Raw genomic sequence first — 62,819 nt, 5'->3', positions numbered from 1 at the left:
TTCTCAAGAAGTTTCCCATCAATTTAATTTTTCTTATAATTCGTTAATTTTCTTACTTTTCTGATGGAAGTGATGAGTAAATAAAGAATAATAACAAAAAAGAGGAGGAGGAGGAAAGGAAGATTAAGCGAAAGATAAGAATGTAAAAAAGAATGACAATAGAAAGATTAAGAATGAAAAAATGGAAGGCAAACTGAAATTCACTCAAAAAGATACGAAAGGAAGGAGAAGGAGACGAAGAAAAATGAAAGATAAGAATGTAAAAAAAAAAGAATGATAATAGAGAGATTAAGAATGAAAATATGGAATGCAAACTGAAATTCACTGTCAAGAAAATACGAAAGGAAGGAGAAAGAGGAGAAGGAGAAGGAGGAGACGAAGAAAAACGAAAGATAAGAATGTAAAAAAAAGAATGATAATAGAAAGATTAAGAATGAAAAATGGAATGCAAACTGAAATTCACTCAAAAAGATACGAAAGGAAGGAGAAAGAGGAGGAGGAGAAGGAGGAGGCGAAGAAAAACGAAAGATAAGAATGTAAAAAAAGGAAAGATAATAGAAACATTAAGAATGAAAAATGGAATGCAAACTGAAATTCACTCTCAAAAAGATACGAAAGGAAGGAGAAAGAGGGGGAGGAGAAGGAGGAGGCGAAGAAAAACGAAAGATAAGAATGTAAAAAAAAGAAAGATAATAGAAACATTAAGAATGAAAAATGGAATGCAAACTGATACTCACTGTCAAAAGGAAACGGAAGGAAGGAGAAAGAGGAGGAGGAGGAGGAGAAAGAGGAAGAGGAGGAGGAGGAGGAAGAAGGAAGGAAGATAAGAATGAGGGTAGAGAAAGAGTGGAAGCAAGCCGCAGAATGAGTCAGCAATGCAGCACCCAAGACCGAGAGAGAGAGAGAGAGAGAGAGAGAGAGAGAGAGAGAGAGAGAATTTACGGGGTCAGAAGGCACTGGTTTCTTTTTTCTATTTCTCTCTCTCTCTCTCTCTCTCGGTCAAGGTCAAGGTGCACTTCCAAATATCGTCATTAGCAGAATTTTGCTTAATAATAATAATGATAATGATAATAATAATAATAATAATAATAATAATAATAATAATAATAATAATAAAACAAGAATGGATTGGGCTATTTGTTTTTATTAAGCTATATTATTATTATTATTATTATTATTAGTAGTAGTAGTAGTAGTAGTAGTAGTAGTAGTAGGATAGTAGTAGTAACAGTAGTAGTAGTAGTAGTAGGCCTATATTTATTATTGTTGTTGTTACTGTTGTTGTTCTTCCTTCTTTCATTCATCATCATCACCATCTTCATCTCCTTGTTCTTCTTCTCTCTTCTGCTCCTTTTTTGTAACTTGCCATATATTTTAATTTGCAATCTCTAAAAAGACGAAAGATACGAGAAACTTGATGGAAGCTTATAAATGGACAAGGAACTTTTATACGCTTTCAATAAGGTCCTTGTGTTAAGAGTCGGGCAGTACACGTAGCAATGGGTTTAAGTCAGATAAAGTCAGATTCAACAAGGACATAGGCAAGAACTGATTTACGAACGGAGTGGAGGATGAGTGGAACAGGCCTGGCAGTCACGATAGAGAACTTCAAGAAAAGGTTAGATAAAAAAAATAGATAGTAAGGATAGGTGGGGTTAGGTTTACAGGAACTGCCGTGTATAGGCCTACCGGGCTCTTGCAGATTATTATAGGTTCTTATGTAATCCTGAGAGAGAGAGAGAGAGAGAGAGAGAGAGAGAGAGAGGGAAGGGGAGGGGTGACCGAGTACAAGGGGAGGGAGGAAGGAGAGGAGGGAAAGGAGATCGAGAAGAATGCAAGCAAGCCGAAACCTAAAGAAGAGAAAGGGAGAAAGGAGGAGGAGGAGGAGAAAGAAAGAGGGAGAGAGCTAAGAGAAAGAATCATTGCCTCACATTTTTAACATTCGAGAGAGAGAGAGAGAGAGAGAGAGAGAGAGAGAGAGGGAGAGGAGCAGGAAGGGAGAAGGGAGTGAGTCACGGGGTAGCGGTCGTGACGTCATCAATCTTACAGGCTGACACCTTACCGCGATGCACCTCACAGCTCACAACGCTCCTTTAATCCTCAAATACGCCATAAAATCACGAAATCCGTCAACAACTCTCACTAACTCGATTCAAACTTCCCAGACATACGATAAATGGGAGTTTTTACTAGCAAATATGGGTTTGAGGAAGAACAACCACCATCACATCTTCTAACCGTGTTTTTAGGCCCTGGAAATATACCTCGTCCTTAAATACGTAAATATTAATGACTATATCGATTTGTGTTTCCCGGATATATGATAGAAGGCAGCCTTTAATACCAAATATAGATCATAACATTGCCGCCACCATTACCACCTGCTGACCATGTTTACAAACCACGCCGTGTACCGCAAATTACTCCATTCTGCCTATGATGCTGTTTGCCAGTGCTCGTGGTGCCTCCCTCCCTGAGTGCATGACGCAGCATCAGCACTCAGCACCCAAGACAGCACCACAGACAGGCAGCCACGTGGTCCACCGTGGCCCACGTGTTGCTCTGAGATGCGGCATGGTTGGCACCCCTGACCCACCCGAATATCTGTGAAGCCCGCCCAGCTTACACGTTTCTGCCCTCGTTCTACCCATCAGCCCTTCTTGCCCTCCATTATATATCTCATCTTCCTTCTCAGCTTTCTCTTGTTCCCCCTGGTTAGATGGTTTATACAGTTTGGTTGTTAAATGGAAAATGCAGCTCCAGTTTCAAGATTGTCGTATTTTCCCGCTTCTGTTGTCATTATTTTCCTTCCTCTCCCTCCCCCTCCATTATTTCCTCTCGTTACCTTCCTCAACTTTCTTCTTTTCCTCTTGGTTGGATGATCCATACTAGTGGGTGGACTGTAAAAGGAAAAATTAGCTTCACTTTCAATGTTATCGTATCCACATGTTTCTGCTCTCATTATTTTCCTTCATCTCCCTTTCTCTCCATTATTTCATCTCGTTTTCCTCATCGACGTTCTCCTTTTCCTCCTGGTTGGATGATTCATATTATTGGGTGGACTGTTAAAATTAAAATCTAGCAGGACTTTCAAGGATATCGTGTTCACTTTGCTTTGATCAGTTGTCTTTATTTTCCTCCTCCTCTCCCTCCATTATTTCGTCTCGTTTTCCTCCTCAACGTTCTCCTTTTCCTCCTGGTTGGATGGTAATGTATAGCTGTGTAGACTGTTAAAGGGAAAATATAGCTTCAGCTTCAAGGTTATCGTATGCACCTGCTCTTCCTGTCATCCTCAGTGTAAATATTGATGTACGTTAACCTCTTCGCTTCTCATTCTTCATATATTTGATTTATTTTTACTATATAGGTTTTCTGGTTAATGATTCACGGTGTACTGTAAGATTAAAGGTCAGAGTCGCTATATGTAAAGTGAGGTAGCGTCAAGACAGTCTGGTTGAGGAGTATTTACGTGAAAATCTGCCATCTCTCTCTCTCTCAGTCTCTCTCTCTCTCTCTCTCTCTCTGTGTGACGTTTTTGCTCTGTTGTCCCTTGAATTGCCATATCTCCCTTTTTCTCCTTCCTCATTTCTCCCTTTTCCTCCTCCTCTTCCTCCTCCTCCTTCCTTTCCTGCCTTTCATCTTCGTTTCTTCCTCTTCCTCCCTTTCCTTTTCTTTCTCTTGTTTTTCGTTCTCATTTTAATATTAATTGCCAAACCGTAATTTCTAAGCATAATCAAGAGAGAGAGAGAGAGAGAGAGAGAGAGAGAGAATCTTCTTCCTTTCGAATATTTTGACATTTACAATTTCCTCTCTGTAGTTCCTCCTCCTCCTCCTCTTCCTCTCTTCCTCTTCCTCCTCCTTATCTCCTCCTCCTCCAGCATCTCATTCACTCTTCCTTGTTCTTCCTCCTCCTCCTCCTCCTCCTTCAACTCATTCACTCTTCCTTGTTCTTCCTCCTCCTCCTCCTCCTCTTCCTCACACTTATTCATTCTTCTAGTTTCCCTACGTGTGTGTGTGTGTGTGTATGTGTGTGTTGAGGGTCGAGGAGGAAGAAGAGGAGGAAGAGGAGAAATCAGACTGGTATTTCTTCTCTCCCTCCCTTTCCTTCCTCCCTTCCTCTCCACTCCTCCTCCTCCTCCTCCTCCTCCTCTTCCCCTTCTTCTTTATTTCTTTATCATCATTTTGCGTCACCGGGAAATCCCTTAATCCTACCCAAAAGGAATTTAGACATTATCACAATCCCCGTTATCATTATTGTTATTATTATTATTATTATTATTATTATTATTATTATTATTAGAGATGATGGTATTATTTGGCTATCAGTTATTTAATTACCAAGTGTTATCATCATTATTGCTATTTCTACATAAAAAAACAATGACTATTAATAACAGCTACAACTACTACTACTACTACTACTACTACTACTACTACTTCTACTATATATAATCCCAAGACTACCACCACCACCCTCATTACTACTACTACTACTAATACTAATACTAATACTTATTACTAATACTACGTGACTCATCCTTGCTTTCAGGAATAACGTCACACTCGAGACCCGTAAGACAGACAGACAGAAACAGACGAAATTAAATTAAACCAAAGGAAAGAACGAAGGACTGACGAAGGCTTGATAAGTAGGCTGTCCTTTGACCTGACCTACTTTGACCTTCATAGTTCCTTTTGACCACGTTAAGAAAAATATAACAGTAAAAATCATCGTTGAGTTACATTGTAGAATGATACATCTGTTCGCATTTTGAATCTTCATTACATGTAGTTAATATATAATGTCTGATCATGGAAAGTAGAAATAGAAGGGAAGGGAAAAGTAAAAGCGAAAGAGGAAGAGAAATGACATGGATTGATGATGATGGGAAAGGAGATGAAGGAGGAGGAGGAGGAGGGAAATAAGGACACGAAAGATAAAAGAGCACAGATTGACAATGAAGGAAATGAGATGGACGGGAATAACTAGGAAAAGGAGGAGGAGGAGGAAACAAAGAAAGGAAAAGGAACACGAGAAAGAAAATAAGTTGTAGAGGATTAGGAAAAAGATTAAAGATATAGGAAGAGGAAATAAAGGGAGGAGGGAAGAGGAGGAGGAATATAATTGGAGTATAAGTAAAAACGGGAAATAGAAGGAGGACAATTACGAAAAGGAAGTAAAGAAGAAAGAAAACGAAGGGGACGATTAGGACAAGGAAAACATAACAAGATAAGAAGAGGAAACAAGAGGAAGAAGAAATAGGAGAAAAAGGAATATAGGCGTGGGAGGAGGAGGAGGAGGAGGAGGAGAAGGATGGAAAAGAGGATGAGGAGACTGAGGAATAGAAAGATAGATGAAGTTGACGAATGGAAGAATAAGTAAAAAAAGGTGTGTGTGTGTGTGTGTGTGTGTGTGTGTGTGTGTGTGTGTGTGTGTGTGTGTTGCGCAATAATCAGAAGAGACACATCTATCGATCGAAGTCTTAGTTGCACAATGTGGCGTCGGTCGCGGAACAAAACCAGTCAGCCACCCAACCAACCAACCAGCTGACTCACACACGTAGTAATAGTAGTAGTAGTAGTAGTAATCCATTCATATTCACTCGCACTGTTTCAAATTTCCTTATTCTAGCATTTATAGTCTTTTATTCACCTTATTTCACTTATACTTTATTTACTTTCGTTTTATCCATCACTTTCCCATCTATCCATCTATCTATATCTATCTACTTATTTATCTACCAACTTGCCTGTCTACCTATTTAACTATCTATCTATCTATCTATCTATCTATCTATTATATGTATTCTTTCATTTATCTCTTAATTTCTTCGTTCATCTCTCTATACACCTTTTGATCTATCTATTTATCTGTGCGTCTATCTATTCATGTATCTATCTAGCTTTTTGTCTGGACGCTGCGAAACCCAAAGTATTCCTATGGTTAAGTTCTAAAACCAATACTAATATTAACTATAACAAATACAGGCAGTTACCCCTCTTCTTTTCAGTTGGTAGGCCTGTTTCTCCCTTATTCCCTCTCATTATTTGCATGGGGAGATAACTAGCTTGACTGACGCCACACTGACCTCTTGACCACTCTTCTCAAATTTCTCTTATCGGAGCAGTGTTTACGGGGTTTTCTTTTTTTTATCCTTCTTTTGTTTTCCTTGAGCTGCATCCTTTACTGTTAAGAAATGGAGCCTTACAACAATATATTTCCTGCCTCTCAAACTCACCTCGCATCCCTTACAACAACTCTATATTACTTTGTCATCGTTGTAATCATAAAACTAAACAATATGAGGCAACATCCTTCCTCTCGGGTCGATAATTGGGTACCTGGGGAAACCTGTGGATGGTAAACTGTGATAACCTGGATGTCACACCTGCCCTGTCTCCCTGGGTGATGGGTTTCCATGTTACAGAGATGAGCACAGAGGCCACGCGCAGCTACAGCATAATAAGCATATGCCTCAACTTTACGTAACACCACAGTGGGTTGCAGGGCATGTCTTTGAGCTAAATTGCTTTTAAGGCATACGGGATTTTTAACTCGTCGAAATTGAGAGAAGAGGTTGTTGAGGTTAGATTGGACGTCGGAGAAGAGGTTAAGGGGTTGGGGAGAAAGTTGTAGAATGTAAGGGTTGTGGAGGAGGTTGTGGAGTTAAAGGAAAAGGTTGTAGAGGTTGAGGATCAGAGGTCGGAGGAGGTTGTGGAGGTCGAGAAGACGGTGGGTTTGAGGAGTAGGTTGTGGGGTTGAGAAGGAGGTTGTGGGGGTCGAAGAAGAGGTTGTGGGGTTGAGGAGGAGGTTGTTGGGGTCGAAGAAGAGGTTGTGGGGTTGAGGAGGAGGAGGTTATAGAAGTCAAAGAATGAAAACGGTTTGCTGTTTAAGAAGTCTGATAATTTTTTTTTTTAATTTAGTGTTAGTGTGATATGATTCCACACATATAGCTTATCAGTTGTAAAATACCTTGTTGCATTTTGTTTTATATCAATATTTATTTAACTTTATATATACACGTGTGAAGTATTTTATTCTACCTTTCAGTTCTACACGAAAAAATAAACGCCTTTTTGAACTTATTTATCTAGCTACACACATAAACTTTTCCTCTCTCTCTCTCTCTGCACTCCTTTCTGATCTTATCTATCTAGCTATATACGTAACATTTCCTCTCTCTCTCTCTCTCTCTCTCTCTCTCTCTCTCTCTCTCTCTCTCTCTCTCTCTCTCTTATCTCCACATACACACATCATTTGAGCTCACGTTTAAGTGCTTCAAGAGAGGATTGAATTCCCTTTTGTGGACATTTAAATCCTTTCCTTTGTCTCGTTAGGTTTGTTTATAGGCCTGCATTGTGGGATTATTAAATGTCCTCGTTGCTTGTGGAGTTGCAGCATAGCTAATAATTATGATACACGCGAAATAATTCTTTAATATTGGATCATCTCGTGACATTAGAATTAATTACTGATATTCATATTTGAAATTGAGACAGCGAGGGCATCGAGTGTTTTTATTAATTATTATTATTATTATTATTATTATTATTATTATTATTATTATTATTAGAAGTAGTAGTAGTAGTAGTAATAGCAGTAGTAGTAATAGTAGTAGTAGTAGTAGTAGTAGTAGTAGTAGTAGTACGTAGTATGATGATGTTGTTGTTGTTGTTTTGTTGTTCTTGTTCTGATCCTCCTCCTCCTCCTCCTCCTCCTCCTATTTATCATCATTACTCACTCCCTTTTTCTCGGTAACATGTAGGAAGCAGGAGAAAGGAAGGAAAAGAGGGAGAAAAAGAAAAGAAGGAAAAATAGTGTGTGTGTGTGTGTGTGTGTGTACGAAGCCCAGAAGACCCCAAAGAAAAAAAAAAAATCGATATAACATGCCATAGGATATACCATCACATCCCTCAACTTCACGCCATTATTTCTTTCCCTTCCACTTCATTCCACATCCTCTCTCGCGAACTGGAGAATGAGGGAACGAATCAGTTAATAAGGTGAAGGATATAAATTAATCTTAGAGGTGTAATTAATGTGGCAATGGTTTATTTTGATCGTTAAACTGAGGTGGTGGTGATGGTGGTGAGGGGATGCAGTGTTGCCATATCTTAATCTTGTTTTCCTCACTGGTGGTGGATGTGGTGGTGATGGTGTTGGTGATGGTATGGGTGACCGCTATATAGACTGGTGTTGTGGCTACTGTATTTTCCTTCTTTTTTTTCTCTATTTCCGTTCCAGTTTAAGGATGAAATTTTTGATGTACTTATTTTATATTGACGTCATTGTACCATATTGTTATTGTATGTGTTATGTGTATCTGTCTGTTTCTCTGTCTATATGTATGTATGTATAATTTTTCTCGGCTTCTCTTGTCTGTCTGTATGTGTGTATGAATCATTTCTGGTCTTGTCTTGGTAAAACAACGAACACAGACTCACACTATATATTTTATTTAACAAGGTGTCATCTCCATTGTAGTATTATAACAGTGTGTTTGGAAGGTTCAGTTTGTTTTGCTTCTTTCTCATGTTGTGAAGGATAATTAATCAGCAGATGCTCCTCCCTTCCCCTTCCCTTCATTCGCCTTATTCCTTGCTCATCCCCATCCCTTCTCCCCATCCCCTGAGGCCTATTAGGGGGGTGAAGGATGGGGGACGGAAAGGGGAGGATGGGGAGGGAAGGGGTGATCAAGATAAGGGATGAAACTACTACTGCAATTATTATTATGTATATCCATCTCACTCAACAGTTCGATTTTGTTATTCCGTTTCTCGTTTCTTCAGCGTCTAGACTACCGTTACCGCTGCCGCACTGAAGCTGTTATTCGTTATTTACGGGTTTATGAAGCGATGTTTAGCGTATTGTGAAGGCATTGATTTCTATACACCCTTGCGCCACGTTGTCTTATAAGCGCACCGTAAGAAAAGCGAAATTCCCGCGTGTTTCGGAACCCTGGGAGTCTGCGCGCACACATGATCCCAACAGCCAATCAGAGCAGCGAATAGCCGTGACGTAGCGCAGGGGACCAATGAGGAGGCTCCGTGGATGTGACGTCACAGGGCCCGACGACCAATGGAAGGAGCGACGGAGGCTATATAGTAGTGACCTCCCCGAGCCTCCGTCCTTTCCGTCGTGTCCAGTCGACGCAGGCCTGTTGCCGAGGTAAGCTTGTGCTCTTCCAGTGGTTTTGAGCGGGTTTGGGCTGGAATTATGTGCTGGAACGTGTGCCAAGGAGTGCCAGGGTGTCGCAGAGGAGTGCCATGCTTCGGGGGAGGAGGGAAATAGCCGCGGCGGGGGTTAAAATGAGGAAAACGTGGGTGAGCATAATGCCGGCTGTCACCCGCCCGCGCCTCATGGTTGCCAGCCGGTCACATGCCGCTCGCCCCGCCGCCTCAGCCTACAGCCTCACCACCTGGGATTCCTGTCTAAAACTCGTGTTAGCGTGTGTTGTGATCGTGTTCTGGCCTTGGTGTTCTCTGGATGGGGCTGTGTGGGGCGCGGGGCGGGGTGGGGCGGGGGTCTTGGTGTCTGGGTGTCTGGTACCATGCCGCCATTACACCTGGGATTCCTGTCTTAAAGTTGTGTTAGCGTGTTGTGATCGTGTTCCGGCCTTAGTGTTTACTGGAAGGGGTTATGTGGGGCGCGGGGCCAGGTGGGGCGGGGGTCTGATTGTCTCGATGTCTGACTAGCTGGGAACCTGACGCCATTACACCATTAAACAGAAAGCGCTGGCACATGGGTCGTGTTATAGTGTTATTTTACTATTCCCGGATATTGGGTCTGTAGTTAGGTTTTGGCACTCTTGGGGGGCTGGCGGGGCGGGGCCGGGGCTGTCTGGCTGGCTGGGGACTCGCCGCCATTAAACCTTCCGACAGGGCGGGCACATGGCTCGTGTTTGCAGCTCAAGTACATCCTCTGGGGCTTACTTATCTCGTCCATGAGCTTTTAATCTTGAAAATGCGTCTGGGATTCACCTCGTACCTCGTTGCAGCCCACCATATGTTGCTTGGAATGGGTTCGATGTGGTTGCGGGCGGGCGCATGTTCCAGTATGGGGAATCCGTATAGCCGCACAGTAGCTCATATCAATATTTTGTGAGGTTTTTGGACAGCGTGGGGTTGGGATATGAGTAGTGGGTTTATAGTGGGGGACTTTGTGTTCGGGGAGTAAAGTGTGGGAAGGGAAGGCTGAGGTGTGGAGTAGAGTTCGGAAGGGTTGGTAATACTGTGAGGAAGGGGCCGGCGGCGGTGGTGTGGGTTGTGGTGCTAATGGGGCCGCATGGGTGATGGGGTGATGAAGGGGAGAATAAATAGTGGTAAGGAGTCATATAAGGGTGATGGTGGTAGGGGTGGTTACTTATATAAGAAAAATGGAGGTATAGTTTTTTCCTCCATTCTAGACTTCATATAGATTACGACAGGCCTATTTCCTGCCCGTACTCTTGTGGTATTTTTTCTTTCTTAGTAATATTCTTCGATCTTGCGCAAGGCGAGGTGTGTGAGAAGGGTGGGAAGCAACCATGTGCTCAACGAACAAAAAAAGGTACCGGCTTAAGACATTTCCAACCCCATATATATAAAGAAAGTCATAGCACAAGGCATGGGAACGTAATGGAGGCTGGAAATGTTAATAGCGGTGCCTTAAAGCATGGTGTAATGGAGGTGGTATGTGGTGGTGGTGGCGGTGTGGTATGACGTGGGGGTTGGGGTGGGGGGGTGACTAGACGAGCCGCCATCTTGTGCTGTGGCTCGCTGGCTGGCTGGCTGGCTGGCTCACTCGCTCTACGGCTGCAGGGAGGGAGAGAGGAAGGGAGACAGGGAGAAGTAGAGGGTGAGAGGTGCAGGAAGGGAGGGGAGAGATTGACACAAGGGAGGAAGCAAAATTTAGCTTTCCTTACCGTGTTTCTTTAAATTTTTTTCTTTATTTTATCTTGGTATTATCGATTAGTTCTTGGATGGCGAGGGAAGATCATGGGGGCTTTCAAAGAAGTGGTGGTTTAGCAATAGTGAGGAAGAAAAAAAGTTGTGGGGGATGAAAGATCTACATACGGAGTGATATTTGTGTGGTGAAGAAGAAAAAACTGAAGAAAATCTGAAGGAAGGAGGAAAGATCGTAATTGGTGAAAAGTATAGGAAATGCAATGCTTAGAAAAGACGGTGTTTGATGTGGAAGGAGGAAGAGAAGGAAAGTGGTGGGAAAGAAAGACCGATATAAGAGGAAGCGAGATTATTGGTGATGGTGAGGAATGATGAGAGGAAAGATGATTGCTGGTGAGAAAAGGGAAGAGCAAAGAGGAGGAAAGATAATTACGGGTGAAGAACAGCGAAGACAGGGGGAAAGGAGAAAGCGAAGAGAATAACAAGGAAAGTTCTAAGAAAGGGGAAGACTAAGCTTGCTGGGAAGAAACGAAAAGGAAAGAGGAGGAAGAGCGGCGTGGCTGACATGGTGTTGCCGGGCGGAGAGAGCGGTGGGAAGGAGAGAGATTCTGAACCCACAAAGGGACAAGCAAAGGGTCTTGACTCCCGGGTTTTGCTTTTGAGGGATTCCGAAACTTTAAAGGGGAAACGAAAGCGAATCAAGGGTATTTGGACTTCGGTGTGAAATATGGTTGTTAAATTTTTCCATGTGACATCCAAGGGAGAGTGGACACAAAGAAAGGGGAAGGAAATGGTGAATAGGTTACTCAGCTGTGATTCTAGTAAAGTTCCCTTATATACAGTGCAAGAATTATGTAACTAGGTGGGCGTGTGGGTAGGAGAGGGGGTACGTCTTGAAATAGCTAGGTTACCCCCCCATCCCCCCTCCTCCTCCCCATCCCAATCTCCCAATCCCCACCTTACTATTGTAGGAGAATAGATGAGCATTTGTGGGGATTGGATGTGTGAGATAGGAGTTATATCTGCCCATTAGTATCAGGGTCTTGTGACATATGGGAGGTTGTGATGGGTATTTTCTCTAGATTTTAATTTAATATCTTGATAACCGTTAATAGATCAGTAGCCAGTTTTATTAGTGCTAATCACCTATTTTTACCAGCTGACAGGGAACCATATGGTGGGAAGATGTCAGTGAAGTTGGCATTTGTTTGGAGGGTTTTGTCATTTTTGTTCATTGTTGCTGACAGGGAACCATATGGTGGGAAGATGTTGGTGAAGTTGGCATTTGTTCGGAGGGTTTTGAGTCATTTTTGTTCATTGATAATCTTTTTTGAGTTATTACGCTGGTTAACTGTTTTTCATGTTAGTCTTTATTGGGCTTTATATTAGGACTATAAGGTTAGTACAAGTTTCTCTAAGATTAGTACAACCTTTCCTCTTGTTTGTAGTCTTGCTTGTTTAAAAACGTGATTAATTTGGAGATTCTTAAAGGTGTTGACAGTATTGTGACCTCAATTAAATACCCTCGAGGTGATAGGTTTAACAGGTGTAGTGGAGTTTACCTTGGAACAATATGAAAAAATGCAAGATTAGTGTCCTTGTAAGTTTTTGTGGGTAAATAGGCTAGGTGACTTCTTTGAACTGGTTTGTAAAGATTTGACCTTGAGATAATGATTTGGAGTAAAACCAGCTGTGATAAAATTAAAGTTCATGGGTAAAAGTTTCAATATTGATCTCCGTTCAGCCAATCAATACGTAGCATGGAACTGTGAAAATGTCGGCTGGTTAGTTGGTTGCCAAGGTTCCATTCAAATTACCTTGATGTTACATGCACCACCAAGGTTGTAATCATATCAAGCAATCAATAACAGATGACACCAGGAGAGAGGGTTGGTAGATAAGGCTGCCAACACCAGGAGGGAGGGTTGGTAGATTAGGCTCTTGATGTCTGGGGAGCTTCCTGGTCTGCTTAAAATTTATCTTCATTGAACGTCTATAGACGATGGGTAGATTTTAGTCTAAAGGTGTCAAAAAGGTTAAATATTAGCAGACTTCCACAAATGAATCCTCCTGTAATCGTGCAAGTAGTGACTCTAGTAAGGAGACGGCACTGACATTTCCTTGGTTGGATATAGGTCAGCGAGGACTTTTAATTACTGGACAGTAAGGCAACTGCTCTTGTAGGTAGTCATAAGGCTTCAGTGCATGTGTAAGGAGCATCTCTTAACCTTTCCTCCTCTTCCCGCAGAGAGCAAAGACCGCAGTGAACCTCATCCAACATGGGCAAGGAGAAGATCCACATTTCCATCGTGGTGGTGGGCCACGTAGATTCTGGGAAATCAACCACCACCGGCCACCTCATCTACAAGTGTGGCGGCATTGACAAGAGAACCATTGAGAAGTTCGAGAAGGAGTCCTCCGAGATGGGCAAGGGCTCTTTCAAGTACGCGTGGGTGCTGGACAAGCTGAAGGCCGAGCGTGAGCGTGGCATCACCATCGACATCGCTCTGTGGAAGTTCGAGACCAACAGGTTCTACGTGACCATCATCGACGCCCCCGGCCATCGTGACTTCATCAAGAACATGATCACGGGCACGTCCCAGGCTGACTGCGCCGTGCTGATCGTGGCAGCCGGTACGGGAGAGTTCGAGGCCGGCATCTCCAAGAACGGGCAGACCCGCGAGCACGTGCTGCTGTGCTTCACGCTGGGAGTCAAGCAGCTCATCGTGGCTGTCAACAAGATGGACAGCACTGAGCCCAAGTACTCCGAGGCCAGGTTCAACGAGATCAAGAAGGAACTCACCGCCTACGTCAAGAAGGTCGGCTACAACCCAACTATCGTGCCCATCCTGCCCATCTCCGGCTTCAACGGCGACAACATGCTCGAGAGGTCTGACAACATGCCCTGGTGGACGAAGGCCAAGATTGAGCGCAAGAGTGGCTCCTACGAGTTCACTACTCTCTTCGACGCCCTCGACAACATCGAACCACCAAGCAGACCCGTCGACAAGCCCCTCCGCCTTCCCCTCCAGGTGAGACTGAGCAATTGTGCCTCAAAGCATGACTGCTTTAACAGATCTGTCATTTTAATTTTGTCTTGGAATGAGATGTCATTGTCAGGTCTTTGATATAACTGCTTTATTACTGTGTAATGGGTAGGTTAAGTAAGGTTTTATCTGTTGGAACGTTTTGTTGACTTTTCTTTACCCTGCAGGACGTGTACAAGATCGGCGGCATTGGCACAGTGCCCGTGGGCCGTGTGGAGACTGGCATCCTGAAGCCCGGCATGGTGGTGAACTTTGCCCCCACCGGCCCCACCACTGAGGTGAAGTCTGTGGAGATGCACCACGAGGCGCTGACCGAGGCTGTGCCCGGCGACAACGTTGGCTTCAACGTGAAGAACGTGGCCGTCAAGGACCTGAAGCGTGGCTTTGTGGCCTCTGACTCCAAGAACGACCCTGCCAGGGAGGCTGGTGACTTCACCGCCCAGGTGATCGTGCTGAACCACCCCGGCCAGATCCAGGCTGGCTACTCACCAGTGCTGGATTGCCACACTGCTCACATTGCCTGCAAGTTCGCTGAGCTTATCCAGAAGATCGACAGGCGTACCGGCAAGGAGATCGAGGCCAACCCCAAGCACATCAAGTCTGGCGACTCGTGCATCGTGAAGATGGTTCCCAGCAAGCCCATGTGCGTGGAGACCTTCCAGAAGTACGCTCCTCTGGGCCGCTTCGCCGTGCGTGACATGAAGCAGACCGTGGCCGTGGGTGTCATCAAGGAGGTGAACAAGAAGGAAGGCGGCGGCAAGACCACCAAGGCTGCTGAGAAGGCCCTCAAGAAGAAGTAGTAACCAGCATCTTAGAGACATTGATAGGTTTACTGTGTTATCTAGTCTTTAAGATGTATGGTTTTTATAAGAATAAAACTGAATGAAAGAACGGTGTTCTTCTCAACTGGCTTGTTTGAGGGAAAATAAACTTAATTTGTACAATATTCTTTCAATTATGTTTTATTCCAGGGCTTAGATAGGGCGTGGGGCATTCGAGGTGATGAGATTAAGGTGTGCATACAACTTATCTAGGAGCAATTCCATATTTACTCATTCATGTTTACTCACTGGTATCAGGGATGGCTTGAACACTGCAGGAAACATTCCACATTGTCACTCGCTAACAATTTCCTTTGTTCTATAGTGTAGTGAGAAGTATCCTCTGGTTTCTTTTCTGCATGTGTGCCTTCATGTAGCTGAAAGATATTAATGGGTTATATTGGTGTCTCCATATCCATCCATTGAATCTGAATAATTCACTCCATTCCGCACGTTCTTTCATTCTCCAAGGTGGTGGTGGGGCATGGGTGTTGTGCTGCTGTTAAAGACCTTGGTGGATGCAGCTGGGGTGTGGTTGTTAGATGTATGGGGGCTGGGCATGGCAACTATGGAAAAGAATGGTACTGGCTGGTTAGATGGGGCTTGGGTTGTGCAGTACTGGTATGGAGTTTAAGGATGGGTGTTTGTAGTTTGTAGGGGCAGACACTGAATGGAGTTAATGTTAGCTTGGGTTCAGTTTAACACGATTGGAACACTACAGCAAAACTAACGCAGACGAGTAGCATCCAGTTGAAGATGTGAGATGGGAAGCATTGACCCTGGCGTGTGTTGGGGCCTATGGTTTATGGGGGTTATATAAGCATCTTGGGGGTTGGGTTTTTGGGCGAGTTTATTCTTCTAGGTGCACTACATGGGTGGTGGTGGGGGCAACATTTCTGACATTGTGAGGGAAGAGACTACCATTGTTATCAAGATCTAGGGGAAGAAAATCCACAATGTTCTCCAAACTTTACCCTTTCAATAACTTAACAGCCTTCCTCGAAAATATTTAGGATTGTAAGGAGTAAGAATTTCACCTAACTAGCAATTACCAGGGAAAATAACCATCTCAATCTTAAATATATGAAGTTCAAGAGCAAGAGATCGCTTTCCATTCACCTTCCTTTTTCCATACACCCTCTTCCATACATCTTATTATTTCCATACGCTTTTACATACTTTCTCTTTCCAAACTTCTTACATACACCCTCTTCCATACCTTCTCTTTCCATACATTCTCTTTCCATACACCGTCTTATATAGGTACTTTCTCTTTCCATATATACTTCCATTCTCTTTCCATATATACTTCTTCCATTCTCTTTCCATACACCCTCTTCCATACTTTGTTTCCATACTCTTTCCATACACTCTCATCCATACTTTATCTTTCCATACTCTTTCCATACACTCTTCCATACTCTCTCTAGACACCTTCCTCTTCCCATACACCATCTTCCATACTTTCTCTTTCCATTCACCTAATTCCTCTGAGGTCAATCCAGGAACATCAGGGTTTATCAGGCCCAAGGATGGAGATGTTCAGGCCCCACCAGGTTACCTATAAAGAGATGGGCTGCTTGAATTACCATCATAGTTAACTCAACCCCGCGCATGACCAGACAGTGGAAGCTGGAGATATATTCACATGCTGCAAGACTAAAGGAGCAGTATAGATGCGTTGGGTAAAAAAAATATTGATTGATTTAGTTTATCGTTGCAAGTAAACAGCAAAGGAGAAGGGAGGAACATGCCATCTCAACCCCCAGGCAGTACAGAAAAAATAAATAAAAAGAAAGAAAAAATTGAAGTTGAAATTGCCCTCTATTGCCCACACGATTTTTTATATTTTTTTTATATATATGGGCAGTGTTTTGCTTGCTTTTTTTCTCATTATGCCTTTTTCTTTGCCCTTGAGCTGCCTCCTTAATTTGCTGTAAAAATATAAAAATGTACTCGATCCTCACTCTCAGTCTCACAATCCCAATACCAAGGAAAGCTGTCCCAAAGACTAATCATATAATTTGAGCTGTCCCTTCTGACCCCGGAAGAAAAACAATCATGGGATGGACTCAGACTTTGGGACTCAGCATTTGCACAGTCAAGGCTTTCGTATGAGTTTTGGGCATTTCCAGGAGTAGTTTTGTGACCCTGGTGGTAATTTGACCCTTCTTCTGTACTATGAACCTCAAGAAGCACTCATTAGAATCCGACTGACCCCGTCCTTGGCCTTTAGAAATAGATGATGTGAGAGAAAATTAAGCGAAAGTGTCTTATATATAAATACCGATCTAATTGTCATCGCTCAGTGTGGCCAGATCGAGTTCTGTAGTGATAGCATGCAGGGATTCTAATATAAAAAGCTTCTCTCATGGATTGTTATTACTTAGCCTCTGCTTTCTAAATATGTTGTTGTATCGATCCATACCTAAATAAATAAAGCCGTCGAAGACTAGATTTTTTTTTATGGCTATTTTCATTTCCCGTGGAGTCCATTGGAGGTCTCACCATTGGTCTACAGCAGATGACAAAGAATGAAGGCAATATAAGGCAATAGGCTCCAAGTCCAAGATCTAAATAAATAACGATCTTGCCCAAATCAGTCTCATAGTTTAGGCAATGAATTCTTGACTCATCCACAAAAAATACGCACGCTAGGTATTGCATTAAATATAGTTATGTATAATGTGATTGATTGATATAGTTTATTGTTGCAAGTAAACAACAAAGTGTGATTATACAACAAAGGATACATGTGGAAATAGCACCAGGAAACTAAAAAGAGACAATTGGTAAGGGGACAATTATTAAGAGCTAGAAAATAAAGGCCTCGATTTAGTCAGGGGAGCAGACATAAGGGAGTGAACATATGAACTGCAATCTAGGGGCAAATGCAAAATACTCACTAAAGCATGCATATATTAGTTGAATGCTGACATAATTTATTAGGTTACGTGTTGTATAATCTAGCTGTGCCATATATACATGCATGCTATATTTGAAAGCTGACTTGCTGCACAATATAATCACTGACATTCTCTTTGTCCTGTATTTTAGAATGATCCTCTCCATTTCAGTTAATCACACACAGTTGGTGGAAGAGAAGGAAGATTGGGGCAAGCATATAGTTTTGTGCAAGGTCAGTGAATTTCCCTTACCAACAATATTGCAGAATCTTCAGTGCGTATCATCAAAGATTTTACTCAGAAAAGGTAAGTGTGAAGCAGCTTTTGTATTACATGGTGAAAACAGAAGCTGGAGGTGTTAGAATTGGGTCAGAACTTGATTACATTATTTCATGGTCAATCTAAACCACATGTACAAGCCTGGCTACATTCCATCATTACCTACGTACACCTTCATTACTTTTGTCTGTTATTTTGGGAGGCTTATATAATTACTGAGAGAGAGAGAGAGAGAGAGAGAGAGGGAGGGTCACATTTTCTTTTCTCTATGTGGCTTATCCTCCTTCGCAATCTGTATGGTATGCAAACAATGTTTTATCTTCCCCATACCTTTATTTCTCAGGACTGTGATGATAGATTACAATAAATTATAACCCTAAACCTATTAATTACATGGTATCACAAACATGTCTAGATGCATGTAGTAGTTCTCTCTCTCTCTCTCTCTCTCTCTCTCTCTCTCTCTCTCTCTCTCTCACACACACACACTTATCTCATTCTCACCTCATTAATCTTTATAGAAAAAAATACTAATCCAAAACATACCCGTGACTTCTGCCTTTTTCTAAAAATTAATTTACCTGTAGAAGTATACCTTAATTGAGCAGGTTCCCATTAACATTACCTAAGCAAGCAAGCTACGGTTTTATCCTTATTGTAATTTGAAACATACTCTACTTAGGCTCTTAGTCATTTCTACTACTTTAATACTTTGAAGATTAACAATAATATGTCAAGAGAACTATAGCTAATCTATTTTTTTTTCCTTGGGACCAAATCTACTTTATAGGTCATTATAATTTTTAGTGTATACAAATGCAAACTTACTTTTAAGATAACTGTATTGTAGTCATGGGTAAACTAATATTAGCAAATTCTATGGCAATATTATCTTATTTATGAATGGGATTTTTATATCAACCTATATTCTTATGGTCAGTACTAGTATCTATATGTTCCTACTGTATTTTTTAGGAATTAATTTATATTTGTTAGTACAAAAATATGATATAAGTAAATCTTTCTGAACAAAAAGTTCTAATTTGCTGGAAACAAATATTACAGCTTCACGCTCAACCTTCATAAATTAATGACGATATAACTTTTTTGCTTTCTTTAGCTTTTGCACTAGTAGTAAAGTTGGCTACATTTTCATCTTTTGTGGGTGAAGATATATCGAGCATGTTAAAACACATCCCCTACAGGAACAGTATCGACAAAACTGTTGGTACATTGTGAATACTACTCTTTTTATCTCTTGCTGGAATACACATTAGTAGTGCTGGCTGTAGCCTGGACAGCAGTGGTACTCATTACAATGGCTTGTCTGCCTTTCTCTAACACAAACATTTTCTGCCTTTCTTGAGCTACATCTGTTAGTGGGTTTTGACAAGGTCGTTTTGACTCCTCACTCTGACCCTGAGAAATGGATTAACTTCATGACGGTGACTTCAGAATGATATATGAATGTTTTTGCAAATCTTTGTGATGCAGTTGATTCTTAAATGTTCTTCCTTCTATTAACACTGTACATGGCTGTTTCTATTGGCTAGTCAACAGGAGAATTCATGTTCTTTAAGCATGTGACTTTTATTCACTCATCTTTTTATTTTACCTGAATGATTTTCCTTTATTTCTAATTGACTTGGCTGTCCACACACACACACACACACACACACACACACACACACACACACACACACACACATGAAACACCAACTCTCCGCTACCCTCCCATTCCCCAAAAAACTTTCTACCCCACCCAAGCTATTCTTCCCCGACCGCAATCAATTACAACAAGCTATGGAAGCCAAGCAAGGATCAATTGGCAGCGTCCATAGTTGTCGTAGAAGCTGCAGCGGTGATAGCGGAGGAGGAGGAGGCCACGGTGCTGGTGTTGGTGGCCATTCGTGCAGCATCCACCAGGGCCGTGTGAATGTCCTTAGCGAACACCACCTGGTTCCTCACTGTGGCTAGGTAGTGGCTGTACTTTTGCACCTCGACGGGCGGAATGTTGATGGGGTTTGGGGTGTTAAGCTGCGATGCCTTGGCCTGGAGTTGGCTGTCGATGGCTGTGCGCTGTCGAGAGGAAAGTGAGTGAGTAAAGGAGAGATGGGGAATGTGAGTGAGAGAAGAGATAGCATGAAGAAATGAAGGAAAGGGAGAGAGAAAGGCAACCCTGTAGCTGATGGGTGTGTGCTGTTGAAAGGAGAAAAGGATAGTGAGTGAGTGGAGGAGAGAGATGGGGAATGTGAGTGAGAGAAGAGATAAGAGTGTAGGAGTGAGGGACAGGGAGAGAAAAAGACAACTGTGTAACTAATGACTGTCCACTGTGTAAAGGAAAGGGAGAGGGAGTAGGAGATAATAACAAGCTGAGATACAGACAGATAGAAAGAAAGAAAAAAGACATTATCTATACCATCATCACCACACAAAAAGGTACAACAATTTCACCAGCAACGTACAAGGTTCAGCTCCATCTGGTCGCATAGAGTGTAGAACTTCTCGATGCTCTCCTCAAACTTTGCGTGTTGGATCTCACCAGCGTTCCTGCATGAATGTAAGGGAAGGGAATGAAGGGTTATGAAGGAAGGGAAAGGAATAGGATGGAGGGGTGGAGAGATGGGTTGTGGGCACAGAAGTGATAGGTAAAATGGAACAAATAGGAAGGGTAGGAGGGTGAAAAGAAGGGATGGTGGGAAGGAAACAAAGAGATGGAGAGGAAGGCAAGAGAGAGGGATAGAAGGGAAGTGAAGGAAGGGGTGGAAAGAATGGTGGGAGAAAAGGGATGGGGTAGATAAACAGAAAAAAAAGAAAAGGAAAGGAAGGGAAGGTGTGGGGAGGGATGGATGGGGGAGTGGAAGAAAATGAGAGATGGAAGAGGGCAGGAATGAAGGAATGGGAGGGAATGAGGGATGGGTGTCATCATTACTATGTGTTGTAGGTGGCATTTATACGTTGAATAACTAAACTGATACATAATGACTGGCAGCACTCAATTTTTATCTTAATTTAAGGGCTTTCAACACATATATACCATAGTCCTTATATTTATGCTATTTAAAATATTATATGAGGGGGAAAATAGAGAAGATTAGGAAAAGCAGCCCATGATTATTAAGAACAATGAAGGAAGAGAGAAGGAAAAGGAGGAGGAAGAGCTGGAGGAAAGATGAAGATACGGAAGAAAGGATGAAAAAAATAAGAAATCAATAAAGTTAAAAATATGAATGAACATGAGAGAAGGTAGAGATAGGAGGAATGGAGAAGAGTGGAATGAAAGAAAGAGTAGATGTTATTAAGAGAAGAGGAAAGAAGAGAAGTGGATGAAAATGAAAGAAAGGAGAAAGAAGAGAAGTGGCAGAAAATTAAGATACTAACCTATTTCCTTGATCCACTTGGTTGTTATTTCCCACATTTGTTGCCACACAGCTGAGGGCTTCCTGGGGGGTTAGGTGGAAGTGGAAGGGATGGGTACGAGGGAGGGTGAGATGAGTGAGGACGAGGAAGGGTGAGGTAAGAGAGGAAGGGGGAAGGGAGGAAAAGAAAGTATTTTGTATTAGCTTTTTGTTCTTAATATTGCTATCATTCTCATTACTATTGGTATATTTATTATTGATTTCTTCTTCTTCTTCCTCTTATTATTATTATTCATGTTTCAACTCATCATTAGAATACCCTTGTCAACTATCATCAATGCTATCACTATCTGGACATCATCATCATCATTACCATCATCACCCCTTCTACATTCACCACCACATCATACCATCACCATAGTCACCACTCTTACCATTAAATATCACCACCACCACCACCACCACCACACATATATTTACTAACATCACCACTGGACATTTCTACCACCACATTACTATCAAAATCACCACCACCACCACCACCACCACTCACCATCAAAGCGTCCTTCATCTGCCCATAGTGACCCTTGACTCGACTTATACTGTCCAGCTTAACCTCCTGTTGCTGCTGCTGCTGTTGTTGCTGTTGCTGTTGTTGCTGCTGGGCTGTCTGTTGCTGCTGATTCTGCTGCGTTTGTTGGGCCTGTGACTGCTGCGTCTGCTGCTGCGTTGTTTGTGTCTGGGACTGTTGCTGCTGTGCCTGCTGCTGCGCCTGTTGGTCTTGTTGCGTTTGCTGGTTTTGTTGGTTTTGTTGCGAGCCTGTGGTGGGAATGAGACATGTTTAGTCTTGTTAAGTGGATGAGTGTGGCTGACTGGTATTGTAAACGAGGATTGTTTACTGTACTTTACAATCACCATGGTAATATGAACATCAAAACAACGAAAGGAGAGCAGATATATAGCACTGCACTCAATTAATGGGATGCAATACTAAAACTAACAAACCTCAAGAGTAATAATGAGCAACATGGAAGAGTACAAAAAGAGACTGAATCAGCCCTGAACCAAAATTGAAACTACGATTATTGCGCTGCTGTTACATAGCCAATAGCGCACCAACATCAATAACAATGTCAGCATCAGTGTAAAGCATTATGACGTTAAATTAAACAAACTGTCATCTCATCTCACCCATCCCAGTCATGGTCCCGCCGTGCTGGGTTTGCTGCATCATGGTAGGCACCTTGGTGGTTCTTCCTCGACCCTTCACTTTAGCGATTTTTCCTTCCTCTCCTCTCGAATTCCCTCTTACTCCTCCCTCCTCTCCTCTTGTACTCTCGCTTTACTTTTTCTTCCTCTCTTCTGGTTTTCTGTCTTACTTATTCTTCCTCTTCTCTCGAATTCTCTCTTACTCTTCCTTCCTCTCCTCTAGTTTTCTCTCTTATATTTTCTTCCTCTCTTCTGGTTTTCTGTCTTACTTATTCTTCCTTTCCTCTCGAATTCTCTCTTACTTTTCCTTCCTCTCCTCTCGTTTTATCTCTCTTACTTTTTCTTCCTCTCCTCTCGCTTTTTTTCTTACTTTTTCTTCCTCTTCTCTCACTTTATCTCTTACTTTTTTTCCCTCTCCTCTCGTTACTCACTTTCTTTGGGTATTGGGTGTCTTTGTATGCTCCTAGATAACCTGCATTACTCTCTCTCTCTCTCTCTCTCTCTCTCTCTCACGTCAATCTTTTTTTCCTCTGGCTTTCTCTCTCTACCGGTTTATTCACCTCACACGCACATTTAGCTATTCAGAAAGTAATTAAAGGAAGGATTAAATTAAAATACGACGTCAGATGATGCCAGGAGGACGAGGAAGGTGTAAATGTGAAGACACGAGGTAAAAATGACGAAAAGAGGATATTTGAGATGGCTTTCAGAGGAGGCACCCGACCATTTAGGTGTTCAGGAAGTAATTAAAGGAAGAATTAAGTCAGAGTACGACGTCAGATGATGCCAGGAGGACGAGGAGGGTGTAAATGTGAAGACACGAGGTAAAAATGACGAAAAGAGGATATTTGAGATGGCTTTCAGAGGAGGCACCCGACCATTTAGGTGTTCAGGAAGTAATTAAAGGAAGAATTAAGTCAGAGTACGACGTCAGATGATGCCAGGAGGACGAGGAGGGTGTAAATGTGAAGACACGAGGTAAAAATGACGAAAAGAGGATATTTGAGATGGCTTTCAGAGGAGGCACCCGACCATTTAGGTGTTCTGGAAGTAATTAAAGGAAGAATTATGTCAGAATACGACGTCAGATGATGCCAGGAGGACGAGGAAGGTGTAAATGTGGAGACACGAGATAAAAATGACGAAAAAGAGGCTGGCTGAGAGGGATTTCAGAGGAGTCACCCAAACAATAACAATGACAACGAGCCTATGAATTATTCCACTTTCCTATTTATTATAGTTTTTCATCGTGTTAAAGTTATATATAAAAAGAGCTGCTTCATAGATTATTTATTAACATATCATAAATATAATGTGGGTGTAAAAAAGGTTAGTTATCAGTAGTTAGGGGATGATTTTTCCCTTATGTATGTTAAACTAATCGTATCCATCAAATATAATGCTTTGAAATGGTTTAGATTAATGTTAAGTACTGTATTAAGAACAAAAAGTAAGGGAGGACGAGAGAGAGAGAGAGAGGGAGAGAGAGAAGCCGTGAAAACATTATCCTGACTGGTTTTCTGGGAATTTTATGCACATGACAATAGAGTAGGGTTAAGAATTACTGTTTGCACGTAAATCTTAATGTATAGAAGAGCAGTTGCTTAATTAACACTCCTTCTCCTACCCTCTTCTTTCTCCTTTCTTTCTTTTCCTCCTCTCTCATCTCCTTTTCCTTTCCCTTCCATCCTTCCTCTTTCTTTCCTCTTCCTTTATTAAGAGTTATCAGCGGGTTAATGATATAAATCTTGACTGCTTCCCCTGGTGGTTGACAGGAGAAAGCTTGGAAGGAGAATACATTAAGGAATACAAGTCTTATTTATTAGTAACACACAGAAAATCGGAAAGTTATGTACAAAAGGAAAGTATGTGAATAAGAAGAGAGGACCAGAGGAGGAAGACAAGTCAAAATAAGAAGCGATACAAAACGGTACAGGTCAAAAGAGGAAGAAGAAGAAGGGGGCGGCGGCGAGGAAGAAGAAGGAAGAACTATAGCAGACCTTAAAACCCTCGTCATGTCCGTGGTGTCGTCCCTGGCGCGGCCCTGGAGGAGCGTGTCGTCCCTGGCGCGGCCCTGGAGGAGCGTGTCGTCCCTGGCGCGGCCCTGGAGGAGCGTGTCGTCCCTGTGCCCTCCCCTGCGGCGCCTGCACGTGAGCCCCGCCGCCCCGAGCATCAACAGGCTGCCCGCCGGCCGCCACACCATACCCGAGGCCAGGGCGCAGGTGAGGGGTTGTGCCTGGTGGTTTGCTGGTGTGCTGTTGATTGTATTTTGAACTATTTTTACTCTTTATATTCCAGGGCAGAGGTGGGGAGTGTTGATTGTATTTTGAACTATTTTTACTCTTTATATTCCAGGGCAGAGGTGGGGAGTGTTGATTGTATTTTGAACTATTTTTACTCTTTATATTCCAGGGCAGAGGTGGGGAGTGTTGATTGTATTTTCACTCCGTGCCTTCTACAATACAATTCATGAGTTTATATTCCAGGGCAGAGGTGAGGAGTGTTGATTGTATTTTCACTCCGTGTCTCCTACAATACAATTCATGAGTTTGTATTCCAGGGCAGAGGTGAGGAGTGTTGATTGTATTTTCACTCCATGCCTCCTACAATACAATTCATGAGTTTGTATTCCAGGGCAGAGGTGAGGAGTGTTGATTGTATTTTCACTCCGTGCATCCTACAATACAATTCATGAGTTTATATTCCAGGGCAGAGGTGAGGAGTGTTGATTGTATTTTCACTCCGTGCCTTCTACAATACAATTCATGAGTTTGTATTCCAGGGCAGAGGTGGGGAGTGTTGATTGTATTTTCACTCCGTGCCTTCTACAATACAATTCATGAGTTTATATTCCAGGGCAGAGGTGGGGAGTGTTGATTGTATTTTCACTCCGTGCCTTCTACAATACAATTCATGAGTTTATATTCCAGGGCAGAGGTGAGGAGTGTTGATTGTATTTTCACTCCATGCCTCCTACAATACAATTCATGAGTTTGTATTCCAGGGCAGAGGTGAGGAGTGTTGATTGTATTTTCACTCCGTGCCTTCTACAATTCATGAGTTTGTATTCCAGGGCAGAGGTGAGGAGTGTTGCTTGTATTTTCACTCCGTGCCTTCTACAATTCATGAGTTTGTATTCCAGGGCAGAGGTGAGGAGTGTTGATTGTATTTTCACTCCGTGCCTCCTACAATTCATGAGTTTGTATTCCAGGGCGCAGGTGAGGGGTGTTGATTGTATTTTCACTCCATGCCTCCTACAATACAATTCATGAGTTTGTATTCCAGGGCAGAGGTGAGGAGTGTTGCTTGATGGTTTGCTGGTGTGCTGTTGATTGTATTGTATTGTATTTTCACTCCATGCCTTCTACAATACAATTCATGAGTTTGTATTCCAGGGCAGAGGTGGGGAGTGTTGATTGTATTTTCACTCCATGCCTCCTACAATACAATTCATGACCTTATATTCCAGGGCGCAGGTGAGGAGTGTTGCTTGGTGGTTTGATGGTGTGCTGTTGATGGTGTAGTAACTCAGTGCCTCCTACAATACAGCTTATGCCCTTATATAGCAGGATATTCACCCTCGTGGCACTATTACAGAATGACACCCACATCAGCAGTGATTGACATTGACACTGGATAATTTTTATTGATTTATTATTTTTTTGCAGTAAAGTGGCGATAGGTCTCTATTTTTGTGGCGATAGGTTACTATAATAGCGGCGATGAGTTACTATTTTAGCAGTGATGGGTTACCATTTTAGTGGTAATAGGTTACTATTGTAACAGCAATAGGTTACTATTGTAGCAACGATATGTTACTACTATATCTCATTTATTTATTTTTTGCAGTAAAGAAATCAACTCAAGGGCAAAAAAATAATTGAGAAAAAATGCCCGATAATCACTGCATTATTATAGATATTGCTATTTTAGTGGCAGGAGGTTACTTTTCTAGTGGTGATCTTAATCTTCTTGAGCTTGATAATGATGCGCAGGGCACCAGTATAGGTGCATAACGCATTTTTTTTTTTTTTTTTTACAACAAAGGAGACAGCTCAACGGCACAAAAAAAAGGAATCAATAATAAAAAAAAGCTCGCTACTCACTGCTCCTAAAAAGAATCCAAAGAGGTGGCCGAAAGAGGGGTCAATTTCGGGAGGAGAGGTGTCCTGATATCCTCCTCTTGAAAGAGTTCAAGTCGTAGGCAGGAGGAAATACAGATGAAGGAAGATTGTTCCAGAGTTTACCAGCGTGAGGGATGAAAGAGTGAAGATGGTGGTTGACTCGTGCATAAGGGATTTGGACAGTAAAGGGATGAGCATGAGAAGAGAGTCGTGTGCAGCGTGGCAGGAGGCAGGGGGGAGGCATGCAGTTAGCAAGTTCAGAAGAGCAGTCAGTGTGAAAATAACGATAGAAGATAGAAAGAGAAGCAACATCGCGACGGAGTTTAAGAGGTAGAAGAGTATCGGTAAGAGGAGGAGAGCTGATGAGACAAAGAGGCTGAAGAGCCTTAGACTCCTCTCTGTCCAATAGAGCTGTGTGAGTGGAGCCCCCCACACGTGAGATGCATACTCCATACGAGGGCGGACAAGGCCTCTGTATATGGATAGCAATTGTGCGGGGGAGAAGAAATGGCGGAGACGACACAGAACGCCCAACCTCGAGGAAGCTGATTTAGTGAGAGATGAGATATGAAGTTTCCAGTTAAGATTTTGAGTTAAGGATAGACCGAGGATGTTTAGTGTTGAAGAAGGTGACAGCTGAGTGTTGTCGAAGAATAGGGGATAGGTGTTTGGAAGATTGTGTCGAGTTGATAGGTGGAGAAATTGGGTTTTTGAGGCATTGAAGGACACAAGGTTCCTTTTACCCCAATCGAAAATGGCGGTAGGTTGCTATTTTAGCAACAATAAGTTACTATTTTAACAACAATAGGTTACTATTTTAGCAGTAATAAGTTGCCATTTTAGTGGTGATAGGTTACTATTTTAGCGCCAGTAGGTTACTATTTTCGTGGCGAGAGGCTGCTTTTTTTGTGGCAATAGGTTACTATTTTAGCAGTGATAGGTTACTATTTTTGTGGTGATAGGTTACTATTTTTGTGGTGATAGGTTACTTTACTGGCAATAGAGTCCACAGGCTTGGTGCTGCCTCCAGACCTGTAGCCTACTCTGACGAACACTGGGCCAGGTGTTGGTCATTTTGTTTTGGGGGGAGAAAGGCAATTTAGACTGTGATTAATTTACCCACAAAGAAAAGTAATGATTCAAACATGAATATCTTTATTTACAAAGAAAAGCAATGCTTTAGATATGAATTTATATTTTTACACAAAAGCAATGATTCAGTACTAACACTAACAATTACACTTGATTCACTTCCCTCCTCTGCACACCCGGCTCCCCCGTCCCCCCCCACAGCCAACACAAATATGCGTGTTATGCACCTGTACAGGTGCCCTGTGCATTAATATCCAAATCTAGATCCAGATTCAGACTCTAATTTATTTATTTATAATGAAAAGAAATTATTTGGACTTAAATTTATTTATTTTTGTAATAAATCATGTTCATGTGTCATACCCACACTAAATGTAGAATGTATAAAATTTAGCTGCATTATGATTCCTCTGTTGAAAATTTTCAGATACAACTTTTCAATTTGTAAACTAAAAGAGCACACATGAACACATTTTCTCTTTCTGTACGAAAAAAAAAATCAGTTCTCTACCTCAGAGGTTCCCAGACTGGGGTCTGCGGACCGCTGGGGCTCTGGGAGAAGGGCCTTGGGGGTCTGCGACACAATGAAAGAAATTGATATTTTTCAGATCTCTAGAAAAAAATATATATACAATAAAAATAATATATCACTAATTCTCTATCATCCTTGTGTCGGTGGTATTGATACTTTGGCAGGAATAAGGACATATTAAATGTGCTACGTTGTACTGGGTAGTGTACTGGGTATCCCATTATGGTAACGATTAATTTTGTTTGGTTGGGGGCTGGGACTCATCATGTCTGCGGGTCCTTCGTATGGTCAAGTTTGGGAACCTCTGCTCTACCTCACTTCACACCTGTTTGTTAATTACTCTGCCTCTGTCCCTTCCAGGTGGAGGTGTCAACAGAGGAGTGGAAGTATGTGGAGCGTCTCTTCCCCCCCAAGGCTATCCCCAAGCCCACAGCGGCCCCAGGTGTGTCTGTGTGTGTGTGTGTGTGTGTGTAATCCACTTATTTCCTTTCAATCGTTTTACCAATCCATCCATCAACCTCTTCTAAATATTTACCTTCCAACTTCCAGTACATTAACCTTCCATGCCTGTCTACCACCTGCCCATCTCTGTATTCAGCTCCTCCTCACATACGTCCACCCAGCCACCCACTCATCCACCTCTCCACCCCATGAACAGGTGAGGTGATGCCGTCGGGGTGGGTGGCACCATCCGCTAAGCCGGGAGATCATCCGTATTTCGTCCGCCGCAATCCAAGCCATCAACTGCCTGTCTACCTCACCCACAATGCCATCATTTCCAAGTGAGTGAGGGGGAGTGGAGGGGAAATGGGGTGAAGGAGGGTAGAGGGAAAGAAATGGGAGGGAAGGAGAAGGGTGGAAGGAGGGTTGGGGTAAGGGACGGGGAGGAAGAAGAAGGATGGAGGGAAAGATGGCGTGGAGGAGGAGGGAAGTGGAGGGAAGGAAATGTTAGGAGGGGAGGGAATGTTAAGGGAGGGAGGAAAAGGAGGAGAAAGACAGGTTATGGAGCAGAGGAATTCATGGGAGGAGAGAGAAAGGAAGGGAGGGAGGAAACGGAGACAAAAGACAGGTTAGGGAGCAAAGGAATTCATGGAAGGAGAGAGAAAGGAAGGGAGGGAGGAAAAGGTGGCGAAAGACAGGTTATGGAGCAGAGGAACTGATGGAAGGAGAGAGAAAGGAAGGGAGGTAGAGAGGATGAAGAAGAAAAGGCATGAAAAGTGAAGAAAGGAGGGCATATGAGAAAATGAAGCAAGAGAGAAGTAAATAAGTGTGAGAGGAAGGGAGTGGGAGTAAATAGGGTAAATAGGGGATACGAAAAGGCAAGGGAGGGGTAAGGAAGTTAGAAATAGGGGAAAACACATGGAAAAGGAAGGAGGAAGATGGGGAAGAGACAAGGAACATGGAACTATAGGAAGAGAAAGATCAAAGAGGGAATGAATAAGTTGAATGAATACGTATACAAGTGAGTGATTGAGTTGGTTCGTCTACATCAGGGGTGTGGAGTTGAAGTTAAAATTTTCTGACTACGACTCTGTGAAATTTTAAAGTTGTGACTCCGACTCCGGCCCCCATGCCCCTCCCCCTCTTTTTTTATTTATTAATTTATTTATTTATTTATTTATTTATTTTTTTATTTTTTTATTTTTTTAGATGCTGCCTGTAGCTCCAGTAGACTCTTGAGGTCCCTTTTCTTACATGTATTTACATCCAAATTACGTTTACTCCATATAGACAACATCTAGATAATGTAAAAGAAAAAAACTTCACAACTACATTACACAATAACTGATTATGTTAAGGAGTCTGAGTCGGGGGTATTTTTACCGACTCCGACTCCGACCAAAAGTAGCTGACTCCACCGACTCCACATCCCTGGTCTACATACCTACCGGCCACCACCACCACATCAGTTACCCTCCTCCTCCTCCACCTATCATCCACATCTCTCTCCACACACCTAGATATCACACTCCTACTGGTTAGCTACACATAATCCACACAGTACTTTACTTCCTCTCAGTTACCCTCCTCCTCCACCTATCATCCACATCTCTCTCCACACACCTAGATATCACACTCCTACTGGTTAGCTACACATAATCCACACAGTACTTTACTTCCTCTCAGTTACCCTCCTCCTCCACCTATCATCCACATCTCTCTCCACACACCTAGATATCACACTCCTACTGGTTAGCTACACATAATCCACACAGCACTTTACTTCCTCTCAGTTACCCTCCTCCTCCTCCACCTATCATCCACATCTCTCTCCACACGCCTAGATATCACACTCCTACTGGTTAGCTACACATAATCCACACAGTAGGTACTTTATTTCCTCCACTAACTCCATCCATTCACCTATCCATGCATTTCTCCCACCTCAGTCCCCTCTCCATCCACCACCACCCACCCAATCACTTTCTCTACTCCTAAAACTCTCACCACTCAACTCCTTCCTCTTCCTTCAGTAACTCTTCTCTACCTCTTTGCACTCTCCACCCATCACATTCAAGCACCTCTAGTACCCCCCACCCCCCCACCCCCATCATTTACCTTTACCATTACCATCTCCCTCAGCCTTATTCCATTCTCTTCTCACCTATTTCAAACCTCAAACAACTCTCCTTTTCCCCTTCCAACTGTGCTTTCCTTCCCTTCCCTTTTCCCCCCCACTCCTCAAAATCCCTTTCTCCCAACCCCTCCTCCATATCACCCCTGTCATTATTAACCTTCTCCACTTCATTCCCACCATCACCAACTCTCTCCAATCCACCCCTACCACCCCCACCAGCCCCTTACCCTCCGCACCCCCCCAGGTACCGCACGAAGATCAGCCACGTGGAAGGGGACATATGGGTCCTGCTGGAGGAGCTGAGGGCGTACCTGCAGCAACGACGCGACCCCAAGGTGCTGAACATGAGGGCCCACGAGCCGCACCAGAGGATAGAGATCAAGGGACAGTACGTGATGGAAGTGCGGGACTTCCTGCTGGCCAAGGGCTTCTGAGAGGGGAGGGCAGGTGAGTGGGGTGTGCATGAGGGGGGAGAGAAGTGGAGAAGAGTTGGGGGGGGGGGAAGTGAGGAGGAAGAGAGAGGTGAGTAGGGGAGTTAGAAGGAGGAAAGAGGTGGGTAAGGGATTGAGGAGAGAAGAGATGAATGAGGGATTAAGGGGAAGGAGAGGAGTTGAGTGAGGGAGTGAGGAGGAGGAGAGAGGTGGGTAGGGGAGTGAGGGAGGAGAAAGGTGGATGAGGGAATGAGAGGGAGAAAGGAGGTTGGTAGGAGAGTGATGGGGAGAAGAAAAAAAATGAAGAGAAAGTGAAGCAAGAACAGAAAAAAAAGAGGGTTTTGAGGAAGTAAAAACGAGGTACAGTGAAAAAAATAGGTTAGGAGAAACGGATTTTGAGGGGAAGGTAAATGGTAGGGTAAAAGGGAAGGGGAGGGAAGTAGTTGGAAGAGGAGTAATTGGAGAAGAGAATGGAGAGAAAAAGTGAAATGGGGAGGGGAGGAAGTGAAGGAGAGAGTGGTAAGAGAAAATTATAAGTGGGGAGGGAGAGAGAGAGAGAGAAGGGGTGCAAGGATAGAGATGTAAGGGGAGTGATGTGGAAGGGGTGCAATTTTTTTTATATATACATTGCAGAGGAGCCAGTTCAAGGGCATAAAAAAAGGAATCAAATGTGAAAAAAAAGCCCGCTACTCACTGCTCCCAAAAAAAAAGGAGTGGCTGAAAGATAGGTCAACTTCGGGAGGAGTGTCCTGATACCCTCCTCTTTAAAGAGTTCAAGTTGTAGGTAGGAGGAAATACAGATGAAGGAAGAGGTTGTGAGGGAAGAAATCTGAATGGTGTGGGAGGTTAGGTCAGGCTGGATAAGGAGGAAGGGGAGTGGAGGGAAGTGGACTGTGGTGGAAGGGTTAGATTTTGGAGGGCAAGGTGGGAGTGAGAGGGTAACTTTTCTGCTATTACAAATTGTTCATATACTTCCATTTTTATTCAGAGATCATTTACATCAGTAGCTGAGTCGTTACATTTGAATAATTTGTATATCCTTTGCATGAGTTATAACTGCCTGAATGTGCAGTAAGGAAAGAAAAGGTTAACATTACGCATTACGCTTCTTGGTATAGTTTAAATAATCAAAATCTCATCTGTCCCTCTTCTGATTACAGGTAAATGTTGTATAGAAAAAAAAGAGTGACATTATTCAGTACAATTCTTGGTTTTAAGTTCACATCAAATATCCCTTTCATGAATTATACCACCTCAGGTAGGAGATAAATTATTCCTACTTCTTGGTATATTACAAGTGTTGTAAAACTGTCATGAATTATACTGCCTAAATGTACTGTAAGGAAAGCAAAGGTTACATCATACACTTCTTGGTATTCAAATATCACACGTCTTTTTACATGAAGTATATACATCACCCAGAGCCATAGAGGAGGAGAGTTTGGGTAATTATAATAGGCACCTTGTTGTTACTAAATGATGCATATAAAATTCAAATTGATGCTGCGATAATAGTGTTTTTCATGCTCTAGGTACTTTTTTGAGATCCTGACAGTACCAAAAGCACACACACAAAAAATCACTGTTGTATCAGCCTCAGTTTGAATTTTGCGTGTGTCTCTTGGGAACAACACGGCGCCTGTGATGGTGGCGGCCAAACTCTCCTATTCTGTGGCTCTTGGTATCACCAACTAAACAGTTCAGCAAAAGTAGCATTATACACACACCTTATGAAGTGTTAATAGACAATCTTGCACATTCACATTATGAAGTGTGAGAATTTTAAATTATCCACTTAACGTAAGAGGTAACCACCTCATTGTTCTTGCTTAACACACATATTCATTACTTAACTACATTACAAAAGTGTACCATTTAGATATATACAGTCAGCCCATGTTCAACAATCTCTACACTCAGTTTCAGTTAGTCAAGGAAATATTGCAGTGCAAAAGTTAAAAAAATTAAAGTATCTTGATGTTTATTGCAAAAGATGATTCATTCTCTTTCTATTCAATTATGATAAATTTCTTTCAAAAAATTATTATAAATGGTATATCCAAGTTGGCAACATACCCTGACTGTAAATTACATGAAACTTTTTGTACAAACAATTTTACACCAAAATCTTGCACATTTCATTAAAAAGTCCACCACTTCAATTCAGTTAAAAAAAAATTATTAAAATCTGCATATTACTTTGAAAAGTATTCCATTCAATTAAAAGAGATCTTATTAAAATTTTTTAATGAGATTAAGTACTTCTGAGCAGTAGGCTACTGGTAATTTCAATCACTGGTAAGGGCAATTAGTATTTAACACATAATGTATTCATATGGAGGAAGACAGATCTATGTATAGGTTATGGGTTATGTCAAGAGTGGATAGACCAGGTTAAAAGCTGTATGGAGAAGGACTGGTTTGCATATTGGCTATCGAGTAGGGGAAGGTAGACAAGGCATAGTCTGTAGCAAGGCACCAGTGACATTTTACTTTAAACTAGAAATGCAAGCTTAAAGATTAGTGAACATTCAACTATATAACTAACCATCATTCAAATGGTTACGTGGTTTTATAACTAGTAGCAAAGGGGCTGCCCAGTTCTGCTCCATAACACAACCTCTTCAGAATATTATGCACTCATTATTTTTACAAGATACTAGAGCTCCAATAACTAAATGTGTGGCATGTGAACAATGATTTTCAAAGATATATTATGCACTCTTTCTTACCCGGCACATGAGGCCCAATAGTTATCTATGTATGGGATGAGCATGACTTTCGAATAGGTGTGTATTACTCATGATAAGCTTCACGCACACTTCCCAGTACCTATCATCTCTGGTCTTTATAGTACTTGAAAAATGCACCCATGATTTCTGAGCTATTGTATGTGTTGTGATTTTATGGTACACAGTTAAGACCTATACGAGCACTGTTGAAAAGTGGTGCTGTTGGGATTATTGGGTTTTGTGGACTTGCATAGTACACACTGATATTAGTAGATAAGGATGCATAATTATCAGTATTAACATTGTGTATTCATTGTTATTGCAGGAAGAAAGTATGAAAATATAGGATGCATAATTATCAGTATTAACATTGTGTATTCATTGTTATTGCAGGAAGAAAGTATGAAAGTATAGGATGCATAATTATCAGTATTAACATTGTGTATTCATTATTATTGCAGGAAGAAAGTATGAAAGTATAGGATGCATAATTATCAGTATTAACATTGTGTATCCATTGTTATCGTGGGGAAAAGTTTACTAAGTAGATAATAAAGATGCATCATAATCAATACTAACATTGTACATTCATTGTTATTGCAGGGAAAGGTTTTAGCAGCTTTACACAACATGCAGAAGAGGAGAAGACCTTCATCATCATCACTGTATATTCATCATCACTACTATTCAAAGATGTACACCCATCGTAGAAGCTCCCTTCCCCAAGCCATTCCCTTGAGGTAAGTTGCAACGTTATCAGTCAGACAGATCCTGTTCCCTATGAGCTTTCTATGAACATTTTATTCTACAGGCTATGCTGAACACATTAATTTTCTCTTATGTAACGGCTTGACACAGAAAGGCTAATGGACCATATTGGCTATACAGGCAGTGCCACACGTGGCCAGTCGGTGAACTGTCAAAGCAGTGCTTTCCATAGAATTCAAGTTCTGTATTAGAGTGGGTCTGAGGCTACCTCCAGGATACAAGGCCTTGGTGCCACCACCACTCCAAGCCAACGACTGCACACAGTTTACTCCTCGATTTCCTGACTACTATTTGACATTGAGAAAAACTGAAATCAGGTAGGAGTGAAGTGCGTGCTATCATCGGCTTGGAGTGATGGCAGCACCATGGCCGTGTATCCTGGAGACAGCCTCAGACGCACTCTAGTCTGTAACTTGAACTCTATGGAAAGGATAGCTTAGTTGAGTGGCCACATGTGGCACTGCCTGTATAGCCAATACAGTCCATTGACAATGGAGCAGGTGGATTTTAATGAAGGTGACATTGTTTAGAAACTACCGTTGTTTTTTGAGTTGGTGATACTAGACTTCTCACAACAAGGGAGAGCTTGGAATATGGGTCAGGATCTAGTTGTGCATAACATTTAGAGAAGGACCAAACCCATATTATCATCGCTGCTCTGTAAATATTTCGTAATTGTCACAGATAGAGGAGTATTGAACCTTCATTATAATCATTGTATTAACCATCACTGCTGTTTAAGTATTTAGTTGTTAATCATAACAGAGTAATATCAAATCTTCATTATCACTGTGTATTTAATATCACTGGTGTTGAAAAATCTAGTACTTAAGCATAACATACACAGGAGTATGAAACCTACATTTCCATCACTATTCGCTGTTGACACATTTAGTGCTTATGCTGGACATGTAGGGGATTAGACCTTCCGTAACATGTCCAGCAGAGTTACCGAATATTCAAACAGCAGTGATGAAAATGGAGGTTTGATACGCTTCTGTGTATTCTGCTCAGCTACTAAATATTTAAACAGCAGTGAATGTACATGGTGATCATAGTGAGGATTTAGTACTAATCTGAACATTATACAGATCTCCAAACACACACCCTCTCATTCCACAGATGCACAGAAGAGGCAAGAAGCAATAGGCAAGAACTACAAAGGGCTGCACCACAAGAATATCCACCTTTGCTTGGTCTTGGCACCCTCCCGCCTCCACACTCACCCCTTTCCTAACCCTGGTATCAGCTCTTCACTCTTGACACCACCCTCAAGACAAGGAAATTAATCCAACTCACCGCCACATCCTAATTACCCATCCTCTCATCCCCCTACATCAACACAAGGCCTGGAAAGTTACTGGGATCATCATTATTTTATCTAAAGCTTTTTCCAATTTTCATTATAGGGTCATCGTTTTAGGGTTTAAGGGCCGCTTTCTCAGTCATTTTGATCGTTACCAATGGCGGCAATCGACGCTATAGTATTTATACGTTAAACTGGCGGCTGCGGGGTTAGCCTAGCCCCGCACCTTACCACTCTCACCACCTCTACCCCATAGGCCAGTTTCACGTGGAAAATTATAGCGTCGATCCCCACCATTGGTAACGACCAAAACAAACAAATTGTCTGTGAAAGTGGCCCTAAGACTGGGTACTCTTCCTACCCTTACATGGCAGTACTGGGGTTTGAATTGCTTCTCTCTGGGCTTTTATTTCCATGGTTTGATGCCCACTAAACTATCACACCCAAGAGGAAAATAACTGTGGGATGTGGGATGTGGAAGGAAAATTGAAATGAAGTGTAAAATCAAACTTGTCAAAAGGATGGGTAGGTATTGCTTATTGTGTGAAGCATTCCTTTATATGCCTCGGTTCAATTTCACATTTTTTTCATCCCTTCTAATGTGAATAATAATTGGAAGTGCATACAAATTGGGAAACCCTTCAATCTCTGGCCCCCCTGTCCCCCCTAACTTCCTTCTCCCTGAGCCAGTCACAGGTCCGTCATCTCTGGGTCCCCTTCTGTTCCCAGCAAAATTTCTTCTCCCTGAGCAAGTCACGACTATCTCTCGCTACCCATCTATCCCTCAATAACTTCCTTTGCCGCCCTCCCACTGCTAGACACAGGCCTGCATTTTAACTGTGCTTCCATGTGTGCCAATGAGTGCTCTTACATTTAAACTGATGGTGCACTGTTTTCTGCCCTGCTCTGTTTTGCATCACTCCTGTTTCCTGTGTTGCAACATGTACCCGGGCTTATCCATGGCCCACACAACCTAGGGAAGTGACTGGCTGGTCTTACAGAAATTTCAATGGCATTTTTTATACTATACTGCTGAGGCTACACTTCATTATGTAAATATATGGATACTTGGCATACCTATAAGATGTAAATATATACTGTCCAACCTGACCTTATTGTATTGTTGCAAGTAAATATGTATGTAGAATTCACTGAGACTCTGTCCCCCTACTACCTAAATCTGCGTAACTTCAACACCTTTTTGGGTCGTCTCGGGCATTCTGGAACTTCACGACCCAAGAGATCTTTCCAGTCAGTGAACCAATCTACACATGCGAATTCTTCCTCTTCATCTTCCTTGTTACTGTCTTTTATCTCCCCAATCCTTGCTCCATCAACCTCACCATTCGTCTTCCCACTCCCCATTGGCCTCAGTGACAGGAGTGGGGAGTGGGTGTCTGGTCTTGTCCTCCTCACCACCCCCAACACACTCAGCCCCTCCCTCTCCTCCTCAGTCTGGACACCCCTGGATCTGAGGGCAGGTTGGGGTGGGGGGTGGGGGTGATGGTGTGTGTTAGTCCCCACCCCCTCCCCCTCATCATCACAGGGTAAAACAACACCACAGTCCTCCACCCTCACCCCCACCAACCCCGGCAACTTACCCAGGAGAGGCTGGTGGTGGTGGTAGACGGGTAACAGACTCCCCACCACCTCCACCCTGGCCACACCATCCACAGGGGAGGTGCTGAAAGTGCTCTTCCTCCACCCCTCTGTAACCAGCCAGAACTGTAAGTAACCCTCACTATCCGCCTCTTTGTTGTCCTCTTCCCTCTCCTCCCTCACACACACAACATCACCTGCAGATGAAGTTAAGGATTAGCAGCTAATATTCTAATTAACCTGGTAGCAGCAACGGGCCAAATTTGTGGCTTTACCGTGTAGCAGCGACAGGCCAAATTTGTGCCATGATATAAACCCCCCAAAATAGATGATGCATAAACTGATCACAAATGCTTTGATATATATTATGAAATGATTTGTGTGAGTGATGATTTTTTCTCATTTCTCTCGCTTAGAGGGACCATTAAGAAACATGATCCCCACAGCTACCGGGTTAAGTGATAAATAAAAATCCTGTAATGGATCTCATGACTGCTAAGAGTGGTGGCAGATGAAATTCAGCACAGAAAGTAGTCATAACATGATTTAGCAGAATTGGAAAAGATCAGCTTAGAACTAAAAGGTAGAAAACACTGGTCAGGCAGCAGCAAAGGATGGACATTTTCAGATGTTTGTGACCTACACCAAAGGACCATTTTATATATACCCAAAGAAATGTCCTGTAATAAGCGCACCTAACATCACAGTAGCCGATCCAGGATTCAGCACGCTTCCTAACTAGTAGAAGTTAATGTTATAATTGTATTTCGTAAAGAATCCTTATAACCAAAAACTAACTAAAATTATGGGTATTCTTTTTCTTGAACAGAACATTGAATAAACAACAGAACAATAACATGAAAATATGTATAGCCACCGTTGCCAGGTCATCGTACTCAGAGCACAGTATTTACCCGTTTCTGACGCTTAACTATTGCCAAGAAACATCAGGATCTAACTCTTTTAACGATAACTATAAATTAGTTTCGTTATTGGATCCCAGAAGACAGTTTAGGGGTAGGAAGTCGGGAAATATAATCGGCTGAGTATGACAATCTGGCAACGTTGAGGCTGTAGCCTGCAGGCCCGAGCCAGCCTGTACGCCATTTTGCGGGTGTCAGATACCACAAATAGCATATTTTTACTGCGCAAAGCAGGTGATGTCACTTATTGAGACTTCGTGAGCTTTCATATTTATCTATTTGTGTATATTTCATGGTGGCAAAACTTTCATTACGAGTTTCATTTATACTAGTGACACGAATATGTGACTGTTTATCACAATAGCATTTCACTCAAACAAGTGAATCAGACACCACAGAAATATTACCAGTGTGTGTATGAATGAATACAAAGATAAGCACATACTTTGATTTAACTCTAGGATGTCTCGTGGATCATTAAGAAATACAAACAAAATATCTGGATAGGCTACTCTTTAGCCCGTTACCAGCTATGGCTGCCCAAAAAGTCCCTCCGCCAGGTTTGTACCCCCCCATATGGTGATTGTCAGGTGCGCCTATTGTAAAGGACGATGAAATGTGATAAAGTTTTTGATATTTGGAGCTTGACTCAATCCTGCAAGAACAGAAAGAGGCAAGAACACAGACACACACCGGCTGAAGGGAGACACGGCAAAGAGGACTGTCCAGTTGTAGATTCCGTAGCCTCGTCTTCCCCAGCATTCTCTGCCTTGCTCTCACTTCTGTGCTCCTCCTCCTTGTCCCTCCCCTCCTGGTCTTCCCTCCTGTAGTGGTAGTATGTGCCCAGGCATATCCCCTTCACACCTGTCCCTGCCACCACCTCCTCCTGTTACGGGAAAATGTTATTAGCTCTTCTTTCTTTTACTTATTGCGAGTCACTTCTCTTTCACTAATGACATCCTTTTTATGATCATGATTAGTATGAAGAGGATATTACCAACAAATAAAATACAAGGGAGAAATATAGACATTAAATGTAAAGAGGAATAATTACAGTATATAAATTGAAGGGGAAAATAAAAAAAATAGTATTGAGAGAGAGAGAGAGAGAGAGAGAGAGAGAGAGAGACCCACCACTGTCGTAAAGAGTGGTCCAAGCAGAGAAGAATCACCAACATCATCACCAAGGAGAAGACTGATGAAGAAGCGGTGTGGCGAGGTGGAGAAGGGGTGGAGCGTGAAGTACATCCATTTCTCCTCCGGCTCCCGCCCCCACGCCACCACCAGGAACACCTTCCTTACTTCGGGCATCATCGTCTGAACCGTCGTCCACTGAAAGAAAACGGAAACATGGTTGGCAGTGTGTGTTAGTTTACCTAATATCACTGCAGACTGTGTTTTATAATGGCCCCATCTTGCTTGGCTCATGCTGGCCCCCAGAACTCATCCTTGATCCTCTTTTTAGACAATGTAGAATCGGTTGATGGGTGATTTTCAGGACAGCATGTGGCTAATCATCAGCCACTCAGCGATGGCTAAAAATTGTCAGCCTGTAGTAGCGACAGACGGAGCTCGAACCCGGGTCCTTCAGGATGCCGCGCCAGAACGCTGACCACTGTGCCACTTCCTCCCCATCGTGTGTGTGTGTAAGTCATGGATTTTCGTGGATTTTTTATTGTTTACTGCGTATTTCAAATTATATAAAAACTGGTCAATAAACTGTGTGTGTGCTCACCTTGAGTCGGTGGCGGCGGGAGGGATGTGTTGGGGAAGGTCGGGGTGAGAGGGGGCGGTGGAGACAGTGGATGTGGAAGCCTTGGTGGTGGGTGGGGGGCATGAGGAGGCTGTGATAGTGGTTTCTCCAGCTCACCCTCCCTACCCGCCCGCCGCCACTGCCCACCACCTCCACCCACCGCCCCTCCCTGCCACTGCAAGCCACCTGTAAGAAAGGAACACGAGCATATCAATAGGTTGTATTTTAAAACATTTCGTTGCCCAAGTTCACATATTTGACATGGTTTTTGTAGGAGCTGTAGGCCTTTCCAGGGGTAGTTTTATGACCCTGGTGGTAGTTTGACCCTTCTTCTGTGCCATGAACCTTAAAAAACACTCATGAAAACCCGATTGATCCCCTCTTTGCCCTTTAGAAATTAGTTGATGTGAGAAGCAATGGTGTCTTAAAATACAGCCCAATAACTCTCTCTCTCTCCCTCTCTCTCTCTAGTATCTCAACAGCAACTATTATCTAAGTTATAAAGGGGTGAAACAAGCCGCTGCAGCATGAACTTTAAAATAAAATAATAATTATAGTGTTGTGCTGGAAGCTTCCCCCGGGGTCTATGGGCCTCTGGAAGACTCCGGGGGAAGCTTCCAGCACAACAATACGATGAAAATATAGAAAAGGCTCTCATCTATGGTTTCTGGTGTACGTTCCATTCAATCTGCAACCAACGCCCCACCCCCCTCTCACCTTCCTGCAGAGGGCCGCGGCGTGGGCGTTGATGGCGGCGGAGGCAGCGACAGCGGGGGCGAGGGACGCGTGGGGCTCCTTCGCCGCCGCCCCCCGCGAGGTTCTCTCCTTCAGCATGTTTTTCACGGGACCTTCACGGAACTTTTCTACCTCCTTGAGATACTCCTGCAGGGGTGGGTGAGGAGGAGGAAGAGGATGGGAAGGGAAGGGAGAATAGGTGACAGGGAAGGAGAGGGATGGGAATGAAAGGGGAAGGGAAGGGAGGAGAGGGATGGGGGAAGGGAAGGGAAGGGAGGAGAGGGATGGAAATGAACGGGGAAGGGAAGGGAGGAGAGGGATGGGAATGAAAGGGGAAGGGAAGGGAGGAGAGGGATGGGAATGAAAGGGGAAGGGAAGGGAAGGGAGGAGAGGGATGGGAATGAACAGGGAAGGGAAGGGAGGAGAATGAAAGGGGAAGGAAGGGAGGAGAGGGATGGGAATGAACAGGGAAGGGAAGGAGGAGGGATGGAAATGAACGGGAAGGGAAGGAGGAGAGGATGGGAATGAACAGGGAAGGGAAGGGAGGAGAGGGATGGGAATGAGCAGGGAAGGGAAGGGAGGAGAGGATGGGAATGAACGGGGAAGGGAAGGGAGGAGAGGGATGGGAATGAATGGGGGAAGGGAGGAGAGGGATGGGAATGAATGGGGAAGGGAAGGGAGGAGAGGGATGGGAATGAATGGGGAAGGGAAGGGAGGAGAGGGATGGGAATGAATGGGGAAGGGAAGGGAGGAGAGGGATGGGAATGAATGGGGAAGGGAAGGGAGGAGAGGGATGGGAATGAATGGGGAAGGGAAGGGAGGAGAGGATGGGAATGAATGGGAAGGAAGGGAGGAGAGGGATGGGAATGAACGGGGAAGGGAATGGAGGAGAGGGATGGGAATGAAAAGGGAAGGGAAGGAGAGGGATGGGAATGAACGGGGGAAGGGAAGGAGAGGGATGGGAATGAACGGAAGGAAGGGAAGGAGGAGAGGGATGGGAATGAACAAGGAAGGGAAGGGAGGAGAGGGATGGGAATGAACAGGGAAGGGAAGGGAGGAGAGGGATGGGAATGAACGGGGAAGGGAAGGGAGGAGAGGGATGGGAATGAACGGGGAAGGGAAGGGAGGAGAGGGATGGGAATGAATGGGGAAGGGAAGGGAGGAGAGGGATGGGAATGAACGGGGAAGGGAAGGGAGGAGAGGGATGGGAATGAACGGGGAAGGGAAGGGAGGAGAGGGATGGGAATGAATGGGGAAGGAAGGGAGGAGAGGATGGGAATGAATGGGGAAGGGAAGGAGAGGGATGGGAATGAACAGGGAAGGGAGGAGAGGGATGGGAATGAACAGGGAAGGGAAGGGAGGAGAGGATGGGAATGAACGGTAAGGGAAGGGAGGAGAGGGATGGGAATGAACGGGGAAGGGAAGGGAGGAGAGGGATGGGAATGAACGGGGAAGGGAAGGGAGGAGAGGGATGGGAATGAAAGGGGAAGGGAAGGGAGGAGAGGGATGGGAATGAACAGGGAAGGGAAGGGAGGAGAGGGATGGGAATGAACGGGGAAGGGAAGGGAGGAGAGGGATGGGAATGAAAGGGGAAGGGAAGGGAGGAGAGTGATGGGAATGAACAGGGAAGGGAAGGGAGGAGGGATGGGAATGAACAGGGAAGGGAAGGGAGGAGAGGGATGGGAATGAAAGGGGAAGGGAAGGAGAGGGATGGGAATGAACGGGGAAGGGAAGGGAGGAGAGGGATGGGAATGAACGGGGAAGGGAAGGGAGGAGAGGGATGGGAATGAACGGGGAAGGGAAGGGAGGAGAGGGATGGGAATGAATGGGGAAGGGAAGGGAGGAGAGGGATGGGAATGAATGGGAAGGGAAGGAGGAGAGGGATGGGAATGAATGGGAAGGAAGGGAGGAGAGGGATGGGAATGAACGGGGAAGGGAAGGGAGGAGAGGGATGGGAATGAACGGTAAGGGAAGGGAGGAGAGGGATGGGAATGAACGGGGAAGAGAAGGGAGGAGAGGGATGGGAATGAACGGGGAAGGAGGAGAGGGATGGGAATGAACGGGGAAGGAAGGAGGAGAGGATGGGAATGAACGGGGAAGAGAAGGGAGGAGAGGGATGGGAATGAATGGGGAAGAGACGGGAGGAGGGATGGGAATGAACAGGGAAGAGAAGGGAGGAGGGATGGGAATGAACAGGGAAGGAAGGGAGGAGAGGGATGGGAATGAACGGGGAAGGGAAGGGAGGAGAGGGATGGGAATGAACAAGGAAGGGAAGGGAGGAGAGGGATGGGAATGAACGGGGAAGGGAAGGGAGGAGAGGGATGGGAATGAACGGGGAAGAGAAGGGAGGAGAGGGATGGGAATGAACGGTAAGGGACGGGAGGAGAGGGATGGGAATGAACGGTAAGGGAAGGGAGGAGAGGGATGAGAATGAAAGGGGAAGGGAAGGGAGGAGAGGGATGGGAATGAACGGGGAAGAGAAGGGAGGAGAGGGATGGGAATGAACGGGGAAGAGAAGGGAGGAGAGGGATGGGAATGAACGGGGAAGAGAAGGGAGGAGAGGGATGGGAATGAACGGGGAAGAGAAGGGAGGAGAGGGATGGGAATGAACGGTAAGGGACGGGAGGAGAGGGATGGGAATGAACGGTAAGGGAAGGGAGGAGAGGGATGAGAATGAAAGGGGAAGGGAAGGGAGGGGAGGAGGAGGGGGGTGAAAGGAAAAAAAAAAGGTCAATGGGCAGTTACAACGTTAGCAGTTTGGATCTCTCTCTCTCCCCAATTTCCCTTACCTCCTTCCCATCCTACTCTCCTCCCTTCCCCCCCCCACCACCACCACCACTTTTCTCTCTCTCTCTCTCTCTCTCTCTCTCTCTCTCACTCACCACCACGGCTCGCAGCTCCGCCAGACTCGCCGTTACTGCCGGTGACGTTGACGCCGGCGGGACTTGGCACAGCAGTTCGTCCATCTCCTGACGCAGACGCCCCAGGTTGGCGGCCTCGTCCTCGCGGTCCTGGACCTGGCACGCGAGGAAGGAGCTCGCCAGCCGCAGCTTGCCAATAGCGGCGTCGATGTCCGCGAGCAGCCGCCTGGCCAGCCTGACGAAGCCGTTTTGGGACCCGTCTTCGGAGCGCTCCTCGGCTCTTTCTGGCGGGGGAGGGAGAGCATTATTACTAGTTTTGTTCTCTAATAACAACAACACTATGAGGAAGATGAAAACATGTAAAATATCGTCACCTTCGTAGACAAACCGCCTGTCATTATTTTCTACTTTACAGGAAATCAGAAAAGAAATGTCATTACCTCATTTGTCTTAAGATTTAGGCAGAAATGAAAAGGCCAATTCTAGAACACTCAAACCCTGAATGACGAAGGCAAGTATACAAAAATGGGCGTCACGTGTTGAAAAATCGATGTAAACAAAAACCTGGAAATCGCTGAAAAATGACTTAGGCGATTATTTTATGAGGGTGACGATATACTCTTAGCTCCCCGTGTACTTGTGGGCCGACTGACCTCTTGCAGACTTCACAAACGAGAGGTCCCAGGTTCGAATCCCGAGAGAAGTGGTGACGTATGTGCAGTCTCCGTGTCCCATATATCCACCCAGCGGCGAATGGGCGCCGGGTGTCAGCTGGGGGTTGTGGGTGGTATTATATCACTTCTCACATCAACTCTTTTTAAAGGTCAAAGAAGGTGTCAGTCGGGTTCTAATGAGTGTTTCTTCAGGCTCATGCTACTGGGGAAGGGTCAAACTACCACCAGGGTCATAAAACTACTCCTGGAAATGCCCTAACTCATACGAAAGCCTTGTCAAATATGTGAACTTGGGCGACGAAATGTTTTAAAATACGGCCCTGTGTCCCGCCTCCTGGATGTGTGTGTGTGTGTGTGTGTGGGGGGGGTGACTGTGCGGTTCCAGCCGTACCCAAATATCCGTGGGGACGTGCTCTCTCTCTCTCTCTCTCTCTCTCTCTCTCACACACACACACACACACTACGTAAGCAAATATAAATCACCCAGCATATTAAAAGTGCTGAATGGGATGTGTGTCAGCAAGATCTTGGCACCCACAACAACCTCCTCCCCTCCCCCCCTCTCTCCTTACCAACAGACTCCGTAACTTCCTCTACAATGGTTAGCAGGGCGTTTCTTTTCTCCCTCAGAGCGGCGTCAAATCTTTTAGCCTCGTGGTTCTTCCCTCTCCCGCCTTCCTCGCCGCCCCCCGCGTGGCCCTCCAGCACACACTCCCCGCAGGCCGCCACATCGCAGGCCCCGCACCAGTAAGCCAGCCTTGCCCCGCCGTGCTCCATACACACGCTCTCCTTGCTCTTATCGTTGTTGTAGTTCTCCTTACTGCTGCTGTTGTTGCTGTTCTTGTTCCCATTGCTGTCTTCCTTTCCTGTTTTCCTCACCTGTCGCCCGTTTTCTTCCTGCGAACGCACACTCACATTTATATTTTGTCACATTATTTAAGGGAGAGAGAGAAAGAGAGAAGGAAGAAAATGGAAGGTGCAGAGAGAGAGAGAGAGAGAGAGAGAGAGAGAGAGAGAGAGAGAGAGAGAGAGAGAGAGAGAGAATTATTATTACCATTATAAGAGTTTTCATTCTTGAGTAAATGGGTATCTCGCTGTGGCCTTACTTAATTCTGTCTCGCTGAGGTATAGGTATTTCAGACGCTTCCGCCGCTCATATAAATTTCCAGAGGTCGAAAAGAAGACTATTCTGGTTCACATAAGTGTTTTTTTCACGTCCATGGTAGTACAGAGGCCTTGTTACGTAACCATGCACTAGATAACATCCTATTCTGTACACTACCTACACTATGTACTGCCTGGGAGAAGGGATGGCATGCTCCTCCCTTCTCCTCTGTTGTGAAAATCAACAATAAACTTATCAATCAATCATCAAATGTCATAAAAGTATCGCTGGCAATGCCCACAACTCCCACGAAAGCCTTGTCAAGTGTGAGTGCCTGGAATGTTTAAGAATATGGCCCTCAGTGTTAAGTAAGAGTAACTAATAGAGATCAGCGTATTGATGAACGCCTTGGTACCTTTAGGGCAGCCAGGACCTCCAGCAGAGCGTGGTTTGGATGCAGGGACGACAAATCCACATGCGGCTGCTTCTCTCTGTAGTAATAGTAGTAGTAGTAGTAGTAGTAGTAGTAGTAGTAGTAGTAGTAGTAATAGTAGTAGTAATAGTAGTAGTTGTAGTAATAGTAGTAGTAATAGTAGCAGTAATAGTAATAGTAGTAATAGTAGTAGTTGTAGTAATAGTAATAGTAGTAGTAATAGTAGTAGTAGTAGTAGTAGTAGTAGTAGTAGTAGTAATAGTAGTAGTAATAGTAGTAGTAGTAGTAGTAGTAGTAGTAGTAGTAGTAGTAGTAGTAGTAGTAGTAGTAGTAGTAGTAGTAGTAGTAGTAGTAATAATAATAATGGAAGTGAGAGAAAATATAAATAAATACAATCTGAAGGAAAATCGAGCGTACACTAAATAAACAAATTAATAGGTAGGTACCTATCAGTTAGTGCAACAAAATATAATATTGACGCAGTGTTAATACTAGCAAAATAGTTACTCTTTTTATGACTAAAATTTGCAAAGCATTCATTCATCTCTCTTAATTAAATCAGCAAATACACTTAAGGCTATCTCTTTCTAAATACAATATCAACGCATTTATTCTCTCTCTCTCTCTCTCTCTCTCTCTCTCTCTCTCTCTGTCCTACCTGCAGATGGGACAGCGGAAGCCCCTGTGCATGGTGAGCAGGGCGAGGCAGGGGCGGCAGAGGGAGTGGCCACAGGCGGGCAGCATAAGGGGGTCCCGCCCGTCCCTGCCGAACACCCCGTGGCATACCCCGCAGTTCATGGTGGGAGCTCAAGACGGCCACAGGACTAACTTTATCTTGATTATCTTCTCTTTATTGTCTGTATTTAAGTGGTTATATTTCAACACGAGACTATTTAGGTTGTTTTCTATTTATTGTCAATCTTTTATCTAGTATATTAACACGGGGGGGTCTTTATTTCGTTTATTTTCTATATTTTTTTTAGTCTGTTTCTTATTTTCATTTGATTTGTTGGTTTATTTGCTGCTTGGCTGAGTTCGTCTTTCATTATTTGTTTTCTGTTATGTCAATCAGTCTCTTGTTTCTTCATATATATTATTTTTATTTGTACCGCCTTGCCTTCTTTCTTGTTTTAACTTTTTTTTCCATGTTTATTAGTTTTCTTTACTTTTTTTTTTCACTTCACTGGTTACTCATTATTAGCTTACTTTGTTTCGTTCAGTCAGCTCATTGTCCTTTTCCGCTACCTCTTTTCTTTCTTTAGCCTATACTTGCCCTTTATCAGACTAATTTCTTCCCATGTCTTTTCTGCCATTTTCGTTGTCACTGAAATCTACGTACGGGTATATATGTATGCCGGTTTGCACGGGGCCCGAATTAACTGTAAAACGAACGATATACAGTCATGATTTCACACACACGAAGTAACATCCTAACCGTATCAAATTATAGTGATCGAAGCTACACGAATTAAAAATAAATAAATAAATAAATAAATAAATATCAAGGCCTATATTTTTTTAGCACTTGTCCCCTACCATTTTATCTTTTTAGTTTCCTGGTGCTACTTCCACATGTATCCTTAGTTGTATAATCACACTCTGTACTGCCTGGGGGTTGGGATGGCATGCTCCTCCCTTCTCCCTTGTTTATACTTGCAACAATAAACTATCACTCAATCACGCTACCTAACCCTTTCAAATAAAGTAACCTAACCTCACCACTTATGTAACGTAACACTACTAAACTAAGTAATCTACACCAACTATTTACTTGCAGGTGGCTTACACATAACAGCTCCTCATGCCAACTTTCCTCCCCATCCATTTGTGATCTAAAGTGTTTGCCTTAATGCAGTACGTTTATCAACACACCTACTAATGTTGTGCTTTATATGCAGCCTCTACGTGATGATTTATTTTCTCTTTAAACAGACAGATAGACACAAAGACAGATAGATACAGATAGATAGGTGGACAGATAGACAAGTGAAAAAATATAGATGGATAGAGTTGTAAAGATAGACAAACAGATAGACAGATAGATAGATAGATGGACAGATAGACAAGTAAATAATTATAGATAATTAAAGACTTTTTAATTAATTTGACGAATAAATTCGTTTTAAATTGCACTACTTGAAGGCAGATAACATACCAAAACAGAAAACACATGGTAGATAACATACCAAAACAGAAAACACATGGTAGATAACATACCAAAACAGAAAACACATGGTAGATAACATACCAAAACAGAAAACACATGGTAGATAACATACCAAAACAGCACGGAAAATGAATTCTTCTGCGTGACATCAGCCGCCGCTTCAACTGAATCACTTGTCCCCGGGCACTCAAACGCCTTGGTAACGGGTGTCAGCTTCCTGTATGTCGCCCACAGGCCACAACACTGTCTGACTTGCAGTAGTCAGCAGGCCGAGACGCTGAGTCAGCAGGTAACACGTGATCTCACGCATTCGCTCTACAGGTCCTGGACGAGTATATGACTGACTTGTTCCATTATTTTTCTATCCGTTTTGTGTCATCATTCTGAAGCCACAAATAAATTGATAAATAAGTGCAGTACTTTTCAATGCTCTCGTGTTAGCAGTTGGATAAATTCACGTAAAATTTCAATATTAAAAATGAGATATTGCACTGTGTAAATAATCACTGGCAACACTGCGTTTGGCGGGTTTATAGCTTTTTTTTTTGTGGTTGTTGTTTAACTACATCAGGTAAAAGCCGCCGTGCTGGACACTGCCACCACTGAAGGCATGGCATCAAACACTAGGAATGGTGAGGAGAAATTAGCCAAGCCACCATAGTCCCTTCTCTCCGTTTTCCTCCTCTTATCATTATTACTCTGCTTCACTTCCTCTTCCTTGTGCACTCTTTTCCTCCAACATCCTCTTCCCCTCCTCCTGCTTCCTCTTCCCCTAACTTTGCGCAAATAGGAGGAGGAAGAGGAGGAGGAATGAAGGAGAGGAGGTGATGGGGAAGATGAAAGCCTTATCTTCGTGAAATTAATAACAACAATGCCACCCAATCTCTAATTCTTGAGTCTGGCAACTGTGTGTGTGTGTGTGTGTGTGTGTGTGTGCAAAAGGGAGAAGGGAGGAGGAGGAGGGGTGATAGGGAGGGACATGGTAAGGGAGGATGGGTAGGGGATTGGTTACTACCAGTTGACACAAACTTCAATAATCTAGCACATCATCTTTTGCAGCCTGCTCATTACTCGTTCTCTTTACATTAATTTGTGAAGCTTATTAACCAGTACAAGAAGAAATAAAGCACTCGGGCCAGTACTTGATAGATAAAAAGCAACTTGGTGTATCGAAATTATCAAACTACTCGTGTTGTCTCTCTCTCTCTCTCTCTCTCTCTCTCTCTCTCTCTCTCTCTCTCTGTGTGTGTGTTTGTGTGTGTGTGTGTGTGTGTGTGTCCTTCCTCTTTTTTTTTGTTTTTTTGACTGACATTCCGTTTTCATCCATGTTCTTCCTATAATATCTCCCTGTTCACTTTCATCTTCCTTTCCTTCTTTTCTTTTTCAATGCAGTTATACCTACGCTTAACTAATTGTTCTTCCAGCTTTCCTTTCATTTTTTTTCCAATTCCTCTTAGCTTTTCCATTTCACACACACACACACACACACACACACACACACACACACACACACACACAGGTGGAAATATACAACAGTCTTTCAAGGAACTTTATAAATGAATGAAATTAATAAGAATTTTCAAGCTCCTCCTAAACACCAACAAAAATAATAGTGTAATGTTGATAACTGAAAATCCTAATAATTATGGATGTTGCATATATTAAGCAGTCAGTAATAACTCATGTCTTCAACTTGTGCAGCCAATTCAGTGTTTCTTTGTCTATGTAGGTAAGGAAGGTTTACCAAAAAATAAATAAAGTATACATGTACATACGTCAAAATAATATAAAATTGTATATGGTAACTCATCCATATAGACGCGTCATGACATACATTATATTACTTGCTACATTCTCCTTTCACTCCTTTTGCTAATACTACTCTCCCTTTCTCATACTACTTGTTATTTCCCTTTCTTCCGTCTCTCCTTTCTCTAATAATCTCCCGCGAGCGCCATCCGCCATCAACGCCGCTTGGACCACAAACATCGAGGGACTAAACGCCATCTTTACCCCCTCCCCCCACGGCGACACAGGGGGGGCTGGGGGGGTTCTGGTTGGGGTGAAGGTGCCTGAGGGGTTCATCTCGAGTTTGATTGGGGTGTAAGGGGTGAGGGGCGCGTGGGGTGACCAAAAAGAGTCCATGTTTAGGAGGGTGTGAAGTGGGGTGGTGTTCCTCAAGGTTGCCATCTCGTGCTGAATGAAAGTGTGGAAGGAGGGGGTGATTGGGGTGGCCTGGGGTGCTTGTGGGGGGTTGGGGGTGCGGATAGGGGTGGCTAAGGGGTTGTCCAGGGCCCTGATCTGCTGTGGTGGGGAGTTCGGGGTAGTGGAAGTTTTTTTTTTACATGTAACGCCATGACACATTGAGTCTTCACTTACCACCACACTGCCGCCATTGTCCCTTCTTTCCTCTTTCCTCCTCTTATCACTTTCCCTCTGCTCCACTTCCTCTTCCTCATGCACTCTCTTCCTCCCCCTTCCTCTCCCTCTTCCCCTCCTCCTCTGCCCTCTCCCCTTACCCTTGCGCAAATAGGAGGAAGAGGAGATATGACGAAGGGGAGGTGATGGGGAAGACAATAGCCCCAACTTGACGACCCTTGCCCTTCCTACCCTCACACTTTTCCTTCGCCCCCAACCCCTTCTTGATCTATGGGGGTGTTGGGGTGGGGCGGGGAGAGCGGAGGGGGTGTTGGTGTTGGTGGTGGGGGTGGAAAGACACAGCCACCCTCTACACTGGCTCAAGGAAGACTGAAGTACACGTGGTCTTGTCCCCCCTTCCCCCACCGCTTCCTCCTCCTCATCCTCTTGTTTTATCACCTGGCGGGCAATGAGAGAAGTAATTAACGACCATTGAATCTGTTTACGGTTGTTATTGGTGATTATTGTGTTTTGTTGCTTCGAGTGTTAATTAGTGTTGGTTTATTTGTGCATTGGGGGTGTTGCGTCTTATTTGAATGTGTTACTTTGAAATATATAAGCTAGATGGATATTTTTGGGATATAGATAGGCAGGTAGATAGGTAGACAGATGGATAAATGAACAAATGATTAGAAAGACGTACGTACTGATTAATGAAAACATGTAGAAAAAGGTGGAATTTATAGTGTGTGTATTTGCCACTTAGAAATAGTATAGAGAGACAGATAAAAGGTGAGGTAGGTGGGTAGATGAATAGATAGATAAATAATTGGATGGACTGACAAAGGAAATAAAATATTGGATTGATTAGGACAAAAAACAAGATCAAGAATAAACGAAGAAAGGAAACAAAGTAATAAAGAATGGGAATAAGAAATAAAAAATAAAAAGGAAGAATGCAAATAGAGAATTATAAAAAGAAAAAGACAAAGAATATTAGCAATAAAATGACCGTTCACACACACACACACACACACACACTCTTCTACTCACCAACACTCTAACGTCCTTTTTGTATGGAGTCTGGTGATGATGATGATGTCGATGATGATGATGATGATGATGAAGACAATGTTTGAGCTGATCTTTCTGTTGTTGTTGTTGGTGGTGGTGGTGGAGGACTCGAGGAGGTGGTGATGAGGGGGGGCGGAGGCAGCCAGGGGTCATCTTCATCTCCCATTTTCTAAGAGTCATCAAAAAGTCGTCCTGCTTCCATTGTCTATCAGCGTACAGTTTCTCGAGGCGTTCTGGTATACCACCTGTAGGAGTGTTAGTAGTAGTAGTACGTAGTAGTAGTAGTAGGAAGAGGAGGAGGAGGAGGAGGAGGAGGAGGAGAGAATAATAGTGCTGGAATGATTATGATGATGATAATGATGACGCTGACAACAAAAATATTAATGATGATAATAATAATAATAATAATAATAATAATACCAATGCTGTTTTTACTACTACTACTACTACTACTACTACTACTACTACTACTACTACTACTACTACTTCCCCTACCACCACAACCGCTACTCCCTGCTTTCACCACCCTCTAACACCCTCCCCTGCCCCCCTCCACTACCTCCCCCCCCGCCACACACCTGGGTCCTGGCAGGTAGCAAGCACACCCACTCCTGCCTTCAGCCACTGCAGGTAGAGTGTGGCGCTGTACAGGGTTCTGAAAGGTAAACGTCACTCCCTGAATCGAACGTCAAAAGTATAACGTTAAAACGGGAAGGATGTGACAGTATAAGTGGTAGTATATTAAGGTGTGAGAGTATGTGTAAGATGATGTGCCGTGGCAAAACGAGGTGTGGCAAAATTAGGCGTGGCAAAATAAGGTGTGACAAAATAACAAGTGACAAAATAACACACACAAAAAATGACATTGTGCGTAAGTGTAATGAGTTGTGTGAAATGTGTCAAAATCTGAAGTGACATAGTAAAGATGTGACAGAATACGCAAGCTTATTAAGGAGTTGTGTGATAAGATGTGGCAAAATACGATACATGGTAAGCTTGAGTCTGCAATAATAGTGAGAGAATGGGTAAAGCGAAGGACGAGGAATATAATAATAATGTTTTAAGAGGCAGCATCACCACACCACCTCTCTCTCTCTCTCACCTGGCTGCTGTTGGCTTCATCGTCAGGTGCGGAGGTTGCTGGCTGTGCAGGTCTTTCAGGAGGGCGGTTTGTCTGTACTCTGCTGAAGGGGCGGCGCTGGGCGTGTTGCATCTGGAGGGGGAGGAGGAGGAGGAGGAGGGTGAGTGTGTGGGGGAAGAAGGGGAGTGAGAGTTGAGGGTAGGGGGGTGTTTGTGGGTAGTAGTAATGGTAGTAACAGTAGTAGTAGCGGTGGTGGTAGTGTATAGTATCAGTGAACTCTATATTTGAGATGTCACTGCTAGTATAGTCCGTTTCTTTCCGTCTGTCCACTCGCGAATGTAGATGTGGCACCTGCGCATTGTGAGTTCGTGATTGCGTGAAGATCAACTTTATATTTTCAGCGATATATTTAAATGTTTGTGTATAGAAAAAACCCTCAAGCCATCGTATATGAACCGCACACATATTTTCATCGATAATTACCATACAAGCACACGAAGGAACAACTTGTTTTTCAAATAGTATAGTCTGATCATACTCGAATGATCTATAGCCTTTCAGATACTCATATTTCATCTCATTCAGGTACAGGCTACATAAATTAAGTGACATACGACTCTGCAAGTGTCTATACATAAGGAATTTTGACGTATTGCATGTAAATAACATGGGTAGCCTAATATTCGAAATAGCCTAGCAACGTATTCAACAGTTATACTCTTTCATGTTATTTATGTTATTAATCGTTATTTACATGCAGTAAATTATTAAGATACCCTTTATTTGCACTTGCAGAGCCAGATGTCTTTTAATATACCTGAAATGAGCTATCAATCAAAGAATTTGAAAACCACAGATCGTTCGAGCATGATGTGACTATGTTATTTGATACAAGCTTGTCTTTTCGCGTGCTTGTATGTTAGATTATCGATGCAAACGACAGAGTTGTTTTTTGTATACATAAATATTCAAATATATTATTGAAAAATAAGCTTGAATGTCTATCACAACAGTTGATTTTCACGTATTCACGAACTAGAAATGCGCAGGTGCCACATCCATCAAAATTCCCGCTTTGTTGGTGGACAGACGGGATGAAACAGACTATAGAAGTAGTAGTAGTAGTAGTAGTAGCAGTAGTAGTAGTAGTAGTAGCGATGGTAATAGTTGTAAATAGCTAGATATAGAGATATACATAGATAGATACCTACGTATTTACTCAACCATAGAAACTTGACATAAAACAAATTGCCTAAGATAGTAATGGTAAGAAAGCAATAATGATGGTAATAGGCGGAGTTACGGAAGCATAAGAGCAGCAAAGGATGAGAGGTAATAAGCAGGACATAGGATAAAAGATAATAACGATAATACAAGTAATACTAATAATAGACGGACAAAGGATGAGAGATAATGGATAGGACTAAAAGGATGGGAGGTAATGGATAGGACTAATGACAGAGGAAGACTCGATTATACCCCTTAAATACTATCAATGGGAAGCTAATAATAATTGTTCATATTTGCTTCTAAAATCGAAATTATTAATGGCACTCTCTTAATGCAACTTAACCTATTGTCTAAAGAAGGAAGACCACTAGTGAGGCTTCTATAACGGAAATAGCATAATGAGAGTCACGGAATCAAAATAATAATAAAAAATCAAATTATCTTTAATCTTTTTTTCACCCCAACCTGTTCCTTCCTTCCTTCCAGCGACCCCCCTTACATTTTCCCTCTTTTCCTCCCTCCATGTGTATATTACCCCGTTTTTCAACCACACACACATCAAGGAAGGACTGATCTCACGGTAGGGAAGGCGACGTTGCTCTCCTGTCCATGGCGGCGCAGGATAACGGGGAAAATGTGGGGAAAATAACCGCCCTTTGCCGCCCGCCTCCCTCGCTGCCCGCCACTCGGATGTGTTCTAGCGGAGGGAGTTGTTTTAAAAGTACCTATTATTACTCTTATTGTTATCATACATCTACTAAACTGCACTTACTGTATCAAAACTAAGGATAAAAATGTCTTGTGGTATTGAATTTGAGGTTTAGCGCCATAATGCATTACTACTTACTCTCATACACATAGCCTACTAATAATAATTGCACTTATTGCACCGAAACTAAAGATGGAAATGTTTTGTGGCTTTGAATTGGATGTTTAACGCCATAATTTTCTTTTAAATACTTGAACATATAATAAAAAATCAAAGCCATATACGTTCCAGCAGTTAAAAGCACCATCAGGGCTACCAACATGACATAATTATTGTTATTATTATTATTATTATTATTATTAATGGCAACGATACTATTACTTAACACGATTACTTATTAAATTACATGAATGAAGAAATTACTTACCGTAGAGTTGCCTTACTGAAGATTGAAGGACACTTGAAAATAATATATACCAATGTTTGAGAGAGAGAGAGAGAGAGAGAGAGAGAGAGAGAGAGAAAATCATGCTAATAAAACACTGACCATTTAATTTCATATTTTTTTTATTTTATTATTTATTTATTTCATTGTATGACGCAGTACGTGGTAGTAATGGTAACAGAAGTAATAGTAGAAGTAGAAGTAGTGGTAGTAGTAGTAGTAGTCATAGTAGTAACAGTAGTAGTGGTAGTTGTAGTAGTAGTAGTAGTAGTTAGAGTAGTAGTAGTAGTCATAGTAGTAACAGTAGTAGTGGTAGTTGTAGTAGTAGTATAACTTACACAATAATAAATAATTACAAGAAATATACAACCAGTACAAAATATATTAAAATTTTACAATACGCAGCAAGCAGCGAGCGGTGTCTATCATGCAACAACGACGACAATATTATAAGAAAAATAGACAATATAGCACCTCGTGACATTGGCGGGAGGGGGGAGGGGGGAGGGGGGGTTACCGTATATGCTGTGAGAGAGAGAGAGAGAGAGAGAGAGAGAGAGAGAGAGAGAGAGGACAAGAACGAAGAGGATGAAGAGGAGGAGGAGGAGGAAGTGCTCAATCCGCCCTCCTCCCTCTCCTCCGTTTTATATTATATCGATTTACAACATTGGTTTTTGGCATACAATAATAATAATAATAATAATAATAATAATAATAATAGTAAAAATGATAAATATAAATATAATAGTAATAATAATAATAACAATAATAATAATAATAATAATAATAATAATAATAATAATAATAATAATAATAATAGTAAAAATGATAAATATAAATATAATAATAATAATAATAATAATAATAATAATAATAATAATAATAATAATAATAATAATAATAATAATAATAATAATAATGCATATTAAAAAAAACGATAATGCGTTGAAAAAAATACATTTCACACACACACACACACACACACACACACACACACACACACACACACAAACGGTCTTAATGATACATAATACATACATTCATGATAAACATACTCATGGTAGTAGTAGTAGAAGTAGTAGTAATAGTAATAGTAGTAGTAGTAGTAGTAGCAGAAGTAGTAGTAGCAATAATAATAATAATAATAATAATAATAATAATAATAATAATAATAATAATAATATGTGGATTGTGCACTCTCTCCCAATCCCTTATACAATATCAGATCACGTCTATAGAGGATTCAACCCTAAGATAAGGCACTTTGAAGGGGATGTGGGAGACGAGGAGGAGGAGGAGGAGGAGGAGAGGAGGAGGAGAAGAGGAACAATAGGATGAGTTACACATGAGCAAGTTAACATACATACATACATACATACATAACATACACATACACACACACAGCTTTCAACGTGACACACACACCAATACAATCAAAGTAATACAATAGAATATAAAGCTAGAATGACGTCAATTGTTCACTGTATCATTATTATCATTATCATTATTATAGTTATTAATGTATGTATGGAAACACCTAAAATGTATGCGAAGGGACAGGTCGGGGTGGGTTGTATACAAGGATTAAGGAAATGTGTATACGTATAACAGGATTGTATTGATCAGCGAAGAGGAAATGAGACTTTAAGATCACTACGTTATCTACCTTTCCTCCCATCATTACTGTCATCTCTTATTCTCATTGTAAAGTAACACCTATTCATTATGCTACTCTTCCTCTCTTCTCAGCAGTCAAATAAGCACCTTCTGTTATACTTATTTGATGGGTTAATACTTGAATGCTCAATAATATCTCCGGTTTATCGCTATGGAAAGAAAAAATGAGGTATAATGTCTTTTTCCCTCTCTCTCTCTCTCTCTCTCTCTCTCTCTCTCTCTCTCTCTCTCTCTGACACACACACATTTCCAAGTATATTTCACACCCTTCAACACATCGCGTCACCAACACCACAATTTTAATATATCCATGAAAAGAAAAACTCCATTCTGTACATATACGGTGTAAAAAAACAACATTTAACACTTGCGTTTCATAATAATATTTACAAACACCAAGCGAGAGCTTTTGTTTATCCACCTTTTCAACGGGTTCACATTTCAGTCTTGTTGTTGTCTTTGTTTCTAACGGGTTCACACTGTTGCTTATATAGTGTTTGAGCTCCACTTTCAGCATCTTTGTTGTCTTTCTTTTCAACGAGCTCACAAGTTTATTACAGTACTCGGGTTTAGTTTCATTGTCATTGTTTTGCTTCTTTGTAACGGGTTCACGATACCTGGTTATTAGTGTTTGTGTTTAACTTTCACTATAATTGTTTCCCTTGCATTCACTATATTCGTCACACTTAACTTTACACAATAGTCGCATTTCTGTACAGTACACACATACGCACACACATTTCTTTTCATTTCATTTCTTTCTGCGATCGATTCGACTTTTTCTTTTGGTAATTCTTCGATCATTTTCATCCTCCGATCACTCTCCGGGGCATTAGCTAATCTTACACACATCTTTTTCCTTTTGTTTACTTGTTACACCTCCGTCATTCGTCCTCGTCAAAAGCCAGAATAAAAAAAATAAAAAAATAAAAATAAATAAAAATAAGCCTTTACAACAGCAACAACACTAATAATAATAATAATAATAATAATAATAACGATAAACATGATCAAGAGACGCAATTAGTTTTTCTTCTCATTCAACCAAGAATTCTTATTTCTTTTTTTTATTGATATTATTATTATTATTATTATTATTATTATTATTATTATCATTATCATTACTGTTGTTACTTGGCCAGTGAAAAAAAAAAGATACTTTCACCTCTGGCGTTATGTACAAAGAATAGATGTAGAAATTGTAGTAATAGTGGTAGTGGTTGTAGTAGTAGTAGTAGTAGTAGTAGTAGTAGTAGTAGTAGTAGTAGTAAACGTAGTAGTAGTAGAAGTAGTAGTAGTAGTAGTAGTGATAGTAGTAGTGGTAGTAGTAGTAGTAGTAGTAGTAGTAGTAGTAGTAATTGTAGAGGTAACTTTGAACCCTGAATTGTGTGAAATGTCTGTATTATTATTATTATTATTATTATTATTATTATTATTGTTATTTAGGGAAGACTTAAATAAATGAAATATATAGATGAATAGACAGAGATAGAGATTAACTGAGATTCAACAAGAAGAGCGACAGTGAAAAAAATGTAATAGTAAAAAAAATATAAAGGAGCTGTAATAGAAAAAAAGAAGAAAATGAAGAATGAAAAAAAAAAAAAAACGAGCGATAACACGTAAACACAAACACACACACACACACACAAAAAAAAAAAAAAAATAAAATAAAATAAAATAAAATACAAGGCAAAACAAAAATGAATAATCGGACGAATAAACAAAACTATTTACACGTAATTAATTAAGGACTAGAATAGACAGAATGGCAAAGAAAGACAAAGAAAAAAAAAAACTAATAAAAACAACTAGAAAAAGAAAAACGAGAATATAAACAAGAGAAACATGAGGGGAAAAACACACAATAAGACAACAAAATTAACGAAAAGAAAAAAAAAAAAAACACTAGAAAAAACGAAAATAATCCGAAAAACGAGTATAATAAAAAAAAAACGAAAAAAAAAAATAAATCCCGAGGAAAAACGAGAAAAAAATAGGAAAAACACAAAGAAAATAATCAATAAGAAAAACGAAAAAAAAAAAGAAAGAAAAGCAAGACAAATAAAGAAAAAGCATTAATAAATTGACTACATGAACATCTTTGGTTACTGTGGCTTCGTGTCTTGTACTCGTCTCAAACATGTCCCGTACACGTTACGTCACCCCCCCACCCCACCATCACCACAACTCATATACAAACAAACGAACAAACAAAATACCCGACTTATTTCACCCTAACCTCTCTCTCTACACACACACACACACACACACACACACACACACACCTGTCTTTCCTGCCCCTTAATTACTCACTACACACCTGAGATTATCGTCATTAAAAGGCTTTCCAGGTATACCGTGAAATGACAGGTAGATACATCGTTGATTACAGGTAAAATTACGACTGTTTTTGAGGTTAACTGAGCTATTGTTTTAAAGCTTTTTGTGCTCAATTTAAAGGTGATCAATAACTACTCTAATTATAATGAAAATAATGATGATAATAATAATAATAATAATAATAATAATAATAATAATAATAATAATAATAATAATAATAATAATAATAAATGATTTTGAAGGTAAAAACTTTCGCATGTGTTCTTCCTTACTTCGGCCTCCTCCTCCTCCTCCTCCTCCACCTGCTCCTGCTTTTTCTTTTCCTTCTGTTCTTATAAAATTTTACGACTAGCATTTTGACTTTGGTTTCGAAGGACTTGGCAACATTGTGCGTGTGTGTGCGTGTGCGTGTGTAAGGAGGAAGAGGAAGATGAGGACGAGAAAGAGAAGGAGTGAGAGAGGATGGGGGTGACATATTCATCCTGAGGTAGTAGTAGTAGTAGTAGTAGTAGTAGTAGTAGTGGTGGTGGTGATGGGGATGGGGGTAAATGGACTATATATACGTACATACATACATACTTACAAAGACACTTTTACATAACTTTTCCTTTCACACACACACACACACACACACACACACACACACAATAATAGCAGTATAAAACAGCACCATAACAGTAATAATAATAATGATGATGATAATAATAATAATAATAATAATAATAATAATAATAATAATAATAATAATAATAATAATAATAATAATAATAATAATAAAATCAAAAAAGTGTTCTCCGTCAATATTGAATCCAAACTTAACATTGCCATTAAAACATTTCCCTTATAATAAATACTTCCGCTCTCACACTCTCATTAATAGTAATAATACTCTGCTGATATTCCCGTTAATACTCGTCCAGATATACATAAGTTTTTGGGGGGTGAGTTTGGATTGCGTCACACACACACACACACACACACACACACACACACACACACACACATACACGGACAGCACTGAAAGAATATAAACACCTACTTTTTCTTTCCTTCCTTTCACTTACGTATAAAAAAACAACAACTATCAAATAAAATGAAAAATAAAATGAAAAATAAAATCATATTGGATACTTATAATCAATGACTGACGTTTTTAAGAAGAGCACCATTCATCACCTTCAGCATCATCATCGTCACCATCATTATATATAGACACAGTCGCCTTGTTTCATCAGGACGTTTCACACACCACAACGTTTCGTCCCTCACAAAAACGTTCCTCATGTCCTTAAATCCACATCAAACGTTCCATTCTGCCACAGTTTCAAGTTTCACCCCCTCCTTCCCCTCCCCTGAAACGTTACTTGTTAGCCCCTTCGCAACGTTTCTCTTTAATTCAGAAACGTTTATTGTATGCAGCGCCACCAAACGTTTCATTTTCCCGACTTGAAACGTTTCCTCCTGGCAGTTTCCTTTTTTCTTATTTCCTGCGATGATTCTTTGGTCACGGGAACGCCAATCACACCACTGAGAGACTGGTCCTTCGCTACGCTTGGCCAGTAACGTTGCAGCGGGGTTCATTAACGTTTATTAGACTAGAACGTTCAACAGCTTCCGACTTTACCCCAGACGCGCTTTATTTTTACCCTAGCAACTCAACTTTTTTCCCTAGACACGTTTGGGGCTACAAGACTATTCTCTTACTCCAGGAGCATTATTTTTTTGCCCCAGAAACTAACTTTTTTTCCTTAGATATGTTGGGGGCTACATGACTACTCTACGGGGATTTGTGGGGATGATGAAGGGGTTGTCAGTCCCCTTGTAATCCGGGGCTGGGGGCTGGGGCGTGATGGGACTAAGGGGTGATGTGGGGCTACTTTGAGGCTACTTTGGGTTTCTATGAGGGTTTTGGGGCAACAATGGAACTCCCTGAAGGCTGTGGGTCTGTTTGGGGGCTACCTAGGGCTATGGGTCTACTGTAGGGCTACTTTGTGCTTAGTAATGTAGTGACTAGGGGCTATTTGGGGTCTGCTTGTGTCACCGCGGGGCTGTCCCGGGGCTATCTTACGTCTCAGGGGTTATGGGGCTACCTACCTGGGGTCTGTATTTCCCACCCTGAGGTCTGTTAATAGGCTGATAGTTTCTGGGGCTGACTAGGGCTACCTGGGGGCTGTTTGTATCCACTGGGGACTGACTGGGGACTACTTGGGTTTCATCCATGTCCCCTGGAGGAGTACTTGGGGCTGGGGGGCTGTTCTGGGGGCACTGGGGGACTTGCTGGGGGCTATAACGTGACCTGAAGCCACCTGGGGGAGTCCGGGGCTTTCTGAAGTCACCTGAGGCTAACTGGGCCTTGCCGGAGACTATGGCGTCACCTGGGGCTAATAGGGTTCACCTGGGGGCCAACTAAGGCTTTCTGGGGCCACCGGGGGCTGATCGGGTTCACCTGGGGGCCATTTAAGGCTTTCTGTGGCCACCGGGGACTACCTCTGGCCACTCGGGGTCTTGGCGGGGCTGGATAAGCAGGTGCGGGTGTTGTGCGGGTGTCACGTCACCTCCGGGGGCGACCCACTGGTGCTACTGCTACTGCTGGAGGTGGTGGTGGTGGCGGAGGTGCTGGTGGTGCTGCCGCCGCTGAGGCCCAAACTGGTGCCGTCTGCTGAAAGGGAGGGAGGTTAAGGAAGTGTGGTGGTGGTGGTGGTGATGGTGGTGGTGGTGGTGATGGTGGTGGTGATGGTGGTGGTGGTGATGGTGGTGGTGGTGGTGGTGGTGATGATGATGGTGGTGGTGGTGATGGTGGTGATGGTGGTGGTGGTGGTGGTGATGATGGTGGTGATGATGATGGTGGTGGGTGCTAACTGATCGGACCTTTCCCTCAAGTGTAAGTCGTACAGGTCGTATTTTTCGTGTCGCCACCTCAGTTCGTCTGTTTTATTATTATTATTATTTTTTTTTTTACAGCAGAGGAGTCAGCTCAAGGGCATAAACAAAAGGAATCAATAATGAAAAAAAAAGCCCGCTAATCACTGCTCCTAAAAAGAGTTGAAGGAGTCGCCGAGATAGGTCAATTTCGGGAGGAGAGGTGTCCTGTTTGTAATTGAAAAGCCTCTCGTAGAAGTTGCCGGGGTTTTCATGGAGTGTTTTGTGACGCTGGTGATAGTTCGACATGACCTCTGCACCACGCACGGGAAAATCACCCCCCATGGATATCCGGTTAATCTTCTCTGTGACCTTGGAAAATAGTCGTAATCTTCTTCCTCTTCTTTTGACCTGTAACGCTTTGTATCGCTTCTTAGGTCCTCCTCCTCTCGTTCCTCTTTCCTTCTTATTCACACACTTTCCTTTTCAGTACTAAGTGACTTTCCTAACTGCAATAAAGTCACTTATTTTCACTTAATCACCTGATACGTTTAAAAATATGGACCTTAGTATTTCCCTTCAGCACTGCAGCTCCATCCAGCTCCAGCCAAGACCCAGACCAAGCTATTCATTCCTTGCTGTATCCATTATAGCACTGACCATTCAAAAAGTATCTAGTTATAATTTTACACAGTTATATACAGAGTTGGTTTGTGTTCCTTACC

At 42.5% G+C, this 62,819-nt stretch overlaps 5 protein-coding genes across 16 annotated transcripts in view; 2 read left to right on the top strand and 3 right to left on the bottom strand.

Moving 5' to 3' along the window:
* The first annotated feature begins 9,005 nt into the window (after window positions 1-9,005).
* Window positions 9,006-14,875, top strand: LOC127000799 (elongation factor 1-alpha-like). The gene is made up of 3 exons (XM_050864856.1): window positions 9,006-9,169; window positions 13,133-13,916; window positions 14,099-14,875. The coding sequence occupies exons 2-3, from the start codon at window positions 13,164-13,166 to the stop codon at window positions 14,729-14,731; spliced, it is 1,386 nt and encodes a 461-aa protein (XP_050720813.1). The 5' UTR covers window positions 9,006-9,169; window positions 13,133-13,163; the 3' UTR covers window positions 14,732-14,875.
* Window positions 14,876-18,365: 3,490 nt separating this feature from the next.
* Window positions 18,366-22,882, bottom strand: LOC127000797 (mediator of RNA polymerase II transcription subunit 29-like). The gene is made up of 5 exons (XM_050864855.1): window positions 22,488-22,882; window positions 21,850-22,115; window positions 21,319-21,380; window positions 20,403-20,487; window positions 18,366-20,016 (listed from the first exon to the last, which is right to left on the bottom strand). The coding sequence occupies exons 1-5, from the start codon at window positions 22,528-22,530 to the stop codon at window positions 19,759-19,761; spliced, it is 714 nt and encodes a 237-aa protein (XP_050720812.1). The 5' UTR covers window positions 22,531-22,882; the 3' UTR covers window positions 18,366-19,758.
* A 1,523-nt stretch (window positions 22,883-24,405) lies between these two features.
* LOC127000796 (probable 39S ribosomal protein L49, mitochondrial) lies at window positions 24,406-37,215 on the top strand. Of its 2 annotated transcripts, none has more exons than XM_050864853.1 (7): window positions 24,406-24,601; window positions 24,632-24,727; window positions 28,614-28,695; window positions 28,912-29,035; window positions 31,076-31,278; window positions 34,598-34,734; window positions 35,885-37,215. In XM_050864853.1, the coding sequence occupies exons 1-5, from the start codon at window positions 24,521-24,523 to the stop codon at window positions 31,263-31,265; spliced, it is 573 nt and encodes a 190-aa protein (XP_050720810.1). In that variant the 5' UTR covers window positions 24,406-24,520; the 3' UTR covers window positions 31,266-31,278; window positions 34,598-34,734; window positions 35,885-37,215. The 2 variants fall into 2 exon arrangements, with proteins under 2 accessions (XP_050720810.1, XP_050720811.1); XM_050864854.1 differs by having other exon boundaries at window positions 24,410-24,571.
* LOC127000795 (uncharacterized) lies at window positions 36,613-54,760 on the bottom strand. 10 transcript variants are annotated; one of them, XM_050864842.1, is made up of 15 exons: window positions 54,641-54,760; window positions 52,853-52,963; window positions 52,329-52,405; window positions 51,730-51,995; window positions 50,698-51,135; window positions 48,431-48,701; window positions 46,810-47,530; window positions 46,134-46,209; window positions 45,186-45,510; window positions 43,961-44,223; window positions 41,061-41,225; window positions 40,326-40,529; window positions 39,725-39,922; window positions 39,284-39,476; window positions 36,613-37,864 (listed from the first exon to the last, which is right to left on the bottom strand). In XM_050864842.1, the coding sequence occupies exons 7-15, from the start codon at window positions 46,947-46,949 to the stop codon at window positions 37,239-37,241; spliced, it is 2,190 nt and encodes a 729-aa protein (XP_050720799.1). In that variant the 5' UTR covers window positions 46,950-47,530; window positions 48,431-48,701; window positions 50,698-51,135; window positions 51,730-51,995; window positions 52,329-52,405; window positions 52,853-52,963; window positions 54,641-54,760; the 3' UTR covers window positions 36,613-37,238. The 10 variants fall into 10 exon arrangements, with proteins under 10 accessions (XP_050720799.1, XP_050720801.1, XP_050720805.1 ...); XM_050864844.1 differs by having other exon boundaries at window positions 50,838-51,135; XM_050864848.1 differs by having other exon boundaries at window positions 50,929-51,135.
* An 8,005-nt stretch (window positions 54,761-62,765) lies between these two features.
* The window catches only part of LOC127000793 (E3 ubiquitin-protein ligase ZNRF3-like), a 52,355-nt gene continuing 52,301 nt past the window's right edge, over window positions 62,766-62,819 (bottom strand). For both annotated transcript variants that reach the window (XM_050864840.1, XM_050864841.1), the window contains exon 8: window positions 62,766-62,819. This exon is cut by the window's right edge and continues 564 nt beyond it. In XM_050864840.1, coding sequence (XP_050720797.1) covers window positions 62,781-62,819 — 39 coding nt within the window. In that variant the 3' untranslated portion in view covers window positions 62,766-62,780.

Source organism: Eriocheir sinensis, chromosome 19, assembly GCF_024679095.1.
Source record: "Eriocheir sinensis breed Jianghai 21 chromosome 19, ASM2467909v1, whole genome shotgun sequence".
Classification (NCBI taxonomy): Eukaryota; Metazoa; Arthropoda; class Malacostraca; order Decapoda; family Varunidae; genus Eriocheir; species Eriocheir sinensis.
This window is presented reverse-complemented; position numbering and strand designations above follow the sequence as displayed.

Bases quoted from the DNA above. Each gene is read 5' to 3' on its own strand.
- LOC127000799 (XM_050864856.1), top strand. From the start codon at position 13,164: ATGGGCAAGGAGAAGATCCACATTTCCATCGTGGTGGTGGGCCACGTA. The intron at 13,917-14,098 runs GTGAGACTGAGC...TTTACCCTGCAG, and splicing joins CCCTCCGCCTTCCCCTCCAG to GACGTGTACAAGATCGGCGG.
- LOC127000797 (XM_050864855.1), bottom strand. From the start codon at position 22,530: ATGATGCAGCAAACCCAGCACGGCGGGACCATGACTGGGATGG. The intron at 21,381-21,849 runs GTGAGTGGTGGT...CTAACCCCCCAG, and splicing joins AGATGAAGGACGCTTTGATG to GAAGCCCTCAGCTGTGTGGC. The intron at 20,017-20,402 runs GTACGTTGCTGG...TCCTCTCGACAG, and splicing joins ACCAGATGGAGCTGAACCTT to CGCACAGCCATCGACAGCCA.
- LOC127000796 (XM_050864853.1), top strand. From the start codon at position 24,521: ATGTCCGTGGTGTCGTCCCTGGCGCGGCCCTGGAGGAGCGTGTCGTCC. The intron at 24,602-24,631 runs GCGCGGCCCTGG...GTGTCGTCCCTG, and splicing joins GGAGGAGCGTGTCGTCCCTG to TGCCCTCCCCTGCGGCGCCT. The intron at 24,728-28,613 runs GTGAGGGGTTGT...TGTCCCTTCCAG, and splicing joins TACCCGAGGCCAGGGCGCAG to GTGGAGGTGTCAACAGAGGA.
- LOC127000795 (XM_050864842.1), bottom strand. From the start codon at position 46,949: ATGAACTGCGGGGTATGCCACGGGGTGTTCGGCAGGGACGGGCGGGAC. The intron at 45,511-46,133 runs GTACCAAGGCGT...GTGCGTTCGCAG, and splicing joins AGGTCCTGGCTGCCCTAAAG to GAAGAAAACGGGCGACAGGT. The intron at 39,477-39,724 runs GTGGGTCTCTCT...TTCCCGTAACAG, and splicing joins GACCACTCTTTACGACAGTG to GAGGAGGTGGTGGCAGGGAC.